This window comes from Cornus florida, unplaced genomic scaffold (assembly GCF_030987335.1).
Source record: "Cornus florida cultivar Cherokee Brave unplaced genomic scaffold, ASM3098733v1 CherokeeBrave_3.0.0_Hap2_Chr02, whole genome shotgun sequence".
Classification (NCBI taxonomy): domain Eukaryota; kingdom Viridiplantae; phylum Streptophyta; class Magnoliopsida; order Cornales; family Cornaceae; genus Cornus; species Cornus florida.
In genome coordinates, this window is record NW_026775572.1 from 47,707,903 (window position 1) to 47,779,991 (window position 72,089).

Genomic DNA, 72,089 nt, shown 5'->3' on the forward strand with positions numbered 1-72,089 from the left:
TTATATATATATATATATATATATAATTGTGTATATATATATATATATATATATATATATATATATATATTATATTGAATTACACCAATTCGTATTTGTGATGTTGAAATTTCGTACCATATTACCTGTATTGTTTACGAATCGAACTTGATGGACATTATTCAATTTTTTGGTTTCTAGGTTTACAAGATGCTCTAATCTGTTGTTTGTTTGTTGATTTGTGCAAGTTACATTATCGGATCGGACTATCGGATCGGACTTCCTATAATCAAACAAATCGGATACGGATTGACTCAATAAAAATCCGTCGGATTATCGAACCAGACCGGATCACTCATTATGCTTATCGGATTCGGATCAGATTGACCCTGATCCGGTCCAAATCCGATCCGTTAACAGGTCTAGTTGTGGACACTTCATCTCTACGATAGACTAGCCATTTTGACTATAATATCATAGTGCAATAATATTTGCACGGAAGCAAATGCATTTTTATTTATTTGAAAATAAATAATTGATTGATGACATGGGTGACATGCTATCACCACGGATAGCAAGCCTTTCTCAATTAGTTTGAAATAGGAGGTTTTGCTCTGGCTTGATGCACCTTGACAAGCTCAATTAGCTTCTCAGTCGGTATAATTACATCCTTCACAGAATCATCTGAGCTGAATCTCTCGGCCCATCCCACCAGACCGGGCGTCTTGGCTTCATCAAGCAGTAGCACGCCGCCCATATTCTCCGCCACCCTCAGCCCCCCCAAGCAGGACCCGAATGCTATATCAAGGTACCCAATGCTATCCCCACCAAAGAAAGCCTTCCCTTTGCTACACTTGACAAATGCTTCCTCCAACAGTGCCAATCCTTCAGCCACTCGCTCCATTGCTGTTGCCTTCGCCTCCTCTTCTCGTGCCATCCAAGCCTCCGTCACTGATGGAGACCACTGCAACCATACGAGAATGTACAAGAAGAGTTCGCTCTTGATATATATACCATTAGAAATTGGTCATGACAAGGGAAATATATACTTAATTCACACACTGATCTTATGTTAAAATTTCATTATATACAGTGGGAAAAGACCTTACTTTCTAATATGGTGAATGAGCATATTTTGTCAGGATAAAAAAGAAAAAAAAGAAAAAAAAAAAAAGCATATTTTGTCAAATCATTAGCTACCTAATACAAGTTATTTTTATAATAAGCATATTCAGGAATCTATTAAAATATTCTTTTGTATAAAATATAAATATGCATAAGATACGCGGTTTTATACAACCCTTTTACATAGTCAAATTAGCATATTTTCTTTTTCATCCCCATTATTTCGGCATGACACTGACTGATTATTGATTATTATTGGAGAGGATATATTTTTACACAAAAAATAATAAATAATTTAAAATTTTTTATAAATCTATTATGACATGTCATATTTTTTAAAACAATAAATATATATATAACGATCAGAGATATCAAATTTGATATATAAATAAACTTCCTTGTTAACCAAATGCATTCATTTTCTTAAAATAAATAACAAAAATACTTATTTATGAGCTAGTCAGGGACACTATGTCATTTCATTTAGTGCCTACTCAATTAAATTCATCACGTGAGGAATATATTAGCCCATCATACGAAATTAAATTAGTCAGACTAGTTCTATTTTAGATCTTCAAACATTATCTTTATAATAATCCTTATAAATCAATTGAATAAAAACCAACGAGACCATAGCAAAGCAAAATCAAATAAAAACCATATATACCTCGTCATCAATAAAGGCTCCCCAAAAGAGGGCAGTGGCAAGATCATAGGGATCAGAAGGAAGAATAGAGGGGCCGGACGAGGTCCATACCTCATGGATGTATTGGACGATGATAAGAGACTCACATATGGGCTTGTTGTCATGGATCAAAACTGGAACCATCTTGTGAACCGGGTTGGATTTGAGGAGAAGCTCACTCTTGGACCCAAATGTCTCCTCAAGGAACTCGTAGTTGATGCACTTGATGTTCAGAGCGATTTGAACCCGGTGCACATATGGACTAGTCCGAGATCCAAGTAGCTTCACATCGCTCATTGCCATTTTCAGCTGTTCTCGAGCTACACAGGCTTATACTATTTCGCTTTTTCAGACAATTAGGTGGATAATAATTTAGGGACATAGTATATAAAGCTAGATTTGACATCCTTTGGTGTGTAATGATGCAAAAAGTGATGTAACAACTCTTGGCATTTGGCTGTGGGTGGGTTTGTGGTGCGCATGGGTGGTGTCAGAGAGGCTATTACCAAGATGTGATCGGTTTTTTTTTTGTTTTTTTTTTTCGGAAGGTAAATTTTGTGATCGGCCGACAGGTGGTTGTAGCTGCTCTATTATGTTTTATTTTGTAGTTTGGCTGTATATGTATGTGCGTGTCTATATATATATATATATATAAAGTTAATTACACTCATACCTCTGAAGTTTGCTCTAGTGACAGTCATATGAGAGTTGATCACTTTTTGGACACTCACACCCCTGAGATTTACATTATTACCCTTTAATAAAATAATAATCCTTGATTAAAAGTATGAGAGTATTTAAATGACTCAAATACCCCTCTTTCCCCTCTTCTTTCACACACTAGTATTTTGCAATTTACAAACACACAAGAATTTAATACACTGGATACAGACACACACATAAATATAATATGCTGGATCCCTACAGCCTTTGTCGGCATTTTCTGGGTTTGGTCCTCTTCGGCTACAGCGTGTTGGCATTCGCACCTCGCCGGCTATCACTTTTCACCTTTTCTGCCACCACATCGCCACCCATTTGAACCCACAACAATCCCAATTAAACCCATGACAATCTCAAATCATAGCCACCACTCTCTCTCTTTAAATTGAAAATCAGAGCAAATCAAAGCTACAAGTATCATTTTGGTCTTGCATATTGTGTTTGTCATCGGAATCTGACCGGCTCGATCGGAATCTGCCGGGAACGTACTGTGGCTGGACTTGTATTTTTTTATTATTTTTTTTATTTTTTTTTTGAACTTTTCTCACCTACAGGTCTCCTAACAACAAATTGAGGCTTGGCACCAAGACCATTCGCTGGAGAACAAGAATTGAAGACGAGGTGACCCTACATGGTTTTGTACCAATTTTGTTTTGGTTTTGACAATAACCCATAGTTTTATCAAATACCCACCTCCAATATAGTTTATTGTATATATTATTATATTTTTAATATAACAAATTTGGATTGGTGTTGTGTGAATCAAAAATCACACAAAAAAAAAAAAAAAAAATTCAAATATCACATTGCAAGTGGTATTGTCCCACTTTCCTCTTTTCATATTACATTTTATTATACTGAATTTAATATTACTAGTACTAACCTCCATCCACATGAACCACCACATCCATACATGTATGTGTGTGTGTAATATATATATATATATATATATATTACAGTTATATATAATTAATTATACTTCGTTTTTTTTGGCATGAAAGGGTAGTTTATTTAAATAAACTGAGTTGTAAAGGTTAAAAAGGTAATTTCATAGTCCAAATAGGTCAACTATCAAGTCAAAGGACAATAACGTCAATTCATCATGTGCAGAAGATCAGAGGGGTGTCTTTGTTAACTTTACGAAACTTGAGGGGTGGTCAATGTTAAAAAATAGGTCAACTTTCATGTGGTTGTCAATAAGGCAAATCTCAGGGGGTGTGAATGTAATTAACCCTATATATAAATAAAGCTTTAGCATAAGCTACTCTTGTACACAATCAATTCTCATCATTTTGGATCTGACGTGTGGGATAATGCCCATTGTAACATTCTTGTAAAGTCGGGTTATCCTGATCCCTATCCTTGCGGCACATCTTGACTGTAGACCTCCAACTCGGGTAGTTGACATGATTCTGAATCAAGAAAGAGTTTGACTTTGTCAATAATGATAACAAATAGGATACTTCCTAGTTCAAACAAAAACTTAAACTATTAAGTGCTGCAAACACTTGACTCATATAAATTTCGATACCAACAAAGACCCATTGTAACACCAAGCATAATGAATATATACAATAAAATTACATATAAACAATTTTATGTTATATGTAGACAAAATCATATATGGAAAATGATAATAGATTATATATATACATATATTTTTATATAATAATAGGATCTCAATTATCAAAAATTCGTCCTAAAACCACCTGCTAGGGCCGCTACAAGGCACATGAAGAAAAAGCTAAGAGAAAATCATACTTCACATATAAAAAATGATAATTAGGGTCAGGGCCGTGAACAGTTCAACACTATGAATAGACTAGCCAATTCAATTTATCTTCGCAAGAAACACGAAGATAAAAAATAAAAAAAAATAAAAATAAAAATAAAAATTAATTAATAATAATAATAATAAAATAAATACCACAGATTTTATTTTTATGAGAAATGAAACCCGAGCCTTGTAGCCAGAAAATATCATTAAGCTACATCCTCTGTTGATTTATGATCTAATTGTTAAGCGACCGGATAATAGGCATTGTTGATCAATTGGGAGCAGGAGCTTTGGCCATGGCTTGACGCGTCTCGAGAATCTCAATAAGCTTCTCAGTCGGTAGAAAAACATTCTTCACAGAATCATCTGACCCGAACCTCTCAGCCCATCCCACCAGACCCGGCGTCTTGGTTTCATCAAGTAGTGCCAAGCCGCCCATTTTCTCTGCAATCCTCAGCCCCCCCAAGAAGGACCCGAATGCTATATCAAGGTACCCAATACTATCCCCACCAAAGAAAGCCTTCCCTTTGCTACACTCGACAAATGCTTCCTCCAACAGTGCCAATCCTTCAGCCACTCGCTCCATTGCCGTTGCCTTCGTCTCCTCTTCTCGTGCCATGATCAGAAGCTCCATCAGTGATGGAAACCACTGCCACCATAGTCCATATCAGAATGTATAAGAAGAGTTCACACTTGTTATATGATCGCTAGAAATACTGTGAGAAAATGATTTTTTTTTTTTTTTTTTTTGTTGTTTTAGTTTAGTGATAGCTGCAAAATCAACTGCCAAAAGGAGTTTTCTATATACAGAGCCCATTAGAAAATATTAATTGTGTTTTTCTAAAAATAATTTTAAAACAATGGATTTTTTTTTTTTTTTTTTCTCTAGTTGGTACTTACACACACGTCTTTATTGAGACTTGAACCCCTGACTCTCATGAGAAGCAAGAGACCGATACCGCTATACCACCAACCGTTAGTAAAAAAAATAATAGACTTGTTTGGTTTAATTTTTTAAAAATATATAGTTCTTAAAAATTCAAAAAACTGTTTTAAAAAAGACAATTCTCTAAAAGCAAAACTTTTTTTTTTTTAATTGAGTTTTTGCACAATTGAAAAAAACAACTTTTAGTACAATTTCATGATTTTTCATTAATTAAAAATAAAAAACTGTTATGAGAAAACTGAACCATATAGGCCTAATGTATTTGTAATGGTAAAGTGTAAAAACTTGACGTACTATAGACATTAATATTGTGTTTGGTATGTAGGAATGAAATGAAATAAAAGTGGAAATGGAATATAATAAAATAGTTGCATATATTATATGATGTAAGAATGAAATGATAATAATAAGCATTATAGTATTTGGTTGGATAAATTTAAAACCTAAAATTGCGGCAGTGCTAGATGGTAGGGACGATGGTGGTGGAAGTGGAGGCGTTAACTGTGTTGGAAGACGGCAACAGTTGTGGTGAAGAAAGCCAGTGGTGATGACGATAGTGGTGGAAGTGGAAAGCGGTAGCTGTGTTGGAAGACGGCAACTTTTGTGGTGAAGAAAGCTGGTGGTGATGACGATGGTGGTAGAAGTGGAAGGCGGTAGCTGTGTTGGAAGACGACAACCGTTGTAGTAAAGAAAGCCGGTGGTGATGGCGATGGGGGTGGTGGTATAGGTGGTGGAAGTCAGTGGGGGTGCCGATGGAGGTGGATGTGACGGAAGACAGTGGAGGTGACGACAACAGCGGTGTAAAGGTGGAGGAAGGCGGTGAAAGTGGCGGCAATGGCAGTGACAGTGATTGGAGGCGACCGGACATGAGGTTTTTTTTGGTAAAATTATAATTATTTTAAATAGAATGGTTACTACATATGTTTATGTTTAGTTGTATAATAAATTTTAGCATAAATTATATTCACACCCCTTAATGTTTCGAACATTTTGGTTATAAATTTCACTGGTTAAGTATTTTACTCACATTCCACCCTCACAACCACCACCATTAACCCATCACCGAAAATAAGATAAAAAAAACACAACCCTCACTTATTCACCATCAGCGTCGCCACACATCATCGGCGACTATGGCTTCATGGATTCTCGCGACGAATCGATTGTGTGATCTTTCGAATCAAACCCAATCTTTAACGTTTCCATAAACGATCAATTCGGTTTGGTTAGACAAATCGTCCTCATCGGCGAATCGATCTACGGCGTCCATAAATCGTGACCACGGATGTAACGGTGTCCACACAGACTGACCGGGCGACGGAGTCAGGGTCGCGAAGGCGGCGGAGGACGCTGGAAAACATTTTGGAGAGATGTGGAGAGAGGCGAACACATTGGCGGCGCATCAGTGATTTCTCAGAGGAGTCAGCGGTGGAGAGGACGGCAGGTTCATGACGACGTGGTTCATGGGCTGGGTTTCAGTTGGGTCTTGCGGCTTTGGGTTTCGTTTTGGGTGGGGGCGGTGGTGATAGAGGTGTTGGGTGGGGGCGGTGCTCATTAGCGCCGGCTGTCGCTTCATCGCTGATCCTCACAGCCGCGTCCACAAAGTCACAAACCGATCGCCCCAATCGTTGGAGGTGGGTTTGATGGGTAGAATCTTTGATTGAATTTTGCTCCAAATCGGCGATTTGTTTGTTTGTTGGCAGTGATCCGAATTGGTTATTAGGTGGTTGAATTGGTTGTGTCGATAGTGGGGTCGTGATGGGTGTGTGGATTTATTTGATTGTTGATTACAAAGTTTTGGGGGTGATATTTTTAGTCTACAGAGAGAAAACGAAGAGGAGAGAGAAAGAAATATCCTGAAAAGTATATATACAGAGGTTTTTTTTTTTTTTTGGGTTAATTACAATGACACACTGAGGTTTGATATATTGTCAGTTATATACAAGTTGAAGTTTTTTTGAACAATGACACCCCTTATCAAAAATTGCATCCAAACAACCCCTAAAAGGTTATGAAAAGTCGAAATTGTCCTTTAACATTTTATTACTATTAATGAGAAAATATCAAAACTCTTTAAAGACCAAATTGCCCTTTGTGTGAGATCAATACCAGCCACCCATTTTTTCTTTCCTCGTCATCTTCTGTCTATCCAAACCCACCGGATCACTTACCATCACAGCCACCACTTGACCACCACCTCTTCACCCACAACCTTTGGATTCAAAATTTTGATGGAAACATTCATAGTTCATGAGATCGCTCGAGATAAGAGAAGATTAGATCATTTGGAACTTCTGCAAGTCTTTATCTTGGGCTCCGGTGATGGTGACGACCAAGGTGACGAGATTGGGTTCCGATGATGGTGACTAGCTAGTAGCGGGATGACACGACGGTGATGCATTTGCGACGTCGACGGCATCTATACAGGGTTATATATATATATATATATATATATATATATATGAAGAGAAGTGGTGGATGTGGTTGTGGGTAGCGGTGGTATGGTAGGTGCTTTTGGGAGGATGGAGAGAACAGAGAGAACTTGGGAAGAAAGGAAAAAAGTATTTGGTCACTTGATACACCTGTGGTATGGGTGAGGGTGGCGCCGCCGAGGCCGATGCACTCGAGGCGACCGCCGGTGTTGCAGGATAAGCGGCTGCGCCAGTGTTGTTGCAAGATGAGCGGTCGCCGGTGTTGTTGCAGCCAGTGCTAGGTCAGCGTCGGGAAGGATCTCGTTCTTCAACTCACCAGATCTCTTAGCGATGACTTTTCGTCTCCGTAACGACCTCGTGATCTGCCGTGGGCAACCACGCCTCAATTTAGGGGTTCACCGCCGCCGCCAACAACTCGACCTTCGCCTAAGCAGACACGAGCGAAGCAACAATTGCCGTTGAAGATGATTCGCGAGACGCCGATGGCGCCAACGACGTCGGGGAACCACCGGACCTACGATGGAATGTGTCGGTGAAGAGGTAGTCGGGGCGGCGACTAAGGAGGAGCTACTTGAGGGGTTCTTGGAGGATGGAGATGATAGAAGGCTGATGCGCGCCGTCGACGATGGGGATGTGAACTGAGATTCTGATGGAGAATTCATGATTGCAGAGCTGATTGAATCAGAGTCTTGAACCCAATGAAAGTGTACAGAGGAAGTTGGGAGGAGAGAGAACATAGATGGCAAAGATGTGTAATGCTGAAGACATATTTTCTTAGATGTGTGGCTAGGATTGTCTGGGACCATAGATTGGTTTGAGGGTTAAATTGGTCAATTGAAATGATTAGGAAGGTTAAAAAGGTAATTTTATAATTTAAATGGGTTAATTCGCAAGTGAAAGGGCATTAAGGTCATTTTAGCTTGTCTGGGGTGTCTTTGTTAACTTTATCAAACTTGTGGGAGTCTTATTGTTCAAAAAGAGATTAACTTGTATATGGCTGTTATTATGACAAACTTCAGGGGGTGTCATTGTAATTAACTCTTCTTTTTTTTTTTTTTTTTTTTTTTTTTTTTTTTTTGTCATTTTAAATTACATATATTTTGTTTTAAAAATTTGAAGGTAAAATAGGCCATTAACATGTGTCATAGGCTAAAAAGGAAATTGAAATTTAAGTAAAAGTTAAAATTAAAATCTTCATATATGTGAAATATGACTTAATTTTAGGGAATGTTAGTGTATTTTATCCTAAATCTTATTTATTGAGAATGTTTATTCTAGGAATGGTCATTTGTACTTTAAATCTCCTATCAAGAAAAGGAGTAGTTGGATTCGACATTCCATTCCATCCATTCTTGTACATCAAAACCAAACGCAGCGTAAGAGTTTAACTCCCTAATATAAAACCAAACGCACCATAACAGTTTAACTCCCTAACATGGTGAATAAAAATATTTTGTAGGATGGATTGTAATTTTTATTTTTATTTTCAAAAAACAACGGTATCTTCAATACTTCGTTTTTCTATTTGTAGTATAAGTTAGAAACACTTGTGTCATTTGAATTTAAGAGTAGAGTGAAATTGATTAGAAGATAAGAGCAAATACTTTTAATTCTGCAATGCGTAAAGTATTATAATCCGACATAACATGGTTCTTAATTAATCAATTAAATAAGAACCAAGACCAAACCCAAAGAAAAAAAACATATAAGAACCGTACCTTCTCATCAATATAGGCTCCCCAAAAGCGGGAAATGGCAAGATCATAGGGATCAGAAGGAAGTATGGAGGGACCGGAGGCCCATACCTCGTCGATGTACTGGACGATGATAAGGGACTCTCACATATGGGTTTGTTGTCATGAATTAAAACTGGAATTTTCTTGTGAACAGGGTTGGATCTCAGGAGGAGCTCACTCTTGGACCCAAATTTCTCCTCAAGGAACTCGTAGTTGACACGCTTGATGTTGAGAGCGATTTGAACCCGGCTCACGAACGGACTAGTCATCGAACCGATTAGCTTTACATCCGTACTGGTCGCCATGATCAACTGTAATTCTGAAGCTGCAGAGGCTGCTTATATTTGCTTAACAAAATTGGGGGGATATGAATTGTGGGGATACAAATAAAGCTAGAATTCTTGGCATGTATTGGTGTGAACTGTGAAATGACGTAAAAGATGATGTAAGAATTCATAGCATGTATTAGTGTGAACTGTGAAATGACGTAAGAGATGATGTAAGAATTCTTGGCATGTATTAGTGTGAAATGATGTAGAAGTCTAGGTGGATGAGGGGCTTTTTATTTTTATTATTAATTTTTTAACAGATTCACTTGACATGTGAAAAATAAGGAAAAAAAACAGGAAAAGAAAAAAACAGGACACTTGACAAGATTCCTAAGGGACCACACCAGAGAGGACAAAGTAGTGGGCCTAATTCACATTGACTTCTTTGAGGGTCGGTCTATTTTTCTAGTTATGCATAATTGATTATCTTAGTAAAAAAGATACAAAGAAGAAAAAGGAAAACACTGCATGTGGTGTGAGTTGAAAGAATTTAGCTAAAAATATATACTATATGTTTATGCTGGGACAGGTTGAGATCCAATGAAAACAAGTGTTCGTTGTTTCATATTAGTTGTTTATTTTTTAAAATTTTCTTGTGAACAGGGTTGGATCTCAGGAGGAGCTCACTCTTGGACCCAAATTTCTCCTCAAGGAACTTGTAGTTGACACGCTTGATGTTGAGAGCGATTCGAACCCGGCTCACGAACGGACTAGTCAGCGAACCGATTAGCTTTACATCGCTCGCTGCCATGATCTACTGTTCTCAAGCTAAAGAGGGTTATATTTGCTTAGCACATGTGAGTGGATATGAATTGAGGGACATAATTTAAGTTAGAATTCTTGGCATGTTTTGGTGTGAAACGATGCAAGAAATGATGTAAGAACTCTTGGCATTTATTGGAGTGAAATGTTTTTGAAGTCTTTTTTAACTCAACAATAACCACTTGACAAGAAGAGCGGACAAGCCGCGGAGATTCCCAAGGGCCGTACGAGAGAGGACATTGACTTACTTGTGATTCCTTCTGGACACTCAACCTTTGATAATTTAACCATAAAGATTGAAAGAAAAAGAAACTACATATGGTGTGAATAAAAATAAGGCTGTAAAAGAACTAAGCTTTCGATAAACAGCTAGACTTGGTTCACTGAGAGCTCGATTTAGTACTTTTGTTCAATGAATGAACCAAAGTCGAACAAAATTTTTGTTCAATGGATGAACCAAAGTCGAACAAAATTTTCAAACTCCATTAATAAACGGGCCAAACTCAAACCACTCAAACAACCCCTGCTTGACTTATTAATTCACAAACGCGTTTGTGAACAACCTTCATAATCTACTCGTTTTGTGTTCGGAGTAATAAATAATAAGTTTAGGCCTAAAATTAATCTAGATAGAGCATAAACAACCCATGCCATTACTCTTAAATTTAAAATAGCGCAAGTCTACTATCCTCTCCCCGGCCCAACTCTCATATAATAATATACAAGTTTATAAGCTACCAAACTCTAATCTTTTCAACCTACCAAACTCTAATCTTTTCAACCTAGGTTCTTTCCACGTTTGCCGTCCCAAATTGAAGTCCCTCCACCTCTCTAGCTACAGTCCTCTCTCTTGTAAATATTATCTTGCCCAAGTGAGAGATGAAAGCATTTTGGTTATAACGATCCCATGGAGATTCAGTGCATCACCGATTGAGGGACGATAAATTACAATAGTGTAATACTCCTGATTTTAAAAGGATAGTCTCGGTATTTTTTAAAAATTATTTTAATTGCATTTAATTATTTAGTTGATTTCGTGGCTAATTGTTTACTTGTTTAATTGATTTAATTATTTGTTAAATGTGTTAATTGATTTAATTGTTTAAATAAAATTGTGTGTGATGATGTGTATTTATTTAGGAATTTAATTATTTTATTTTATTTTTATTTTCATATTTTTAAGGAATTGGATATGGATAGTAGTAATGGACCAACTAATTGGGCTCTATGGACTACTTAGATAAGGGGTTTAATAGGTACGGATAATTACCCATGTATATGTATATTTAATAAATAAATAAATAAATAAATATATATATATATATATATATATATATATATATATATATATATATATATATATATATATAAGGAAAGTCATATATATTTATATATTACATATAAAAAGGATTACACATAGATTATACGTACCATATATTTTAGTTACCTTTTTAGTATTTAGATTTTATTTATTATTAGTTGGGATTGGATAGAGAAAATGATTAGGGTTATTTTAGTTGTCTATAAATATATAACTCTAGGGTTGAAAAAGGGGTTAGAAAATAAATTACGTAATTTATTTTAGAGAGAGAAAGAAGGAAGACGAAGTAAGAGGAAAAGGAAGAAGGAGGTTAGGGTTTTTTTATCAAATCCCTAAAGGTAAGTTTTAATTCTTCTCTCCTCCTTTGATTCATACCCTATACATGCTAGATTAACTCTAAGTTCTTTAAATAAATTAATCGGATTAAATTTCATGACTTAATTTGGAAGTTACAGTTTATGGGTTTTATTAATGAATTTGTGATGAATTTAATATCTTTACCGAACTGGGCATTGTTTGGTGGTATTTGTATTATTAGTTTTTTTTAAACATGAATTTTTGTATGAATCAGTTTATTTCATCTATGGTGAAATCAGATTTTTGATTCTTTCGTAAACTTTACACGCCGAACGAGGAAGGAAACAAAAACAATGGTCTAAAAGAAAGAATCAGATTGTTACAACATTAGAATTCGTTTTCCTTTATAAACCAGGCCCGCCGAACGAGGAGAAAAGAATATAAAGGCAAAGGCTTAAAGCAATGATGCATCTGTTTACTTTCTAATTTAAATTTCATTCTCTTTTAATGATGCATTAGTGCGTTTTCTAATTTAAATTTCTTCCTCTTTTAATGTTGCATCAGTGTGCTTTGTAAATTTAAGTTTCATTTTTTTTTTTTTTATTTAATGCGTCAGTTTGTTGTGTAATTAAAAATTTCGTCCTCTTTCGTTAATGCATTAGTTTGTTAATTTTAATTGAAATTTCATTTGTTGGTTAGGGGATTAGGAATGAGTCTGATATATAAAAATTTAAATAAATTCATTAAGAATTAGGCTGCATGATTTAAATTTACATGCTAAGTATGGAATTTAATTAATTTTAAAACATAAATTAATTAAATATTTTTGGATTAAAATTAATTGTTTATATTTAATTAATTTAATCAGAATATGGAGATGTACAATTTAGTTGAGATGCATGTTAATTTCTTTTGCTGTAAATTAAGTGCATGCTACTTAGAATTGATATTTTTGCTCAAGTAAATGCAAAGGATGTGTATATGATTTATATCATTTTTATTTGAATTATTATATGTAAATATTATTTACATTATCTTTGGATTGGAAACTTTTATTTGGTTATAGTATGGATTAATGCACCATTATGGGATGGGGGCATATTAGGGACGGATTAACTTAAGAGTTAAGTCCTATCTATTTTTAATAAGGGAACGGATTAACCATATTGTTAAGTCCTACTTATTCGTGTCAGGTCAATGGAATAGTTGGATGACATATTATTAAAAGCATATTTGGATATTTTTATTTTAATGGTTGGATAGAACGGATTTTACATATATAATTATACGCCATGATATGAGCTTGAGTCTCAGGATCAGTGGTTAGGGTGCATATATTGTCAGGGATGTGTAGCTAGATATAATGTAGTTGTGTACCCTGGTAGGTCTAGGTACTCATGTCCACTATATGTGCGTTTTGTATGTTGCCTACTATTCAGGTTGAGACAACTCTATAGTCTAGTGAGGTTCCTTTAATGTGTATATATCTATATATGGACTGTTTAGTTATTGTTGGGTTAATTAGGATGTGTACGTGTATCGGGTCTCTGTTTGGGATGTAGTAGATTAGAACTTGTATGTGGGCCTGACCCACCATTATTTTTCAGGTGTTCGTCAGTTCCAGTCTTAGAGATTGTTCGGGCCGGGCAGAGACAGTCATTCACTCTTCCGACTCTACGTAAGACTCTTCCTCATGGTTTAATTATTAGTTTTTCAGTTCAGTTATTTCAGTTAGGTTATTATTAGGGGTCCACAATATGGATTCCCGAGTTGTAATTTTAATTAATTATTGGTACCAGAGGATTGGAGGATTTCATTATAGGATTTTTAGTTATTTTTATTTGAGGATTAATTATTTAGTTTTCTTTTCAGCGTCTTTATTGATTCTTAATTCATCTTGTATTCTAATACTTGTTTAAATATTAATTGTTTGATATCACTTGTATTCTGTGCTCGGTCTTGATCACCCGTGGCTCTAGAATCTAGGGGTATCACAAATAGCCTCGTGATGGAATGACGATCGCCACTGATTGCCTCCTTGTATATATAAATATATGCATACATGTATGAATTATAAATAGATAGTAATATATAAATTTCTTTGCAGATCTGTGAATATACACTGGTATGGAACTCGAGCCGAGCTCGAACACTTCTCACATTTGTCGAGTTGAGCTCAAACATTCCATAGCTCTGCTCGACTCGACTTGATTACCTCCTCAAGTAGAAAGAGTTTAGCTTAAAACAACTACATGCTCATGTTGGGACAGTGGAAGCACTAGAACATTGAGTTCAATGAAAGCAATAAACCTATCGAATCCACTTCGGATATGACTCAGCGGTTTACTTGCTGGATTTTGGAGCTTAGTAAGCCCAAGGTTTAGGGTTTGAGTCCCGCTAGGTGTTCTTTGTGGCTAACCTCCGTTACCCCTGCAGTGACTTACCTGATCCAGGTGGGGAGGTGCCCTTTTGGGTTTTTGGGGATTAGTCGGGTTGTTGAGGAGTCCTAAGGGTTCGTGCCATCCTGAACACCCCGAGTTAATTAAAAATAAAAATAAACCTATCGAACATAAGCACAAGATTTACGTGGCTTGATATAAACCGGTCTATATCAGTTGGAGAAGAGATTCCACTGTATAAATGTAGAGATATTAGAACACTAGAGAACCCAAGGGGTTGGCTCTAGTAGTAAGTCACTCCGGCAGTTGTCTCGTGAACCCCCTTGATGGCAAATAATTCTTTGGTGCCACACTTGCGTGTGAAAACCTGAGCTCTATCTAAACCGTGTGGAGGGGGCACTTTGCACGGTATCCCACAGATAGTTAGCGTAAAGTCCCGGATATCCTGGTTAGCAGGAAAAAGAAATTATAACATAGAGAATAACATGAGAATTCATATTTAATGAATGACTAATAAATAAGATAGTTTACTAAAATCCAAAACAACAGCTGAATTCCATAACTAATAAATTTCATTCTAAAAAATGAGTAAAATAATATAGGAGACATATTCGCTTTTAATTTTAACTCGGTAGGTAAATAATTATTTTATTTTATTTTATTTTTTTATAGTCAAGTATCACATCTACCCTTTCACAAACACTCCAAATAGGCCTTGGAACTCTGTTCTATGTCAGTAAAAAAATCTTTAAACTAAAGAAAACCATGTAGAAAGCTATAAGGGGCAGAACCTTGTGAAACGAAGTATGATAATTGAAGGCAAAAGATATATAATTTCACATTTAAAGAAAACCAAAAAGAACATACGCTTATGCAAGGCAGGCCAGCTTGACACTCCACCACAAGCAGCAAAATTCCATTTCACACAAAAGCAGAAGGAAGTTGTAGGTACTAGAATTCCCTATGAATACACTAGCCGGTTTTTGATAGAACATAACAGACCTATGAATATTGCAGCCCAATTATTAAGTGATTGGAAAATCGACATTGTTGATCAATTGGGAGTAGGACCAACTTTAGCCATGGCTTGACGCATCTTGAAAAACTCAATAAGCTTCTCAGTCTCTAGAATAACACCCTTCACAGCATCATCTGAGCTGAACCTCTCAGCCCATCCCACCAGTCCAGGCGTCTTGGCTTCGTCAAGCAATGCCACGCCGCCTATTTTCTCCGCCACCCTTAGCCCCCCCAAGAAGGACCCGAACGCTATATCAAGGTACCCAATACTATCCCCACCAAAGAAAGCCTTCCCTTTGCTACACTTGACAAATGCTTCCTCCAACAGCGCCAATCCTTCAACAAGTCGCTCCACTGCTGCTGCCTTCGCCTCCTCTCCTTGTGGCGTCCGAAGCTCCCTCAGTGATGGAGACCACTGCAACCATATGAGAATATACAAGAAGAGTTCAGTATTCTTGATACACCACCATAAATCTGTAACTATACAACTATTTGTATAGTTTTCTGTTTTTCAATTATCTAAATAGAGAAATTTATTTTTACTTGAGTGATTGGATTGTTCCAGAGTCCGTATTTGAGTCTTGCACCTTTCCATTCCCTCTAGCAACTACTAACTCCTACTAATATTCTTACCCGGACAAAAAGAAAGAAAGAAAAAAAAAAAAATCAAATAAGTACCATACCTTCTCGTCAATATAGGCTCCCCAAAAGCGGGAAATGGCAAGATCATAGGGATCAGAAGGAAGTATGGAGGGACCGGAGGCCCATACCTCGTCGATGTACTGGACAATGATAAGGGACTCACATATGGGCTTGTTGTCATGGATTAAAACTGGAATTTTCTTGTGAACAGGGTTGGATACCAGGAGGAGCTCACTCTTGGACCCAAATTTCTCCTCAAGGAACTCGTAGTCGACACACTTGATGTTGAGAGCGATTCGAACCCGGTTCACGTATGAACTAGGCCGTGATCCGAGTAGCTTTACATCCGTACTGGTCGCCATGATCGACTGTAATTCTGAAGCTGCAGAGGCTGCTTATATTTGCTTAACACAATTGGGTGGATATGAATTGTGGGATATAAATAAAGCTAGAATTCTTGGCATGTATTGGTGTGAACTGTGGAATGATGTAAGAGATGATGTAAGAACTCTTGGCATGTATTAGTGTGAAATGATGTAGAAGTCTAGGTGGATGAGGGGCTTTTTATTTTTATTATTAATTTTTTAACAGATTCACTTGACATGTGAAAAATAAGGAAAAAAATACAGGCAAAAGGAAAAAAAGGACACTTGACAAGAAGAGCAGACAAGCCGCTGAGATTCCTAAGGACCACACCAGAGAGGACAAAGTAGTGGGCCTAATTCACATTGACTTCTTTGAGGGTCGGTCTATTTTTCTAGTTATTCATAATTGATTATCTTAGTAAAAAAGATACAAAGAAGAAAAAGAAAAACACTGCATGTGGTGTGAGTTGAAAGAATTTAGCTTAAAATATATACTATATGTTTATGCTGGGACAGGTTGAGATCCAATGAAAAAAGTGTTCATGTTTCATATTAGTTGTTCATTTTTTAAAATTTTGATTCATTATTATATTTTTTGTTTTAGTTAATTTGAAATTATTTTAAGTAATATTTTTTAATATACTTATATATTATCTATATTTTATATTAGATGCCTATTTCAATAATTTTGACTTATAAAAATTATAAGTCAAAATTTTTGAAGTAGACAACTAATAAGAAATGGAGATAGTAAAACAATCCGGTACAAATACAAAATTTATGTGGTTAGACATAACTCAGCCCATATGGTCACAAATGAAAATCTAATGAAAACAATAAAACAATCAGATACAAATACAAAATTTACATGGTTTAGCAATTTAGAATTTTTTTAATTAAGCACCATTAAGAAAAAGAAAAAAAAAAAAAGGGGACCGTCCAGGGCTCTGTCTCATAATCTTGTAAAGCGCCCCCATGCGGATTGGGTAGAGCTCAGACCATGTCTGCGTGCTAGATCACTAAAAAATATTTACACCTAAAAAGAATCGATGCTGAGACTAAGTACTTTTGTTAGCACAATTTGGAATTGGCTATTTTCATTACTGCAATGGAGCATGCCGGATGTTCATTGTGTTGCAACTGCTGCATTGGTTCACTGATATCAAGGATGCTTCTAAAATTCATATCAGACTACTCTCCATTACAGTGTAACACCTATGGAGTGAGGAATAGAATAATGCACTCTGATCAAACTAGATCAGTTCTGGAGGTTGCTAGACTTATTTGGTGGGAAATTTGGACCCTAGAGCATCTCCAGTACCCTCTTAAAGGGTCTCTCAAAATCAAAATATGGTAGGTGGATGAAAAATAATGCATTCCAATGTGCTCTCAAAAGGCAATCTCATATTTTGAGATTGCCAAAAGTATTGTCGTTTATAGCAACTCTAAAATATTTTTGAGAGATTTTTTTATTTTATTTTATTTTTATTTTTATTTTTATTTTTCATATGGTGCCGTTTCTCAAAATATAGCAGGTGGATGAAAATAATAGCTCAAATAGGATTTTCGATAAAGTGCATTATTGGAACAGAATTACTAAAGTATAGCATTTTGACACTATATCTTCTCTCAAAATACAACTTTAACATGAAAAAATAACATTTTGCATTGGAGATACTCTTACAAATCTAAAATTGAGTGCTATGTCTTGTTGATGCTCATAATTTGTATTCTACTCTTGCAACCTGCTTCTTTACCGTGTTTCTTAATTCTTCTTATGAGGCATGCTCTATTTTTATTTCTATTGTGCTTCTGGTGAGCTGATATGCAAAGGTATGCCTTTGCTTCATTAGCTGTACTATATTGCTTATATCAATAATCTGTTTTTTCACTACGCCTCAGTGCATTAGTCAAGAAAAAATGGCGGTTATCGAAAAAAAATAATAACAATAAAAAACAAAATAATTTCAGAATCTCACAGCATTGCACGTACACCTAAAGTGTTAAGGCCAGGGATGAAGATTGAAGCAAAAGCATCCATGGTATTCTTAGGGAAGGACACACCAATCTCCAAATCTCCTTGGGAATCCATGCATTCATTAATGGATATTGCCCCTGTAAGATCAATGGAAACGACTTCAATCTTTTGCGGTCTCCCCCACCCAAAATCTGGCTCATAAATGCTAATCTTAGTCGACCCCGCAAGCCCAACCATCTTATCCTGGTCCATTCTTTTATAATCAGAAAGCCAAGACTCCATACCTTTCAACACTCCACCACTACCGTGCAGCCTTTCTCCAACGGCCTTCCCGATCGATTCAGCGGCGATCACAAACCCTTCTTCCCCAATTAGTTGGCTATGCTTTGCCCTCGCGTAACAACCCATTAAGCAATTACCAAAGTATGTTTTGGGAATGGGTGGATCCAAACGTTCTCGACAATCTACAAGAACACTAAAGTACTCATCATCATCATCTTTGTCCACCGCCCTAGTAGTGGCGGTTCCTGTACGTGATTTTACCTTGCAAATCCAAATGTAGGCACATGTCACAGTGAATGCTGAGATGTGAAATGGTGGTGCTAGTGTTGTCGCGGAGTTCAGTCGTCGATGATGGACCAAAACCAATTCCTTGAGTCGTTGGATGTTGGTTTTGGCCATCACAAATGTTGCCCTGAACTTGTTGATGGGAGGGTGGTGTTGATCAGTTGGACACAACTCTTCATGTTTACTATCCTCAACAATTTGGCGCCAAAATATTGTCCCTATCCCATTTGGATCTCTCACCACACTCCTGTCACATAATGATAGGGAACCAATAGTCTCCAACAATTTCGCATCGCTGCCGCCAAATTTAGCAATGGAAGCCCAAGACTTGAAGAAGCTTATAAAGGCCACACCGTCCGCGGTGATATGGTTAAGGGTATAGCCAAAACAAACCCCCGAGTTTGGAAAAAGAGTCACCTGAAGAGCAAACAGTGGGACTAGTAGTGTAGAATGAATGCTTTCGGACACATTGGTACACAACTTATTAGCTGGCATTTGAGGGACTAGAGGATAAAATTGATCAGCATTTTTTTCATGGTTTCCGATGAGAGAGTTGAAATCGTTACTAGACTCGGCGAAGGTGAGTGAAACTGAGTCACCCTCGGTGTAACGAATTTCAGGCTTGCTAGAAATTGATGAGGGAATATTAATAAACATGTTAGAAGCTAGAGGGAAAAAGTGTTTTAGAGCGAGGGAGAGTGAGTGTTTAAGATTAGGAATGACGGTGTCCATGAAATGGGACTTAGGATGGGGGAACTGATAAAAGAAAAGGGTTTGGACGGGAGGCAGTTGCAGCCATGCTAGGTCGAAGAAAGTGATGGGAATAGACTGCTCGGTCACCGTGCCTGGGGGTGGCGAAACTCTGCAATGTTCGATCACCTTCACCATATTAGCCGGAGGAATATTGTGTTGCAAATTACTAGCCAGAAAGAGAAGAGTATATATATATATATATATATATATTTGATGTTTCATTACATCTTATATATCAGCTCTATATATAGAATGATCGACGGTGGTGCCATGTGAATCCCGTTTCAATGCATTAAGGGGCTTGCAGATGCTTCGGGTAATGATTTCAATATTTTTTCTTTTAATATTAAAGCAGCCAACTTGGCAACTACGGACTAATATATATATATACACGTTATATACCTCTAATATTTTACAATTGACTGCAACATATATATATATATATAGATTCGGATCCCCTGCCGGGGGGAGGGGATCTGTGCACCATCCCATGCACGCATAGGCGCCCAAATGGTAAAGATTCCTTCCGCACAAAAGGCATCTCTTTCGTGTGTGTGTGTGTATATATATATATATATATATTCAAATTAAAGTACAAATAACATCTTCTTGTTCATACTCCATAAAAAATAAATTAATTTTAGGAGTTCCTAAGAGGGTGAGTAGTATGGGGTATTTTCTTCCACTTGAAAAGTCATGGTTTAAATGGGAAGAAATTTGCAATACTTTATGCGTTCCGAATGCTTGGAGATATCCTGATCACATCCCTTTTTGCTATCTCACTGACGAGGTAGCATTCTTGAATTTGTTTGCTATGGCCAACCTTAGCTATTTCGAGAAGAAGGATGCCATATCATTGGATCGTGTAAAGGTACTATTTCTTGCTAATGGAGCAGAGATACATCTTGCAGCTTCCATCTTTGGGTTATTAATGGTTACTCATTACAAGAATAACACAAAGAGGAAATCATCTCCATTCCCTATGATTATCATGGGATTGTACAGGAAGTTTGAGGTTATGTTTCCACCCCGAGCTCATCACATTGAGATTATGTCTGAGTTGGATCTTTGGGCTTTGAATAAGTCTAAATCCGCTAGGGCGAATGCAAGGAAAGTCAATAGGGGTTCAGCTGTTACTTCTTCTCAACTTACAGAGGTCTTTTAGATTTTTTTCATTCAAACAGAACTTCATGACAAATGATGCTAATTTGCTATACTTACTGATTCTTCAGAATCAGAAGGTTATGTTTGATTCTATTTCTGATTTATAGGCGAAGGTTAGATTTCTTAGAGAGTAGATGACTGGTAGTACTTCTAAGGATGTTTACAAACTAGCCCCTCCAGAGCCGTCTTTAGATGTTGAGGTTAAGACAGATGATGATGATACTAATGAGGATGATGAGGATGGCAGTGGTAGTGATGATGGTGATGAGGGTATACCGAGTACTACTGTTCCTTTTGAGGAAGATGTTAATACTTGATTTATTATGTTCATATCATATATGCATCATATTTTTGTTCAGTTTTTACTTTGTCATTATTATTTTTGAAAATTATCTTTTGCTTAATGACATATTATAAACTGTTGACTGTTTCTTTTCTAATTTTTTGTTCTACTCTGATCCTTAATAATTGCTTTGTCAATTTGTTCCAAAAATGAGGAGAAAATAATGAAAAATTGAAAAATTTATTCAGGGGGAGTTTTTAACTTGTTTTATTAAACTTTCACTGTTAGTTTTTGCTTGATCCATGTGCAGAAAATCGATCAGGTAAAATTTTGTCTAAGAGAATAAGAGAATAGAGAAGAAAAATTCTGTATTTTCTTTAACAAAATTGTAATTTACTTTTCTATTTGGGTAGATTGCATAATTGTTTTTTGGGTTTTGTCACGAAATTGCCAAAGAGGGAGATTGTGAAATATAAATTTTATAATTAGCAATATTTGATATCAAAACAAGTCCTAGTCGAGTTGTAATTTCAAGTTACTATATCAAGATCGTTATCGACTGTGAAATTGGAAGGTTGTTCGAAGAAGAAATACTGAGATCATCGAAAAAAGAAAAAAACAACACTTTTAGGAAGTCATTTCCCATTTAGGGCACAATACCTATATGATATGATTTCAAAGTTATAAAATCCAAGTCTTGTTACAATTCTATCAAGTAGGAATCGGTTCCACCATTTGGGAACCGGTTCCACAGATTGGCTATTGGTACTTCTACTGTTTCAGATTATGGTAAGTTTGATTCCTGTTCTGATTTCCTTTCTAGTTGGTTTAGAATATTACTAAAAGTCTTATGCATGCATTTTTCTTTATTTTCTGAAGGATTAGGTCTTTGAAAATTCTATATAGACCCTGATACACATCTAAGTTTATTATGACTTTGGCATTACAACTTCATTATTCATAAAACCTTTAGGAAGATTATTTTTGCTGAAAATATATTCAGGTTGATTTCTTTGTCAGTCTTTCTAGAACATACACATAAACACAAGAGTGAGTTTAATGTGTTGTTCAGATCCTGATCGTAATCAAAGTCTTGCATCTACAACGTTAAGAGAAAAGTAGATCTACTTCTACATCGAATTTAGATATTGAAAAACAGAAGTAAAAATGATCACACTTTGAAAGAGTCAAAGTATTCATGGAGTATTGTTTGTTCTACCTGCAACTCTTGTACAGAGATCAAGCATAAGTTTGATGTCAAGTGTTGTTGGACGGGACGTCGCAAAGCCAGAAGATCGTCAACTATTGGTATTTGGTAGAACGATAAGGTGTAAGGTATAGTCAAAGTTCAGTATACTTTGTTTCATACATAGTGAATCGATTTACTTTGGACTGCACAATACACGAGATTTTTCCCACGTAAACAGTTGATCTAATTTCTCAACTGCGGTTTCCTCGCTAAAATCCTGGTGTCATCTCTAACTCTTACCTTCCTTTATTTTGTTGTGTATGTGATTAATTATTTAATTACTAAAATAAATAAAAATTAAAATGACACAATCTGTTTCTAAAAATACAAAAATTTTTAAATTTCCAAATTTTTTGTATTCTTTTTTCACAACCTACTTCTTTACCATGTTTCTGAATTCTTATTTTGAGGCATCTTCAATTTTATTATTTTTTTTATTTTTTTCATTGTGCTTCTGGTAAGCTGTTATGCAAAGGTATGCCTTTGTTCATGAGTTGTGCTATATTGTTTATATCAATAATATTTTTTCCACGTTTTCCAAGGAAAAACAAATTCTGCATTTTCTTAATTTAGTTTCTTTATGCTTTCTTAACTATTTCTCAGCAACTAAACTAATTAAAATTGAATTATCCAATCCATGGGGACGGCTCAGTAGATAAGTCCAGAAAAAGCCCCGAACATCTGTTATATAAAAATATAATAAAAATAATAATTAGTAAAATAATTACAGATTCTCACAGCATTGCACGTACACCTAAAGTGTTAAGGCCAGGGATGAAGATTGAAGCAAAAGCATCCATAGTATTCTTAGGGAAGGACACACCAATCTCCAGATTTCCTTGGGAATCCATGCATTCATTAATGGATATTGCCTCTGCAAGATCAATGGAAACGACTTCAATCTTTTGCGGTCTCCCCCACCCAAAATCTGGTTCATAAATGTCAATCTTAGGCGACCCCGCAAGCCGAACCATCTTGTCCTGGTCCATTCTTTTATAATCATAAAGCCAAGTCTCCATACCTTTCAACACTCCACCACTACCGTGCAGCCTTTCTCCGACAGCCTTCCCGATCGATTCAGCTGCGATCAGAAACCCTTCTTACCCAATTAGTTGGCTGTACTTTGCCCTCGCGTAACAACCCACTAAGCAATTACCAAAGTATGTTTCGGGAATGGGTGGATCCAAACGTTCTCGACAATCTACAAGAACACCAAAGTACTCATCATCGTCATCGTCCCCCGCCCTAGTAGTGGCGGTTTCTGTACGTGATTTTACCTGGCAAATCCAAATGTAGGCACATGCCACAGTGAATTTTGATATGTGAACTGGTGGTACTAGTGTTGTCGCGGAGTTCAGTCGTCGATGATGGACCAAAACCAATTCTTTGAGTCGTTGGATGTTAGTTTTGGCCATGACAAATGTTGCCCGGAACTTGTTGATGGGAGGGTGGTGTAGATCAGTTGGACACAACTCATCATGTTTACTATCCTCAACAATTTGGCGCCAAAATATTGTACCTATCCCATTTGGGTCTCTCACCACACTCCTGTCACATAATGATAGGGAACCAATGGTCTCTAACAATTTTGCATCGCTGCCGCCAAATTTAGCAATGGAAGCCCATGACTTGAAGAAACTTATAAAGGCCAAACCGTCTGCGGTGATATGGTTAAGGGTATAGCCAAAACAAATCCCCGAGTTTGGAAAAAGAGTCACCTGAAGAGCTAAAAGTGGGACTACTAGTGTAGGGTGAATGCCTTCGAACGCATTCGTACACAACTTATTAGCTGGCATTTGAGGGACTAGAGGATAAAATTGATCAGCATTTTTTTTCATGGTTTCCGATGAGATAGATGAATTCGTTACTAGACTCAGCGAAGGTGAGTGAAACTGAGTCACCCTCAGTATAACGAATTTCGGCGTTGCTAGAAATTGACGAGAGAATATTAATAAACATGTTAGCAGCTAGAGGAAAAAAGTGTTTGAGAGTGAGGGAGAGTGTTTAAGATGAGGAATGAGGGTGTCCATGAAATGGGACTTAGGGTGGGGGAACTGATAAAAGAGAAGGGTTTGGATTGGAGGCGTTTGCAGCCATGCTAGGTCGAAGAAAGTGAGGGGAATAGACTGCTCGGTCACGGTGCCTGGGGGTGGCGAAACTCTGCAATGTTCGATCACTTTCACCATATTAGGCGGAGGAATATTAATTGTGTTCCAAATAACTAGCTAAAAAGAGAAGAGTATATATATATATATATATATTTGATGTTTCATTACGTCTTATTTATCAGTTCTATATATAGAATGATCGAGGGTGGTGCCATTTGAATCCCGTTTCGATGCACTAAGGGGCTTGCGGATGCTTCGGGTAATGACTTCAATATTTTTTCTTTTAATATTAAAGCAGCCAACTTGGCATGCAACTACGGAGTAATAGATATATCTCTGCACACGTTATATACCTCTAATATTATTTTACAATTGAATGCAGCATATATATATATATATATAGATTCGGATCCCCTCCCGGGGGGAGGGGGTCTGTGCACCATCCCATGCTCGCAAAGGCGCCCAAATGGTAGAGATTCCTTCCGCACAAAAGGCATCCTCTTTCATCTATATATATATATATATATAAAATATAAATTCAAATTAAAGTCCAAGAGAAATGGCGTCATCTAGCAATCGTCACATTAATCCTGCAATACGTGTTTGTAACTCGCCATTTCTGCCGCACTACTAATGGTACCATTCCCCTCGCCAACAAGATAATAAAATCGATAAAAAATAAAAAATAAATATATAAAGGAATGAACCAAGTTATTATTATTAGAAGTCAAAAAGTATGAGATAAGAACCACTAAATAATAATTTATTGAGTAATGTTAAGAAGAAAGCATGATAAAAACCAAACTTAATCAAATTGATTGCCCAAAAACTGCTGGATGAAGAACACCATAATTATTAACTTTATCTGATACATTTTTTGTATTTACTAAGTACATATATCTCTCCCTTTCAAAGTACAATTAGATTTTTTAAACAATTCAATTTTTTAATAAAATTTGCTAAGCAATTATCAGTTAGACACTATAACCCAAAAGTTATGACACCTCTCACCTAAGATAGCAAAAACCCAATGTGTCATGCCATTGATTCACAGTTCAAATGTTTTAGCTCACAAAGTTTTTCAGGTCACAGTCATATTAACCAGGACGTAAATTAGTACAGTTCATATTAAGCGTATCAAACTGATTCTTTTTGTGCTAACCCTCTTGTCCTATCCGTAACATTAAGCAAAATCTAGTGAGGTTGGCCAAACCATACCTTTGAACCCTCAATAGGCCAGATATTAGTGTAAACTTGAATGTTTTCACTTATATAGTTATGAGATACCTTCGATTTCTTTTTTCAGCTGATTGAATTTCAAACCAATAAGTATCTCAGCTAGCTTAATTTAATCATCTAAAGAATGTTCTTTCTAAGTTTTTATTGCATGAGGGAATTTAAATGCTTTTCCACCCGAAATTATGGTACTGATCAAACATAAGGTCCAAAGTTCGATTTCAATTGGGAGCAAACAATTCCTTATAGAGAGTGTGTGTCAACTATGAAAAAAAAAAATCCATATATATCATAAATTTCCCCTTTAAATTCTTAACTCTGCCAGCAGACTTTAGATTATTTCTAATTATTCATACTAATTTCCTTTCATGGTACTGTAGAGTTATGTATAGTTCTTAATGTTGTTACCTAACTATTTAATTATACCGCATACGAATTATATAGTTCCATGATACTGAGTAACCCAATTAAAGTCCAAGTTATGAGTACTCAAAATTTTCAACCTTATCATATTTACAACTCTAGCCATCTAGAAAATTCACACCAACATTTTTTTTGATAAGTGAAAATTTACACCAATACTATGCTCAAAAAACCACTTTCCCTCGCCAACAAATTTACAATCTAAACAGAAAGTCAATCCAAACTCACCTACCTAAAGGGATTCCTAATATTTCTATTATACAAATATAAACCCCCAAAAAAACTATACTCTACAAATCATACTCAATCCGGTGGTCGAGGAGGTGGATGGAGGACTGAACAAGGAAGATCCCATTTTATGGCAATACGTTTGTTAGCCAATGCGTCAAGAGGTGGGTATGAAAGCAGCTTATTGAAGGAGTCAAGTTCATCTCACAAAGCCTTGAGTTTGGTGAAGTATGCTGTGATGGATGCATATTCTGTGAATTTGTGCAGCAGAATAAGTTCAGGAAAGTTTAAATTTTTAACTAGAAATGATTTAATCACGCGTCTATTTATTCAATTAGCTTTATTTAAATTAGCAAATAATTAAACAATCATATGCAAAATAAAAATAAATAAAGCAAATAAAGTTTGAGATATGACACCAGAATTTTAGTGAGAAAACCTCAATTGGCAGAATAGACCAACGAAAAAACCTCGTAAACTGTACAGTCCAGAGCAAAATGATCCACTATGTTTGAAATAAAGTACAATGGACTTTGACTCAAGCTCACACCCTTTCATTCTATCAAAAACCAATTATTGACAATATTCGGCTTTGCGACGTTCCGTCTAACAGCTCTTAACTCTAAGCTTATTCTTGATCTCTGTAGAAAGATTGCTGGTAGATCAAACAACACTCCTTTTTTGCTTTGATCCTTCCAAAGTGTAATCGTTTCACCCATTTTCTTCAAGATCTGAATTTGATATAGAAGAAATAGATTTGTTTTCTCTGATCGTTGTAGATTCATTATTCATTAGACTTGAACACGATCATCAATTAAACAACACTCTAAAATCACTTTTGTGTTTATGTGTGTGTTCAAAATAAAAACAGAAAAATTAGATTTGATTTTCTGCAAAATATCTTTCAAAGGTTTTTTAAAAAATTAGAAGTTTTAATGCAAAAGCCACACAAACCTAGATGAGAAAATATGTTTATATAGACTTTTAAAAACCCAGTTATGCTTAGAAAAAAAGTTAATTTCGTGCATAGGTCTTTTGGAAAGAAATCTATATCAAATTGGAAGTTTAAACAGAATAGGAAACCAAGTTACAATTCCTACTGAAGACCTTGAATTCATTCAGAGATCTCGGACCGGTTCAAGATGGCCAGTTAAAAATCCGAAGAATCTTTTTGATTCTTAAACCGATTCAGGAAAGTTGAACCAGTTCAAGATGGCCAGTTTTGAATTTTAAAAGCCTAACACTTTGAAATTTTTTGGCAATATGCAATTTTGAGAAATCATGTACTTGTGTATGTAAGTGTCCTAGCATTCTAACTTAACTTCCTATAGTTTTGTTCTTACCTTTCCGTAGGTTTCAAGCTATCGAACTTGAACAACTCTTTAATTCCGTAACCGATCTCGATCTTGAATTTTAAAATTGAAAACACAACTCGATCAGACTTGTTTTAACACCGAAATTACCCAATTCAAAATTATATATCTCACATATTCTTGGAGATGAGTGCATATGGATCATTTGATATGAAACACTCTAGGATTCCGTTGAGAAAAATGACTAAAAAGATCATCCTAAAGTTCTTTAGCTGTATCAACATAAATCACACGGTTAGCACTATCCAAAGATATGTAATTCAATAACTAGGACAAAACCATATCGTTGCATCGCTCCCATTCCGCTATGTTGGATTCAGAATTTGTAGGTTTGGCAATGGTGCCATAAACAAACCCTGTAATGACCCGGTCATTTTCTTTCTTTTCTTTTTTTCGGTAAATTTCTTTTTCCGTCTTTTCCCTACTTCGTCCTTTAGTTGTTTTTCATTTTTCTTTGCATAACCTCACTTTTTGTACTCGGATTTAATTCTGACTTTGCATACATCCATGATATTTAAATTCTATGAGATCTACATTTTCACTTTTGTAGAAAAGCATGTTAAATGTTTACTTTTCTTGTAAAAGGGCATGAAAATATAACTTTTGGTAATTATTTTAAACTTGAGGGGTTTTGTGTAATTAAATAAAGTAATTATTTTTCGTCTAAAGGATCATTTTACAATTTAATTTGGAAGACATTTTCAAAAAGGACATTTTTGCAATTTCTAAAAAATGTGACAAGTGTCACATTCCTAAGGTGCTACTTGTTAATCTTGTGGTGAAACCACTTGGAAGCCTTGTTTGATGACACATGGAGGGTGGAGATTCACCTATTTGTTAGCCTAGGATAGGAGCACTTGTTGGCATGGATGGTTGACAAGTATAGGTTTGATATTTAATCTTGGAAGCTTACTTAGATTCATGACAAGTGAAGGCTTCAAAAGTGGTCTTGCATTAGTGTGTGTGTGTGAGAGGTAGTGCAAGAACACCTAGTGAGTGGAGAATCCCACCATTTTAACTTAGGGTTTTCACTTTTAATTCATTTATCTCTTTCCTCTCAAGAACCCTAACTTAGCTACCATTGGAGCAAAGCTTGACTTAAAGCTTTGACTTCATTTTTGATACCCTTTCACTCATCTTAGACCATTAAGCTTGGAATATAAAAGCCTTGTCTCACTCTCCTCTTCATAACCCTAGAAGGAAAACTTGAAATTCCTCTACTTCCATTGGATTCAAGAGGGACAATTATCTTGTGAGATAGGGGGTGTTATAATTTATTTTTCCAAGTAATTTAATTGATCTTGTAATGATATATAAGTTGTATGCATGTCCTATGTTAATTTAAGAAATAAATGACTAGTGGTAGCTTACATGTAATTCACTTTAGACTTGATATATGGCATTGATAAGCGCCGAATATTGTATATTCAAGCGCCCTAAATTACATTAACAAAGTCCAGTTATTAATTATTTTATGTAGATTAACTCCATTTGCATGTTTTTATGCATTTTCAGGTTGAAGTGCAAAAAGGAAGCAAAAATGAGGCTTTGTGGAATTTTGAACAAAAAGGATGCCATTTCTGAATTTCTGGCAGCAGTGATCCTGACTTTTGTCGCCATTTTCGACCTAGCAAACTCAAGAACTAGACTTCCATCATAACATGAAAGATTTAGATCTCTGAATCAGCTTTCCAAATCTTCAAGTGGTTCATCATTCGGAGTTTGGAGCAGAGAGTTATGATCTTCATAACAGAGGTGCGCAGAACTGCCTGGCAGCACTGATGTACTGCCTTTCTCCCCATTTTCGACCAACCAGACTTGAGAATTGGGTCTTCATCAAAACATGAAGTTTTTAAAGCACTGAATCAGCTCTCCAAATCTTCAAACAGATCATCATTCGGAGTTCGGGGCACAAAGTTATAGCAGTTTTACCAAAATAGGTCAGCGCTGAGTAAGAGGAGCATGTTGCACATTGCACTAAGTTAGAGTGCTCGAGATCACCAAGCGAGTGCTCGAAAATCAGGCAGAGTGCCCTTCGGAAATGGCTCATTTCAGCCCACTTGCACATTGGTTTCCTCAATGCCATCTTCCTTCTTTATGAAGTGGTTGGAGGTGTTCCTTGGAGGAGAGAGGGTGTTGTTGGAGCATAAAAAGCTACCCAAGGGCCACACATTAGGAATCTTTGATCTTTAGCAAGATAGAGGAGAGAGAAGAGAGCAAGAAGAAGAGGGTTCTTGGAGCAAAAGGAAGGGAGCTCGAAAATGGAGGAAAAGGGCAAGCTTCTTCCTTCTCCTAGCTCACTCATGCGTAACTAAACCTCATCTAGGGAGGTGATGAAGCCTCCCCTTTTGTTCATGTTCTAGATTAGGTTCTATTTTGGGGATTATAATGTATAAACTTTGGTCTTTTCATAGTTTAAGAGCTTATTACTTCTTGTAATGAACATTCATGTTTAAATGATTGATGTGAGTTATTTAGCTTGTCTTGATGATTCTTACATTAGTCTTATTGCTTTTATTTTCATAGTGACAAAGAAGATATTAACTATGAATGGTTTTCAAGGCATGTTAATTTTGAAACTTGATATTCCATTGCTTATGTACCTCCTTTGATGGACTATGCTTGATTCTACTTTCATGTGCTTCATCATTTGATTGAATGCTTGATGGTCTTTTGCTTAAGTTAATGTATTTGATACTACACCCTAGTCTAAGTAGTCCAAATGTGTTGTCTTTTGATAGACCATTCTTGTTTTAATCTCACGAGCTTTTTATTGGTTATGAAGCAACTATGTGTTGCTACATAATTCTTGATCATTGCTTATATAGTGTTTATCCCCAATTTAGTCTTGATTTAGCATGTATTTAGGGCGTAGGTGGATTCACTTCTCTAGTTTCCCCTTTTATTATCTCTAACTCTCATTTACTAGCACTACTATTTTATGCATTCTAAGTTCTAAGTTTCAGTGACAAACAACCAAAACCCTCTACAAACCCATTATCATTCTAAGAACAATTCTAGACACCTAGGTTGCCATAGACTAGCACAGTCCCAGTGGTTCGACTTACCCGACCAATAGCCCTATTTTACAATGATTCGTGCTATTGCGAAGGTTGATGTTTAGTTGATCAACCGATCAATTTTTGGCGCCGTTGCCGGGGACTGCAAACGGTTTAGCAACCAAAGTTTTAGGGTTAAACTTAGTGTGATTGTTAATATTGTTTTGTGTATATTTCTCGTGTGGTTTAACTATTTTTATGTTGTAAGATTCTAGGGACTTGACTCTCGCCGTGGGAACGCTAGCAAAGTGTAAGTCTAGAGGACCCTAGGTAAGCTTCTTGACCTTTTAGTTTCGCATTGTTATATTTTGTGCATGTGTTAAGCTTAGAAGTAGTTAATTTATTTGCAAGCCCTTGTTGAGGCTATATTATTGTTTTAATTTTGTGTTCAACCATCGGTCCTTGTCGTGGCCATTTATTTTTTGTCTTGATAATTGAGGAGAAAGGGAACATCGTATGTGGAGTTGATGATAAAGATTTGTTGTGATGCTGTTGTTGTGAATTGTTGATGTTTGGCCGTAGGTCACTCTCTCTTCCCACACTTGACTCGCCTATTGATATAAATTCACTTGAAAGAACTCTTAGACGGAACCTTAGGGAACCCACTCTTACAAGGGACCTTGAAACTGAATTCAATATAATGGGGGATAACGTAGGAAATCCGGGGAATGAACGGGCTGAAATTCCTAATGTAGAACCAATGACTCTTAGAGATCATTTCATTCCTACCACCTATGCTTCTCCTTCTTGTATAGTGATGCCAAACATCGATGCAGCTCAATATGAGATCAAGTCTAGTACCATTCAAATGCTTCCATCATTTCATGGCTTTGATAGTGAAGATCCATATAAGCATCTTGATGAGTTCCTTGAAATCTGTTCGACCATCCGGTTGAGAGGTTTTCCGGACAATGCACTTCATCTCCATCTTTTCCCATTCTCCCTAAAGGATAGGGCAAAATATTAGTTGAACTCCCTTGCTCCCAATTCCATTACTTCTTGGGCTCAATTGCAACAAGAATTCCTTAAGAAGTATTATCCGGTGAGTAAAACCAACCAAATGAGGCGTTCCATTCTAAGCTTTTCTCAAATTGATGGAGAACAACTCCATGAGACTTGGGAAAGGCTACAAGATCTTCTTCGGAAATGTCCTCATCATTTGATCCCAAAATGGCAATTAGTGCAAGCTTTCTATGCTGGCTTGACCGAAACCCATAGATTCATGGTTGATTCTTCTTGTGGTGGGATGTTCATGTCCAAGAATGCGGATGAGGCTTGGACCTTACTTGAGAATTTGAGTGAAAATTCACTTCAACACAATTCTCGTAGGCCTCCGACCGCAACCACTCCAAACAACACAAACCCTTGTCAACCAAAGTCAATACGGGAGGAATCATCTCAAGTGGATGCCATCGCTCATAAATTCTACCAATTGATGGCACCACATCTTCCTCCTTCATCGTCTCAAAATTCGGCAAGTTCAGTTTGTGCTTCCTGTACTAGTCCATTCCATCTCTCGGAAGATTGCCCCACACCGGAGCAATTTCCTAGTCCCAACCAAGAGCAAGCTAATGCCATGTTCTTGCGGCCCGGGAAAAATCCATATTCCAACACCTACAATCCGGGTTGGCGAGATCATCCGAATTTCTCGTGGCGGCAACAAGCCCCACAGAATTCCCAATTCCAAAACTAAGGGCGGCAAAATCAGCCCTCTTCTCAATATCAAGGTAGACCTTTCCAAGCCTCTTCAAGCTACCGTCCTCCTTACAATCCAAATGTCTCCAATCAACCTCTTGTGTGTCCAACTGACGAGATAGTAGCTGCAAACAAGCAAATGATGGAATCATTAAATAAGCAAATAATGGATGCCAACAAGCAACTCTTGACATCCTTGCAGCCTACTCTCCAAATGGTTCACTCTCATACTCAATCCATAGCTAATCTCGAAAATCAAGTGGGCCAAATAGCTAACTCGGTGAATCAATTGCTTCAAAAGGACAAGGGCAAGCTTCCCTCTCAACCTTTTGAAAATCCTAGAGGAATGCATGTGATTGACGAAACCCCTCCTCCGAGTGGGCCGACTCATGAACAAGTTCAAGCTATCACCACCCTTCGGAGTGGTAGAGTGGTTGACAACAAGGTCGATGGAGACAAAAGTGAGGAAGTTTTTCCGTTGAAAAATCCAAATTCAAGCTCTTCTAATCTAAATTCTTGTCCCAATACCATTCACGGAAATCCCACACATGTCTCCCCAAATGTGGAAACTACTTATGAGCCAAAAGCTCCGTTTCCTCAACGTCTTCAAGAGTCGACACATTTTGGGAACAAGAATTGTAAAATTCAAGACATGTGGGAAGTTTTCAAGCAAGTGAAGATTAACTTGCCCCTGTTGGATGCTATCAAGCAAATCCCTCCCTATGCAAAATTTCTCAAAGATTTGTGCACTCAAAAGCGCACTTCTAAAAATCATTTGCCAAAAAAAGTGAGGTTGACTGAAAATGTTAGTGCTATCATTCAGCACAGCACTCTCCCAAAGTATAAGGATCCGGGTGCCCCCACAATCTCGTGCGTCATTGGTGACAGCAAAATCGAGAGGACCCTCCTTGACTTAGGAGCTAGTGTGAATTTAATTCCATACTCGGTCTACCTACAACTTGGTTTGGGAGATCTTAAGCCGACTTCCGTGGTTTTGCAACTTGCCGATAGATCGGTCAAGCATCCATGAGGTATCCTTGAGGACGTTATCATCAAAGTGGACAAATTCTACTTCCCGGTAGATTTTGTGGTTCTTGATACGGAACCAGTCCATGACCCAAAAAAGCACATTCCCGTGATCCTTGGTAGGCCATTTTTAGCCACGGCTAATGCATCAATTAATTGCTGAACCGGGGTGATGGACATTGCTTTTGGAAACATGCAAGTCAAACTCCACATCTTTCATGCAACTCAACATCCCTCCAATGAGGATGATTGTTTTCTTGTGGATGTCATTGATGAAGTGGTCGAAGAATCTCTCCCCTTCATCCTAAGCAAAGATCCCCTTGAAACTTGCATGTCCCATTTTGACTTCTCAAACTTTGATGTTGATCAAGCCATTCAAGAAGTCAATTCCTTGCTTGATATTAATGCTATCATGAATGTACCTCCTTGGAAAATTCCAAAAGAACCACTTCCCCAACTTTCCACCACTCCTCCGGTCCCATCATTGTTATCTCCGCCACAACTTGAGCTTAAGCCGCTCCCGGCCCATCTCAAGTATGTGTTCCTTGGTCCAAAGCAAACCCTTCCGGTCATTATTGCCTCGGACCTTCAAAAAGACCAAGAGACCAACCTTTTAGCGGTGCTCCAAGAGCATAAAGAAGCTATTGGTTGGACAGTGGCGGATTTGAAAGGAATTGACCCCTCCATTTGTATGCACCGCATTCATATGGAGGATGACGCAAAGCCTACTAGAGAGGTCCAGCGCCGGTTAAATCCAAACATGAAGGAAGTGGTCATGAAAGAGGTGATCAAATTGCTAGATGCGGGAATCATCTATCCTATCTCTGATAGCAAGTGGGTGAGCCCCACACAAGTTGTCCCCAAGAAATCCGGGCTCACCGTTGTTGAAAATTCAGCGGGCGAGCTCGTGCCACAACGAACCACCACCGGGTGGCGTGTGTGCATTGACTATCGTAAACTCAACTCATCAACTAGGAAGGATCATTTCCCACTCCCATTTATTGATCAAATCCTAGAAAGGTTAGCCGGCCAAAGCTTCTATTGTTTTCTTGATGGTTATTCCTGCTATAACCAAGTGGCCATCGCCCCCCAAGATCAAGAGAAAACAACATTCACATGTCCCTTTGGTACTTTTGCCTATCGACGCATGCCTTTTGGTTTATGCAATGCACCGGCAACGTTCCAAAGGTGCATGATGTCCATATTCTCCGATATGGTTGAAAGGTTCTTGGAAGTTTTCATGGATGATTTTTCCGTATTTGGCTCCTCCTTTGACTCGTGTCTCCAAAATTTATCTCTTGTGCTCCAAAGATGCAAAGAGACGAATCTCATTCTAAGTTGGGAGAAAAGCCACTTTATGGTCCAAGAAGGCATTGTTTTAGGACATGTCATTTCTAAGCGGGGAATCGAGGTAGACAAGGCCAAAGTTGAGTTAATCTCTAATCTTCCTCCTCCGAATTCCGTCCGTCAAATCCGTTCTTTTCTTGGCCATGCCGGATTCTATCGTCGCTTCATCAAAGATTTTAGCAAAATCTCACGGCCCTTGTGTAATCTCTTAGCCAAGGATGTTCCGTTCAATTTTGATGACGCTTGCATGGAAGCTTTCATCAAACTTCGCATTCTCCTCTCCTCTGCCCCGATCATGAAACCCCCTAATTGGTCTCTTCCCTTTGAGATCATGTGTGATGCATCCGACTATGCATTAGGGGCGGTTTTGGGCCAACGTGTGGATAAACTTCCGCATGTCATTTATTATGCTAGCAAAACTCTCTGCGATGCCCAATTGAACTACACCACCACTGAAAAAGAATTGCTAGCTGTGGTGTATGCCTTGGGATAAATTTCGCTCCTATCTTTTTGGCTCCAAGGTCATCGTCTTTTCAGATCATGCCGCTCTTAGGCATTTGTTAGCGAAAAAAGAGACAAAACCCCGCTTAATTCGATGGATCCTCTTACTTCAAGAGTTTGACATTGACATCCGGGACAAAAAAGGGACCGACAATGTTGTCGCCGATCATCTCTCTCGCTTACTTATTGAGAAATCTTCAGAATTTGCAGCCATCCGTGATTCCTTTCCGGATGAGCAACTTCTTCAAGTTTCACAATCTACTCTTCCATGGTTTGCGGATATTGTCAATTATCTTGCGGTTGGCAAGATTCCAGCTCATTGGTCCAAACAAGAGAGGGACCGGTTTTTCTCCCAAGTCAAGCATTTCTTTTGGGAAGATCCGGAACTATTCAAGTATTGCCCGGACCAAATCATCCGGCGATGTATTCCTGAAACCGAGGCCACAAGCATTTTAAATTTTTGCCATACTCTTGCTTGTGGAGGCCATTTCAGTGCCAAAAAGACCGCTAACAAAATCCTTCAAAGCGGATTCTTTTGGCCTACCTTGTTCCGGGATGCATACAATTTTTGCAAATCGTGTGAACGATGTCAAAAACTTGGATCCATGTCCCGAAGAGACATGATGCCCCTCACCAACATTTTAATTGTTGAAATTTTTGATGTGTGGGGGATTGACTTCATGGGACCATTTCCATCTTCTTATGGCTATGAGTACATCCTTGTAGCGGTGGATTATGTGTCTAAATGGGTTGAAGCCGCGGCTACCAAAACCGATGATCATAAAGTCGTGATCCATTTCATTCAATCTCACATCTTTAGTCGTTTTGGTACGCCCCGAGCAATCATTAGTGATGGCGGATCTCATTTCCGAAATCGTTATCTCAAATCCGTCCTTGCTAAGTATTCAGTCATTCATAAGGTTGCTACACCTTACCACCCTCAAACGAGTAGTCAAGTAGAGATTTCTAACCGGGAGATTAAGCACATTTTAGAAAAAACGGTTAGACCGGACCGCAAAGATTGGTCATTAAGGCTAAACGATGCACTTTGGGCTTACCGGACAGCTTATAAGACACCCATTGGCATGTCACCATATCGACTTGTCTTTGGCAAAGCATGTCATCTCCCGGTAGAATTAGAGCACCGTGCTTATTGGGCCATAAAAAGGTTCATTTTGATTTCAAACAAGCCGGCTCTAATCGTGCGTTGCAATTAAATGAACTTGAGGAATTGCGTAATGACGCGTATGAAAACGCAAAAATTTACAAGGCAAAGACTAAAGCTTTTCATGACAAACACATCGTCAAAAAGTCTTTTGCCCCGGGACAAAAGGTCTGGCTTTTCAATTCCCGCTTGAAACTCTTTCCCGGTAAACTCCGGTCAAGATGGGATGGTCCATACATTGTCACTACCGTCTTTCCTCATGGAGCAATCGAACTTCATGATCCTGCAAGTGGATCACTCTTCAAGGTAAATGGCCAAAGGCTTAAGCCTTGCATTGACGGCACAATTCTAACCCGAAAAGTTGAGGAAGTCCTCTTGACGGATCCAATTTATGAGGATTAGTGCCTGCTCTAGCTTGGTCTAGCTATCGACATTAAATTTAGCAAAGCAAGGGAATAAATTCTTTCGATGTTCCAAGCTTCATTCTCTTTGAAATTGCTCGTGCCGTAAAAATATTTTTTCTGGGAAACGGTTTAGAAAAGCCAAAAATTTGATTTTTGTTAGACCTTCTCAACTCTAATTTTCATTCCCGGATGTCTCCATTGCTTTCTAGCAATTTCATTTGATTTTTCAAATGCGACTCATGTGCATATTTTCTCATTTTTACTAAAAAGTTTGAAAATTTTCTCAAAATTCTTCATGCATTTGAGATGTTTAAAAAGTTGAAAAATTGCAAGGTTTCAAAACAAAACTTTCACAATTTCCCATGCATTGGAATGGAATGAATTTGCAAGTTTAAAAATTTTCTCCAGAAATTTCATTCATGCATTGTGTGATGTTGCAAAGGTTTGAAAATTTTCTTACATCCACCCATGCTTTGTGTGATGTTCTGAAAGTTGGCATTTTTTTTCCATGCATTAGATATTGCAAAGTTTTTTTTTTTTTTAAAAAAAAAAAAAAAAAAATTCAATAATTTCCATGCATTTAAGATGATATGCAATTTCAATTTTTCCCTCCTTGCATTAGAATGGATTGGAGTTCAAAAGTTTGAGAATTTCCCATGCATTGGAAAGAAGTTGAAAAGTTTTCAAAATTTTTCTAAAAATCCATCCATGCATTGGATTGGAATAATGTGCAAAGTTTCAAATTTTCCATGCATGGCTTGAATTTAGGACTGACATACAAATTTTCAAAAATTCTCTATGCATGAAAATTTCATTTTTGCAAATTCAATCCAGTTTGCATAAGGTTGCAATGTTTTGAAGCTTGAAAATTTCATTTTTGAGATTTCCATCCAATTTGAATAATGTTGCTATGTTGCATAATGTTCCTCACTTTACAACTTCCATCTCAATGTTGCAAAAGTCCATTTCAATGCGTCAATAGCCTGCTCACTGCCTCCAGTTTGAGAGCTCTAGCACCCATTTAGAGTGCTCGACAGTTCTAGCACCCATTCCGAGTGCTCAACATTTCATCCCACAATCCTCCTCATTTCCCCGAGCTTACTGATCCAATTTCGAGCACTCGAATTGGCATTTCGAGTGCTCGACATTCCTACCACATCTTGGCCAATCTCACTGCCCAGAGCTCGAGCACTCCAGCTCCTATTTAGAGTGCTCGAGCCTAACCAACATCTCACCAAACCAACCCTCACCTTCTCTCTCTCGCAACTTCACTCTCACCACCTAACTTTCTTCCTCTCTCTCTCTTCACCCAAGCAACCACAATGCATGAATCACCATGCATCCAACCGAGTCACAAACCAACTTCCCTCTCCACCATGCAATCCTTTTGCAACCCAAGCAACCTAACCACACACCATGCATGCATGCAACCATGCAGGTGCCACCACAAACCACTCTCGGCTACCACAAACATCACCCTCTCGGCATCTTGCCTGAACCATCCAAACCCAACCATCCCTCACTCCCTCACCTCAACCAACCTGCTGCAACACCCCAAGCAACCCCTCTCAGCATCTCTCTTCCTCATCCACTCTTTAACTCTCGGCTACCACCAAACCCAATCTCCCTTCTATCTCTTCAAACCATGCACCCCATTCCCAGCTCCGGCCAACTTCCCTTCATCAACCAACCAACACCATTCCCTCCACCTCATGCATGCCCAAAACCATCTCTCTCTCTCGGCACTTTCATGCAACTTGCATGCACCTCGAAAAACAACTCCAACCACCATGCAACCCAACCTCCATCAACCATGTTCCCACGTCCTCCATGCATAACCATGCACCAACCAACCTCACAACCCACCCTCTCGGCATCTCCATCCACAAACCCAACTCTCTAACAACCCACTCCATGCCAACCCCAAGCCACCCCACAACCTACAATTTCATGCACAAAGCTCCCCTCACCTCTCTGCCATATTTTCGAGCACTCGAACCCAAGCTTCGAGTGCTCGCAATTGCTTGAGTTCTCACACAACAAACACCCGAGCCCACTGCCCCATTTTAGAGCACTCGAAGACACACTTCGAGTGCTCGAACCAAGCCACTTCTCTTTTAAAAAAACCACCCCAGCCACCCCAGGCCACCCTCATCTCTCACTCTTGGCTCCAACTCCCCACCCACCCTTACCACCACCCCATTCGACCACCAACACCCACCACCTCAAACCACACCACCCACCACCTTACCAAGCCCAACTCTCAAACCCAAGCACCATCACCCACCTCCTACCCATCACCACCACTTATCCCACGCACAAAGGGCCTTTGGTTCTCCATTTTTTGGTAAGTTTCTTCTTTATCATTCTCTTTCACATTTTTGGTATAAATGGAGGATGTGCTTGCATGTAATGGAGATTTGTGATTGTTTGGGAGTAGCTAGAGCTTGTTTTCTTGCCAAAATTTTTGGGTTTGCTCCTTCATCCCACTCACTTTCACCTTCTCCTTTTTGTGGTGCACGCCAGGTGTTCGCTGAAATTCCTGAACCAAGTCCACCTCTCTAAATGTCTCGTGCCGGTCCTTCTCGCCCTCCTAGACCCTCTGCGGGTGCCCGTACTGTCAATCATGAGCGACCACGTGATCCTTGGGTTGGCAAACAACTCAACTACGAGCTTTCTTTTCCGCTCACGGATGCCTTTGACATTCTACCCACTACTTCGTGGGCTGTAGCCGAATTGACTAACCGGCGTCTGCAGCACATTTGTGCGCCCCTTGCCAGGGTTGCATACCCCCGTGTAGTGCGCCTCTTCTACCAGAATCTCCAATGCCCTGAAGAGCCACCCATTTCTCTCACTACATCCATTGATGGCACCGCCTATGCTTTCACTATGACCGACATCATTCAGGTTTCTGGTTGCCCCATTGAGTACCCCGATGACATTGTCAATCGTGAGAATCTCCCTTTATATGAGGAGCCGGATACATTAACTGTGGCGCAGATTGCCGCTGCCATTTGCACTATTGACGATCCTACTCGGCCCCGGTCTTTTATCCGCAAAACCAATCTTCCGGAACGCCTATGGTTCATTGACACTGCCTTCAAGCACAATGTCTGCCCTTTGGTGCATAGCACCGAGCGTCGGGGCCTCCTTCTGCAAGCCTTATATGCCATGGACCAAGGCCAATGGTTCTCCATTCCAGAGCTCATTTGGACCACATTTATGAAGTTTTGGAATGATGCTCATAATACACGGGCTCCGCGAGTTGAAAATCGGAAATTGCCTTTGCCGTTTTTCATCACTTGGCTCCTTCAGCACAAGGGTTTCGTTGTTCCTCCCTATGAACCAAAAGGCGACAAAATTAAAATTTTTACCCAGCGCCGGTGGATCAATGTTCTGAGCCATTCTAGTACCCCTCCGCCTCCTGCCCCCCTGTTCATCCACGCTCCACCTTCTCCTCCTTCTGAGGCGGTTTCCACCGCCGCAGCCGCTGCAAGGGTAGAGCCTCCGGTCGACTCTCACCAGGACCAGGCTTTCATCCGGGCTTCCATTGCCGGTATTCATGAGCGACTAGATCGTTTTGAGAATTCTTTGTCCGCGTGCACTCAGACTCTGTGTGAGACTTCTTCACGTGCTGAAGAAGATCGTCGTCTTGCTGCTGAAGACCGCCGTGTCGCTGCTGAGGACCGTCGTTTGGCTTCCACTGAACGGCGTAAGACTCAATCTCTCCTCCATTCCATCCTCGCCCGTTTACCTTCTGGACAGTAGCTTGTTGCGAGTGTGGACTTTCTCTTTTTGTTTCATCTGTAACTATTTCTCTTGTATCTTTTGTTTTCCTTTTAAACTGTCAGAATTTGCTATGTATAGGTTGCTCTGGTCGACATGATCCCTGTACAGCTCTTTTTGTCATCATGTAAACTCTTTTTGCAATGCAAATTCTTTATGTTCTGTTAACTTTCGCTACATTCTTTTTCTGTATTTATGCTTGTGCTATTAATGCTGTTTGTGGTTGTTTCTTTTTGTTCTTCATGTTGCTCTCCAGGTTGCGCAGTCGAATTCAAGTTTGGGGGTTTTTGTCTCAAAATGCCGTTCCCTCCCCCTTGGTATTGTTGTTCCTTTTATACTCTTTGTCCTTTTTGTCTCTAACTTGCATCCATGTCCCACATTGAGGACACTGTGTAGTTTAAGTTTGGGGGTGCATCAAAGCATTCTTGGCATATTTTTGGTTCCATAATTTTTGCTAAGCAATGATAGTATAACTTGACACTTGTCGGAGATGAAACATATGTTTAATACCTTGTGTATAGAAGCAATTGAAATTTTTGAAAATAGAGAAAAATTTGAGTTGAAATGATCATGTAGATTCAAACTAGTCTGTATAAATGTTTCAATTAGATTCTTGCTGGATTTACACTCTTATAAGCTTCACAATGCACAGATGCACATTGGAAACTTAACTGTGAGGCATGCAGCTGATTAACCTTGACCTTGGCCTAGTTAATCTGATTTGATGGACCTGATAGATGAATATCTTTGGCATGATTTAAGTAGTTAAAAAAAAAAAAAAAAAAAAATGAATGAAAAATGACCAGTTGACGTTCGTAGCCTTTCCAACTCGAGCTATTAAGCCCTTTGGAGTGTCTCTACACTTAACACCCTAAAGCCGTCTGGTTTGGGAGTTGATGGCCTAACGCTTGCTACAAGGGTTGGTTAGAAAGCTTAAAGGACTTAAACATTGCACGGTCATTCAAAAAAAATTGTAATAAACATGGTTAGCTGAAGTTCGTAACCTTTCCAACTTGAGCTATTAAGTCCTTTGGAGTGTCTCTACACTTAACACCCTAAAGCCGTCTGGTTTGGGAGTTGTTGGCCTAACGCTTGCTACATAGGTTGGTTAGAAAGCTTAAGGGACTTTAGCATTGCACAACCATTCTATGTTTCGCTTATGTGTTGAAATAAATTGTTAACAAGCAACAAAAGTTGTCTTGAAAATAAAATCATGCCTTAGGGACTTCATGTAAAAGGGAATTCATTGATTTGAAAACTTGTGCCTTGGAATTGGACAAGAAAGTAAAAGCCGCATGTTGAGAATCCAATTCACTTTCACTGGAGTTTGAGTTATTTCCATTTAAGAGATGACAATTGAATTATTTATATGGACTATGATGTTGATGCATGCATGTTGAAATGGTTTTTCCCATTTTTTGTATCAATGCTTCATATATGCAAGGTAGTTTTCCCAATGACCCCATCTCCAGTTTTTGTCTGTTTCAAGTTGTATTTGAGCTATGTATCTATCTCATTTTACCATGGATGATATTTTTGTAGTAGCATGCCCATGGTTGTCTTTTCAGTATGTTTTTCATTGTAATTTTGCTAAGGGACTAGCAAAATATAAGTTTGGGAGTGTGATAAGCGCCGAATATTGTATATTCAAGCGCCCTAAATTACATTAACAAAGTCTAGTTATTAATTATTTTATGTAGATTAACTCCATTTGCATGTTTTTATGCATTTTCAGGTTGAAGTGCAAAAAGGAAGCAAAAATGAGGCTTTGTGGAATTTTGAACAAAAAGGATGCCATTTCTGAATTTCTGGCAGCAGTGATCTTGACTTTTGTCGCCATTTTCGACCTAGGAAACTCAAGAACTAGACTTCCATCATAACATGAAAGATTTAGATCTCTGAATCAGCTTTCCAAATCTTCAAGTGGTTCATCATTCGGAGTTCGGAGCAGAGAGTTATGATCTTCATAACAGAGGTGCGCAGAACTGCCTGGCAGCACTGATGTACTGCCTTTCTCCCCATTTTCGACCAACCAGACTTGAGAATTGGGTCTTCATCAAAACATGAAGTTTTTAAAGCACTGAATCAGCTCAACAAATCTTCAAACAGATCATCATTCGGAGTTTGGGGCACAAAGTTATAGCAGTTTTACCAAAATAGGTCAGCGCTGAGCAAGAGGAGCATGTTGCACATTGCACTAAGTTAGAGTGCTCGAGATCACCAAGCGAGTGCTCGAAAATCAGGCAGAATGCCCTTCGGAAATGGCTCATTTCAGCCCACTTGCACATTGGTTTCCTCAATGCCATCTTCCTTCTTTATGAAGTGGTTGGAGGTGTTTCTTGGAGGAGAGAGGGTGTTGTTGGAGCATAAAAAGCTACCCAAGGGCCACACATTAGGAATCTTTGATCTTTAGCAAGATAGAGGAGAGAGAAGAGAGCAAGAAGAAGAGGGTTCTTGGAGCAAAAGGAAGGGAGCTCGAAAATGGAGGAAAAGGGCAAGCTTCTTCCTTCTCCTAGCTCACTCATGGGTAACTAAACCTCATCTAGGGAGGTGATGAAGCCTCCCCTTTTGTTCATGTTCTAGATTAGGTTCTATTTTGGGGATTATAATGTATAAACTTTGGTCTTTTCATAGTTCAAGAGCTTATTACTTCTTGTAATGAACATTCATGTTTAAATGATTGATGTGAGTTATTTAGCTTGTCTTGATGATTCTTACATTAGTCTTATTGCTTTTATTTTCATAGTGACAATGAAGATATTAACTATGAATGGTTTTCAAGGCATGTTAATTTTGAAACTTGATATTCCATTGCTTAGGTACCTCCTTTGATGGACTATGCTTGATTCTACTTTCATGTGCTTCATCATTTGATTGAATGCTTGATGGTCTTTTGCTTAAGTTAATGTATTTGATACTACATCCTAGTCTAGGTATTTCAAATGTGTTGTCTTTTGATAGACCTTTCTTGTTTTAATCTCACGAGCTTTTTATTGGTTATGAAACAACTATGTGTTGCTACATAATTCTTGATCATTGCTTATATAGTGTTTATCCCCAATTTAGTCTTGATTTAGCATGTATTTAGGGCGTAGGTGGATTCACTTCTCTAGTTTCCCCTTTTATTATCTCTAACTCTCATTTACTAGCACTACTATTTTATGCATTCTAAGTTCTAAGTTTAAGTGACAAACAACCAAAACCCTCTACAAACCCATTATCATTCTAAGAACAATTCTAGACACCTAGGTTGCCATAGACTAGCGCAGTCCCAGTGGTTCGACTTACCCGACCAATAGCCCTATTTTACAATGATTCGTGCTATTGCGAAGGTTGATGTTTAGTTGATCAACCGATCAGGCATGACCATGACTTGATCTTTGTTGTGTATTAATTTGGCATGATTTAAATGAGCTTTTAAATCTAAAGAATTAATTAATTTAAATTGATTTAAATTCTACTTAATTGTACCATGCTTAAATTCCATTTTTAACTTGATATATGGCATGTCTATGAGTTACTCTTTGTCATATATTTAATTGGAATCATTTGGACAACTCTTGAAATCTAGAGGAATTACTTAGTTAGTCTACTTGATTTCTATCTCAATGTTCTAATGATTTAGTCATTTAATTTGTGGAGCTTTTGTGTTTGTAACATATATCATGACTTGTTGCTCAACTTGTTGATTTTATATTGCAAAAAAAAACTTGTTGATTTTGGAAACTTGGGATATTATCAAGAACTTGACTTGGCTAGGACTTGGTTCTAGTACGGGAGATAGAGAGCTCCCTACATTATAGTGCGCACTAAGGGAAGGTACCCATGGGTTAATAGCCCTAAAGTGATCCCAAGATTACGGTTTTAATCCGAGCAATATCTAAGTATCCACTTTGGTTTGATTTCGCATTTAAATTCCAAGTTGTTAACTTTGTGAATTTGTATCTCATTGTGCTATGTTGAAAGTTTCAATGTCACTTTAATAGCATGGATTGAATTATATAAATAATTGCAAATCTTGTAATAAGTTAAGCTTATACATGCTCATTCCCTACGAGTAAACTTGTTTACTCACCCCGAAGTTACTGGGTATTTTTCAGGAAAAGAAACAATATTATGGGATGCTCAACAATCTTAGACTTGCTAGACTACTTGGAGTATTTTTGCTATGTTAGAATATACGCTTGTTAGCATATCACACTTCATTTTGCTTATTATGACAAAATATATATTCGTTGTTCAAACCATGTAATGTGCACTTAAGTGCACCTTTTGATACTCTACGGATATGTCTGTAATGAGGCCAAGGGCCAAACATGTTTTGTATTCATTTGGTGCAATAGTTTGGCTTAAAAGCATATTTTAACCAACCTTGGAGGTTTAGCATATGAGATTCTTGTAATTGACATGTATGAGGCCATGAGCTAATGTTTTGCATTCAATTATTCATATTAAGGTTGTTGGTATGTTCACATACTTAAATCTCCTTAAAAATCAGTTTTAAACTCTTATTTTTGAACCAAATTATCATAGGATTCAAGGCATGGGTTGAACCTTAACACCTTGGGCACATAACAGTCATTTTAGCAGCTTTTCGAGGTGTTTCGGTTGACCGAAATACCGATGGCTTTTGGGAATTCCTTTGCACAGTAAATCACCCATTCCAGTAGCCTTTTTCACTGTTCAGAGTCATTTCGGTCAACCGAAACTCTATTTCGGTTTACCAAAACAACCAACCCTCAATAAACATGTTTTTAGGAAAATTTTGTCCAGTTCGGTTGACTGAAACTCTATTTTGGTCTACCGAAATAGCATTTATGCACCTACCTTGTAGGTTATGTTTTAACATTAAAGTTCCAACTTCAAACAATCATAACTCCTTCATTTCTAACCTAAATAGGGTGATTCTTGAGCCTAAACTCAAGGATTTTGAGTCATATTTCCAATGGTACCAATGCCATTCTCAGATTCCAATCATAGTGGGAGATATTCATGTTTTAGTAAGGTAGGGTCAGTTTTTACTTAAACCAAGAAAGGGCGTTCTTTGGGATTCTTGGCCAATGTTCTTGGAACCTCTTGGAATGTTATGAAATGATAAGATTAGGTTGTAATCACCTTGTTTGACTTGTTTAGATTCAATTTTCTCCTTTTATTTGCGACTTGACCATTTTGCCCCTAATTGACGGATTTAGCTCGTTTTGACTCTCGTTTGTTCATTCGCTTTTCCTTGAGTTCCGTGACTTCATGGAAGGTCACATTAGTGCCTTAGGGATGACTTCTATCTCTAGAGACTTTAGTTTATCATTCGTTTCCACATTTAGGATCCGCTACTGGGTCAACTTTCGGGTCATCACTGACTTACCTTGTTGAATAAAACTCAGCTCACGACAAACCCTAGCTTATTTTTTGCTGGATAAAGCCATTCTCATGGCACGGTGCCAAGTTAAGTAATTATCACCATTGAGATGTTGAGATACCAACACGATGCCCGGACTATCAGACGGATGGAGATAAAAGGGTGAATTGGGATTAGTTCCAGTCAAACTATTAGCAACAACAATGGTTGATGAAGAGGTATTGGATGCATGTAGTTTCCATTGTGATATGAGGATGGAAATACGTTTTTCGATGATAGGACAAAACATAATTTTTCACACACGAAAGAAGAAGGCGACCACAATAAAAATGTATCAGATACTCTGATTCCGTGTAAAATAATGCAAAAAACACGAAAAAGAACACAAGATATTATGTACTTCGGCAGAGTGCCTACGTGCACAGGAGGAAGAGCACTAAAGGCTCATTTCAACATTGTCATTGATACGTTTTTTCTCTGATTTTCAAACATCATACAATGGTGGAGAATTCTTTATATAAGAGAAGAAAACAATGAGAATGGAGAGAGATAGAAAAGGCGCGAAAACAAAGAGAATAAGAAATAATATTAATTACTCCGATATGAGGGGGTGTCATTGTAATTTACCCTAGAATCAAGATATGAATCTTAGAGAGAAAGAAAGAGAGAGGGAGGGTTTTACCTAAATAGAGGGACGATCTTGATCCAAGACATAAGAAGAGCCGTAGATTGATACCTTTTGTGACTAGAGAAGAGAGTTTTTGAGAGAGGAATGGATATTGTGCAGGTGAGCAGATCGATAAAGTAAACATTATAAATGAGACAGGGGCTCCATCTTTTTTTATAAAGTAAGGGTTCTTTGTGTTTTCAATATTGGTTCTTTGTGTTCTTAGAAATTGCCAAAACATATAACGTTTTGTTGTTCTCCAAAAACTATAACTATGGTAATTCAATTCTTCAAAAAGAGTTTCTGAAAACAAATCCAAGCACAACCAAAATTTTATGTTTTTTTAGCTTTTTGGAACTCCTAAAGCTTGCAAACCAAGTAAGACCATAGTTTTTGTATAGTTTTCTGATTTTTGGTTTTTTGAAAACATAAAATTATCTTCTGAGTGATAAATCAAATTTTTCTAAAAATCAAATGTGAAATAATATATATTATTTTGTTTTTCCTTTATGTTTACTTTCATTTCCCTTGGCCAGAAGAATAAAATATATTTAACAATTTTTTTTTACCAATATAAATTCAACAAAATAATGAAAATTAATTTATAAGCGGTTGTTTCACATGCTAATTTGTATTGTATCAAAGGTTCCTTATTGTTAGTTTGTTGGAGAAGGGGGCGTGAACAATCTCATGAGGGATAAGAATCCAGAGTGGAAGCTAGGTGCCAAGGGATGATTTTGACGTTGCTCATTGACTAGAAGAAGATGATGTTAATGAAGAAGAAGAAAGAAGATGATTTGGTTAATGATCTTCAGTCGAGGTGACGCAATGGAGGTTCGATTGATTGAGGACGATAATGGATATGATAAAATTTGAGGCAAAGTGGAGATTGTTAGGATTTGTGTTTCAAATGCTCTTGAGTTTGTGGAATTCTAAGAAGTCCGATCGATTGCACTTTTACGGACCAGTCACACTTATCTCATTGTAGACCAATTTCATTTGCCTAATACGTGCGGGATTTGTTTCCTTAAGATGTTCTTTCCAAAAGGCTCTATGATAAATGTTGAATATTGTTGCACATTCGAGCCTTTAAAATTGAATATCATAGTTCTTTAATAATGATTATGTAGTAGTATTTATATCATTTACTTGGTTTCAATTAATTTTAGGTATTCATCGTCAAATCTGGTCAATTCTACCTAATTCAGGCCTTTAACGCTGTTTCCAAGGATCAGGAAGAGCAATGACATATTCAGGGATGATTCCACGCTTAAAATAAAGAAAAAGTGAAATTGATGAAGTTAGGATTGATCCTAAACACTCCAGCGTAATTAATAGCCTTGCCAAATTAAAGAATTCCTCTAACAAGGTTATGATCAATCGTGATAACACTTAGGATCCATTGTAGCTCATCTAAGATCGATCCTAGGTACATCAGACTCAAATCCGAATAGTTATGGGATTTACATGTTTTACTCTCTTATTACCATATACAAGCTGGACTTCATCAAAAGATTATGGTTCACATTCATGGCCAGTTCTGGAGCTTATTTAGGGTATGATTACCACAGTTGGTGGAAGAGGGGAAGGAGGGAGAATACTAGATAAGTTCTAGAGAAAGAGATTGGCGGCTAAGGGCTTCTCTCTATTGTTTATGGTTGAAGAAGGTGGTTCCGATCAGAAATAACAGTTCATGGAGATGGCGTTTAACAAATCATTGAAGATTTCTTCCTTCTTTATGAGTAGCTAAATTTTTTCTTAGGGCATTGATGTAGCCTTAGTCAAGTAACATGTGTTAATTGTTCTTATTTTTGGAGATCATTTATGGATTTATGTATATTGATTACATGGTTAAGAGCAATTGACTTTGTAGTATTAAGCAATTGGGATTTAATGATTGTAATCGATCTTAATGAAATCTCTGTCATGCCTTAGAATTGATTTTACTTTAATCGAATTCAAACTTCTCTTATTTTATATGATTATAGGAGTAATAATCATGCAATGCTGTTTATTGAATATATGAATGAGTAATTTGATAATTCATGCCTAGGAAAGACGGGTTGCACTGCACCATATATTATATTAGTTAGGTAGACAATCTGTGCCAACCAAAGATGAGTTATGCTTAGTATTTGCTCATATATATCTTTCTAATTGAATTAGAAGTGAGTGTGATGCCACTCGATTCCCGAATATACATAAATATGAATTTTCCCAGAAATTACAATAATTGACCATGTTATGAGGCTAGTGGTAAAGTCAATTCCTAAGTTCCCCTTCTCTTGATACCTACTCTCCCATAACTTAGTTTAATTTAAGTTTTTACATTCATTGCAAAGTAAAAATATAAATCAAACCAAATTCTTCTCTTGAATCGAGTTTTGAAGTAATTTTACACTTAAAAATTCCAACACGCGCTGTCCTTAAGGTTCGACGCCCTCCATATAGTCCTATCCTATAAAGATTCATTTTATTGCGAGTGGTTTATTATTGATAGAAATATCACACATAACTCTACACTTGTCGGGTAAGTTGTTTTTCTTGTAAGGTAAGTCATGGCCTCCAATGAATGTGTTAAAAAGTCTGTAAATAGAAAAGAAGTTGGTTGGAGTAGGTAGAGAATAAAATGTTGGAACCGGGTCAGATAAATGACAATATATACAATGTTAAGAAGAGATAATCACATATATATAAATATGTGATAAATAATAATATTTCGAAAACATAATTAAATAAATTAAATATAATTTCAAATCAAAATTTAGAGGCTCGTAATTGCTTTTTGAAGATAGTTGAAGCATCTCCTAGGTGTAATCAGGAATATCAAATGGCAGCACTATCTACGGGATTCAATTAAGGCAGATTCAACAATTAGTATGTTCATAAAGTAGCACCTTCTATGAACCTATATACCCATCTCCATTCAATCATTCATCCAAAATAAATTATAATTTAAGAAATTATATTTAAACACATATCAATATATATAAATATTGAATGTGCCCACGTGGAATGCTTAAAATTCCATAATTTGTTACCCAAAAGTTGATTAAAATTTCAATTATGATCGCTCGATCAATGGAGTCTTTCACCGGTACCTCACCGGAACCTGGGTTCGTCCCTAAAACTTCATTGGAATCCAGGCCGATACCTCACCGGAATCTGGGTTCGTCCCTGAAACTTCATCGGGATCCGGGCTTATCGCCGAAAACCTCATCAATGTTTCACCGGATTTCTCATCCTCTCACCAAATTCTTTCTCACTTTCTTAGACTTAAGCCTTGGTCAAGTCTGGTACATCTAATATGGGCTCACCTTAAGAGTGCTTTAATTTATGACTAGTTTAAATGCGGGTTATTAATCCAGAATCCCAAAGTAATTCTAGCATTCTTGCATATAACTCGAACCTAAGACCTCTTGTGCAAAATGAAAACTTTTATTCTCCATTCAAGGTAACTTGTTGGTTGTGTTATAAAGTAGGAAATAAATATATTTAAAGAATACTTTGAAAATCTTTCTAAAAATTAATAATTATATATTTTAAAACACTTCCAATAGAAAAGATAATGGAAGAGTGAGTGAATGAGGAGAGGAGGGAATGAATGAAAGAGTAGAGATCGTGATGTAACCTCATAGAAATTGGTGTGTGTGGGTAGAGATGATAAGTATTAGGTAGAACACCGACGAGTAAGGATCTCATACTGGTAAGGATGTCGAAGATCATGAAGGCTTGGGTATCCAACACCATATTTGAGTAGCCGAGAGTGTGAATAAACGATCCTGTATTCATGGTCTCTTTGCTAGTGTAATTTCTTATGCGGGAGTGAGTCGATTGGCATTTTCTACGATTGCATATGATCTATTATTTATTTATTATGCTAAAAGTTCTTAGCTCTGTGGAAGTAACCTGGTCTTGGGTGATTCGTGTTGTCTATTGTATAATGATTGTTTGTTGAATGATTAGATCTCCATGTATGTTTGTTTTTTTTTTTTTGGGTGGTTAATGGTAAGCCTGTATATAAGAAAGGAGAATGCACATGGGGCCCAAAAGAGAGAGAACAACAAATAGACTGTACTTAAAGGTAGCCCAGAAACAAAACAACTAAAGAAAATCCAAAAATAAACAACTGCAGCACTGATGCATCAATGCTAACCCAATAAGGAACTGAAACCATTTAAAACCTACAAGACTAACCAAGAATCTATACATGAAATGGAATAGGCCTGCATAAACATTGCAAGTAGATCACTCTCGGTTGTGATAAGCTTCAAATCAGCATTCCTTTTAAGTTTGATTGTTGCAAGTCTTGATTTGAAACATTTCTGAAGGCTTTACCATTTCTCTCTATCCAAATGAAATAGATGGCTGCTGACAGTAAAAGCTTATGTGTTAAGCTTTCTGGTGCAATCTAATGAATTGAACACCACTGGATCAAGTCATTCCAACCATAAGATAGTATCTAGAAACCTGCAATCTCTTGTATGAAACTCTATATCTGTGAGCTATAACTACATTTGAAGAACAAGTGATCCATAGACTCACTCTCGGCATGACATAGGTAACACCTATTTACATAGTGCTTATGAAGCATTGGTTTGGAGTCTAATGTAAAAAGCCTACCTCTGACTACAAGCCAAGTAATACAGCTGTGTTTTGGAATGTGATGCTTAAACCAAAGTAGCTTGTTCTAGTTGAAGATTGGAGAAGGAGGTGAAAAGTATATTGTGGTGTGAGAAAATGAGAATAAACCTGAAGGACTAAGCATCTACACAGTACTGTCTAGCTGATCTGAGGGAGAAGGAAGAGAGTATGACTGGGATATGAAGTATAATGATTGAAAATAATGTGAGTAGGCTGATGAGATAGGAACCACCCAACGATTATTGGAAATTAGGCTATCGACTGTGTCCCTAGTGTCTAGTTGAAGAATTTCCAATTCATTGAGTCCCAATTGTTTATCAATGGGGCCATTTGGGAGCCAGTAATCAAGCCAAAGTCTTGTATCCTTCCCACACCCCACTCTGAACCTTATTAATGTGATTTTCTTTATTTTTGCCGAAGGAAGGAGATATAATTCCCAACAAGGCCGAACCACGTTAAATATTGTATTTTTTTTTGAATTTTTTTTGAATTTTTATGTTTGGGTCTTCATTATAGTTTGTGATTTACTTCCATTGTGCCGAAAAGTTGTATAATTTCCAACAGGACCTCAATTTTCCTCCTAACGTTTAAGGAAATAATACTATTTGGGTCTTATAGAATTAAAATTCTACAATATCAGAATTTAGTTTCTTTATGCTTTCTTAAATGTTTATCTGCAACTATGTTGGCTGTAGTTTCAACTAACTAAATAATTTCTAAGTGAAGAGAGGAGAGAAACAAATATTGTATTGTATTGAATTATTTGCTGTGTTGATATGCCTTAACAACAAATCCCTTACACTATATATACTATTCTCCCATAGACCTTTAAACTTTTCAAGACAATTCTCAACCACTCACATGATACATGCACTCACATGATACATGCACTCCCTTGATACATGTACACACTTGATACATGTACCTTCTTGATACATGTACAATAACAATACATAAATAAACCTAAAATGCATAATGAACATGGCATTAATTTATTTTTAACACACCTCCCTTAATGCCATGTTGTGACACCCAACAATTCTCTAAAGTATTCAAACTTATTTTTTGAAAGTGCTTTGGTAAAAATGTCCGCAACTTGATCTTCAGTCTTACAATACTTGAGTTGAATCTCTTCATTCTCCACGGCTTCTCTAATGAAGTGATGCTTGATTGCAATGTGTCTTGTGCGACTATAGAAAATATGATTCTTTGTCATAGCAATTGCGGATTTATTGTCACATAAAATTGGAGTAGCTTCTCTTTGCTTCTCACCAACATCTTCAAAAATTATCCTTAGCCATATTGCTTGTGACGCTGCCAATGATGCTGAAATATACTCAGCCTCGGCAGAAGATTGCGCCAAAATACACCCGAACCAAGAGAGAATGCATAACCGGAAGTACTTCTCATATCATCAACACATCCGACCCAATCACTATCACAAAAACCAAACAACTTTGCATCAACATTTTTCTCATACAAGATACCAAAATCAAGTGTACCTTGTATATATCTCAACACCATCTTTGCAGCCCCAACATGAATTTAACTTGGATTGTGTATAAACCGAGATAATAAGCTTGTAGCATACATGATGTCGGGTCTTGAAGATGTCAAATATAATAGACTTCCAACCAAGCTTCTATAGAAAGATGCATCCGCTTCTTTACTTCTATCTTCTTTCATCAATTTTTCATTCACAACCAAGGGAGTGCAAACGGATTTGCAATTCAACATTTTGAATTTTTCAAGAAGAGTTTTTGCATACTTCTTTTGACAAATAAAAACTCCTCCTTCTTTTTGATAAATTTCAATGCCCAAGAAATAATGCAACAAACACAAATCACTTATTTCATATTTTTTCATCATCTCTCTTTTAAAATCATTAATCATTTTTCCATCACTACCGGTAAATACCAAATCATCAACATAAAGAGAAATAATAAGAATCTCAATTTTACCTTGTGTCTTGTAGTACAAGGTTGGCTCACTTTTGCTCTTTTGAAATCATTTTTTGATGAAGTAAGAATCAATCTCACTATATCATGCCCGGGGTGCTTGTTTTAGGCCATACAAAGCCTTCTTTAATTTGTAAACTTTCTCTTCTTCTCCTTTTGCAACAAAGCCTTGAGGTTGTTCTACATAAACATCCTCTTTCAAAACACCATTCAAGAAGGCTGATTTTACATCAAGTTGATACAAGGACCAACCATTTTGAGCTGCCAAGGCAATTAGTGCTCTAATTGTGTCAAGACGAGCCACGGGTGAAAAAGTTTCTTGAAAATCAATTCCGGGCTATTGTGAATACCCTTTTGCTACAAGTCTTGCTTTGTTATTTTGAATGGAGCCATCCGGATTAAATTTTGTTTTAAAAATCCATTTCACACCAATCACATCTTTGTCTTCCGGCTTCTCTACTAACTCCCAAGTCTTGTTCTTCTCAATCACATAAATTTCATCTTCCATAGCTTTCTTCTACGCCTCTTGTTTAATTTCTTCTTCAAAGTTCTTCGGTTCAATAACACAAAAATTGCAACTTGCATACACATCACTAAGACTTTTCATTCTTCTTGGAGTTGAACTTGGAGATGAGGAATTTGAGTTTGATAGAGAAGTTGGGATTGATTGTAAGCTAGATACGAGAGACATTTCTTATGGAACTTCGAGAAAATCTTCATTTTCACTTTCTTGATTTCCTAATTCTTCATTGAAAATGGGAATTTGATCTTGAACTTTCTTTTCTTTCCAATCCCAAGCAGCCTTTTCATTAAAGAGAACATCTCTACAAATAATCAATTTATTCTTCTTCAAATTAAAGAGTCTATAGCCCTTTGATTTTGGGCTATAACCCACAAAGATGCATTTTTCACTAGCTTCATCAAGTTTGTGTCTCACTTCTCTTGCAACATAAGCAAAACAAATACACCAAAAAACTTTCAAGTGGTTCAATGATGGCTTCCTTCCATGCTTCAAATGGATTTTTATTCTCCACCGCTTTTGTTGGACTCCTATTCATCAAGTAAACCTCTGTATACACGGCTTCACCCCAACATGATTTAGGTAGCCCCTTCTCAAAAAGTGAGAGGAAAGCTTTTATTTTTGCCCATCTTGATTTTTGCCACAATATGATTTTGTCCTCCCTTATCATAAATTTTGCAAGAGTCCTCATCAAAATAAATGGAGTACCCATGCTCTATAAGCTGTCCAACACTTAACAAATTTTGCTCCAAATCCGGAACAAGTAACACATCCCGAATATGCTTTCTTCCTTTTTTTGTCTCTATGGCAATAGTACCTTTTCCCTTTGCTTGGACCAAGGCACCGTTTCCCATCCTCACTTGAGAATTAGATGAAGAATCAATCTCCAAGAATATGTTTTTACCTCCGGTCATGGAGTTACTACACCCACTATCAAGAAACCACACATCATCCTTTTGTTCCGATGTCGAGTGACAAGCATAAAACATGCTCGATTCACCTTCTTACTCTTCGGAAAAATTAGCTTGCTAATTTGTTTTCAACCGGCAATCTTTTTGAACATGTCCAAATTTCTTGCAATTGAAATATTGAGGTTTTCTACGAAACTAACAATATTTGTCAACATGGATACTTCTCTTGCAAATTCCACAATTTTGTTTAGTGGACTCTATATTTCCACTTCTCTCAAAATTATTTCTTCCTCTTCCTCTTCCTCTTGAATTTCTTCCTCTTCCTCTTGAATTTTCGTGTCTTCCACCTCTAGAAGATTCACTTTTGGATCGATCAAAACTTGATGGGTATTTTTCTTGATTTTTGGAACTAACATTGAGCTTAGATTGAAAAGCACTCTCAATTGTCTTTTCGGAGCGCCTACTTAACCTTTGCTCAAATGCTTTTATGGAACCCATCAATTCTTCAACACTCAAGTTTTCAAGCTCTTTAGTTTCTTCAATAACAACAACAATAGAGTTATATTTTTCCGGCAAACTAATTAGAATTTTTTCAACAATTCTTTGATTAGAAATATCTTCCCTATATGTCTTCATTTGATTTACCACCTCCATAAGTTTAGAAAAATAATCTCTCAACAACTTCATTTCTTTCATCTTCATATTTTTAAAATTTCTTCTCAAAGATTGGAGTTTTACAGTTCTTACCTTCGTGCTGCCTCTATACTCCTTCTCGAGGATATCCCATGCCTCCTTTACTTTAGAAGCATTGATAATTCTGGGAAAGATTGTATCAGCAACTCCTTGTTGAATCAAGCCTAAAGCTTTTGCATCTTTCTTCTTATGATCTTTTAATTGTTGTCTTTGGGCATTCGTCTAGTTGTTGTATCCTCTGGCTCATCATACTCATCTTCAACATAATCCCATAAATCATATGAGAGAAAAATGGTCTTCATCTTCACATACCAAAAATCATAATTTTTCCCATAAAAAATGGGAAGTGCTGATTGATGGGCACCTTGGTTTTGATTGTCTGTAGTCACCATCACGATCGATCTTCTTCGGGGTTTGTTTTCCCGTCAATAAGTTTCACGCCCAGTTTGCTCTTGATTGAAATCAGGCTCTGATACCACTTATGTTGGCTGTAGTTTCAACTAACTAAATAATTTCTAAGTGAAGAGAGGAGAGAAACAAATATTGTATTGTATTGAATTCTTTGTTGTGTTGATATGCCTTAACAACAAATCCCTTACACTATATATACTATTCTCCCATAGACCTTTGAACTTTTCACGACAATTCTCAACCACTCACATGATACATGCACTCCCTTGATACATGTACAATAACAATACATGAATAAACCCAAAATGCATAATGAACATGGCATTAATTTATTTTTAACAACTACTAAACTAATAATAATTGCATGTATTGTTTTTCTTAGGACGTACGAATGAAATAAGTCTTCTGTTTCGTTGGTATGAACATTTTGTTGGAATAGTAAATAATGAATAAATAATTACAGAATCTCACAGCTTTGCACGTAAACCTAAAGTGTTTTGGCCTGGGATGAACATTGAAGCAAAAGCATCCATAGTATTCTTAGGGAAAGACACACCAATCTCCAGATCTCCTTGGGAATCCATGCATTCATAAATGGATATTGCTTCCGTAAGATCAATCGAAACAATTTCACTCTTTTGGGGTCTCCCCCACCCAAAATCTGGCTCATAAATGCCAATCTTAGGAGACCCTGCAAGCCGAACCATCTTGTCCTTGTTCATTCTTTTATAATCAGAAAGCCAAGTCTCCATACCTTTCAACACTTCACCACTACCGTACAACCTTTCTCGAATGGCCCTCCCGATCGATTTAGCTGTGATCACAAACCCTTCTTCCCCAATTTGTTGGCAGTGCTTTGCCCTCGCGTAGCAACCCACTAAGCAATTACCAAAGTAAGTTTCGGGAATGGGTGGATCCAAACGTTCTCGACAATCTACAAGGACACTAAAGTACTCATCATCATCATCTTCATCTTGGTCCACTGCCTCAGTAGTGTCGGCTCGTGATTTTACCTTGCAAATCCAAATGTAGGCACATGTCATGATAAAAATTGATGATGCAAATCCATCTATGATGTAGTTAATTCACCCACGTTTTTAGTGTCCTAGTTTAGTGGGTTTAGTGTTTGGTTGTTAACTGCAGATTAGGAAGTGGAGATAGTTGTTCCTATTTTTATGTTTCTCTTTCAGCATGTTCTAAGAAAGTGGGGATGACCACTACATGTGTTTTATCTATAAATTAACATATGCCGATGCAATGTAATTGTGTGGGTTTTTAGAATCTCTGTTTTTCCAGAAATAATATATCAGTTTCAGTCCTTTTTTGGCTTCCAAAACAGAGCAAGTTGGTTCTCCTCTTTCAATTTCCAACATTTTTGGTATCAGAGCACCGAGTTCTTTCGTGTTGGGCGTGTTGATGTTTTTGAAGAATTGTTGCAGCAGCAAAATTCAAGGAGAGGTATTTTCTTCAGCAAATTCAAGGAGAGGTATTTTCTTGTATTGAGTAATTCATCATGTCAACTGGTATAAATACTCTTAATCTCTCGCAATCTTTAATCCCTATTTTTACCGGAGAAAATTATGAATTTTGGAGCATTAAGATGAGGACCTTTTTTATTTCACAAGATCTTTGGGATCTAGTTGAATCTGGCTATGCAGATATTGAGATCTCTAAGGCTGCTGAGAAGGCAACCGATTTGAAGTCGACTGAGTTGAAAGAGCTTCGTAAAAAGGATGTGAAAGCTTTACTTGTTTTGCAGCAGGCTGTGAAAGATACAATCTTTCCTCGCATCTCAAATGCCACAAAATCAAAGGAAGCTTGGACTATTTTGAAGGATGAATTTCATGGAGACAACAAGATAACAATTGTGAAACTCCAGACCTTCCGTAGAGAGTTTGAGACTCTTCTCATGAAAGGTAGTGAATCTGTGCAAGATTTCTTTTCTAGAGTTTCTGTTATTGTAAATCAAATGAAAGCATTTGGTGAGGAAATTTTTGATCAGAAAATTGTAGAAAAGGTTTTAAGAAGTCTCCCTTCAAAATTTAATCATGTAGTCACTGCTATTGAGGAGTCTAAAGATTTAACAGTTTACTCTCTTAGTGAACTAATGGGTTCTCTTTTAGCTCATGAAGAAAGAATTAATAGATCATCACAGAAAAATATTGAGCAGTCATTTCAGGCCAAGGTGGAGATTTCTAACAGAGAGAAAAGTGTTGAAGACACTTCTATGGATCAGAAAAATGCATGACGAGGCCGAGGAAGAGGAGGTTATCATGGTCATGGAAGAGGACGTGGCAGATTTAGTATGGGTCGTCAAAATGGTGAGAGAGACAACCATCACAGTGATAAAGGGAATTACAGACAGAATTACAAGGGAAAGCAGTGCTATTACTGTAAGAAATTTGGCCATACTGAAGCTTATTGTTGGGAAAAGGAAAAATAACAAGCTAATTTTACTGAATCGAAGGAAGAAGTAAGTAATTTGTTTCTTACTTGTTTAAATTCCAATGAAAGCAAAGATGATATATGGTTGTTAGATAGTGGTTGTAGTAACCATATGACAGGAGAAAGAAGTCTTTTCCATACTCTTGATGAATTAGTAAAGTTGCAAGTTCGGCTTGGTGATGATAAATAAGTTCAAATTGAAGGCAAGGGAACCATTGTGGTTAAGAGCAAGACAGGTATTGAAAGATCAATTAATGATGTTTTCTATATTCCTGGTTTAGCTTATAATCTGTTGAGTGTTGGACAATTGGCTCAAAAGGGATATACTGTCTTATTTCATGATGATATATGTGAAATTAAAAAGGGGAAATCTGATTTGCCTCTTATTAAAGTTTACATGACTAAGAATAAGATGTTTCCTCTGGATCTTTCATGTTTTGATGATTGTGCACTGGTTGCCAATGTTAATGATGGGTCGAGGCTTTAGCATTTGCGTTATAGACATTTGCATTTTAATGGGCTGAAATTGTTGAGTCAGAAAAAGATGGTGTCTGGTCTGCCTTCTATTATTTGTATTGATGATATTTACGAAAGTTGTATTTATGGGAAGCAGCATCGCTTACCATTTCTAGTTGGAAAAGCTTTAAGAGCAAAGATGCCTCTAAAACTTGTTCATGCAGATATTTGTGGCCCGACGAATACTCTATCCTTAAACAATAGTAGATATTTCTTGTTGTTTACTGATGATTATACTCGCATGAGTTGGGTTTACTTTCTTACTTACAAATCAGAAGCTGTTGAGAAATTTCAGGAATTTAAAGCTTTTGCAGAAAAAGAAAGTGGGCATGTTTTAAAAACTCTTCGAACTGATAGAGGGGGAGAATTCCTATCAAATCAGTTTGAGTCTTTTTGCAAGCTAAATGGCATCCGAAGGCAATTGACGGTAAGAAAAACTCCTGAACAGAATGGGGTCGCCGAAAGAAAGAATAGGACAGTTATGGAAATGGTTAGAAGTATGTTGAGTGAAAAGCAGCTTCCAAATGATTTTTGGGCAGAAGCAGTGGCAACTTCAGTCTTCCTCCTTAATATATCTCCAACAAAGGTGGTGCGTAATATAACTCCATATGAAGCTTGGTGGAAACGAAAGCCAGATGTAAGTCGTTTAAAAGTTTTTGGTAGTATTGCTTATTCTTTGATCGACTCAAATGACCGTACTAAGCTTGAAAGGAAAAGTAAGAAATGTATCTTTGTTGGGTATAGTGATGAAACCAAGGGCTATCGGTTGTATAATCCAGAAACTAAGAAACTAATTATTCACAGAGATGTTGTTTTTGATGAAAATAGTTTCTGGAATTGGGAGAGTGAAAAAAATCAGATTGTGCCATTTGTTGAAGATGAAGCTAAACTGACACAGAGTATGGAGAAAGTAACGACTCCAAAATCCTTTCCGTCATCAAGTTCTTCGGGGAGCACTCCTTCAAGGGATCTAAGTAGTGAAGATAGTAGTCACATGGATCCTACTCTTGATACTGATACACCTCCACGTAAGTTTCGGTCTTTGAAAGAAATTTATGAGTCATGCACTTTTGCTCTTATGATTTCAGAACCTGTGAGTTATGAGGAGGCACAAGGAATACAAGAGTGGGAAAATTCTATGCAAGAAGAAATGGCAGCAATTGAAAAAAATAAAACATGGGAGCTAGTTGACTTGCCACCTGAGAATGATGCAATTGGTATGAAATGGGTCTACAAAGTGAAGTACAATTCAGATGGTACTGTGCAAAAATTCAAGGCAAGGCTCGTTGCGAAAGGGTATGTGCAACAGTATGGTATAAACTTCTTTGACACTTTTTCCCTAGTTGCTAGATTTGAAACTATCAGAATGATTTTAAATTTAGCAGCTCAAATGAAATGGCAAGTATTTCAATTTGATGTTAAATCTGCTTTTTTAAATGGGTATTTGGAAGAAGATGTGTATGTTGAACAACCACAGGGATTTGTCATCAAAGGAAAGGGGGAGAAAGTCTACAAATTAAAAAAGGCTTTATATGGATTAAAGCAAGCTCCACAAGTGTGGTACAACAGACTTGATTCATATCTTCGTCAAAACGGGTTTCATCGAAGTGATAGTGCGCCTACTTTGTATGTGAAGGCAAAAGGTAATGATATTCTCATTGCATGTGTATATGTGGATGCTATTATATACACTGGATCTTCTAACTTCTTCATCAAAGAATTTAGGGAGAATATGATGCAAGAGTTTGAAATGTCTGATTTGGGATTATTGCATTTTTTTCTTGGTCTTCAAGTTCAGCAAACTAATGATGATATTTTTATCTCTCAAGAAAAATATGCATTAGATTTGCTCAAGAAATTTAATATGTCAAATTGCAAGATTTTTTCTACTCCCATGAATACAAGTGAGAAGTTATCAATGAATGATGGGACTTCAAAGGCTGATCAAAAGGTTTTTAGAAGCATGGTTGGAGGATTGTTGTATTTGACTCATTCTAGACCGGATATTATGTTTCCAGTGAGTTTAATCTCAAGGTTTATGCATAATCCTTCTGCACATCATCTTGGAGCAGCAAAACGGATTCTTCGCTATGTTTGGGCAATAAGTAATTTTGGGATTTGGTAAAAACCAGTTCCTAATTTTAAATTGCTTGGTTTTACTGACAGTGATTGGGCTAGTTTTACAGATGATAGGAAAAGCACAAGCGGTTTTATCTTCAATCTTGGTTCGGGAGCTGTGTCTTGGGTTTCAAAGAAACAAGCAACAGTTGCATTATCATCTTCAGAAGCAGAGTATTATGCAGCTTCATTAGCTGCTTGTCAAGCTATTTGGATACGAAGAATTTTGGAAGACTTATATCAATGTCAGAGAGAGGAGACAAAGATCTATTGTGATAACCAGGCTACAATTGCAATGACAAAGAATCCAGTTTTTCATGGAAGAACAAAGCACATTGAAATTCGTCACCATTTCATTCGGGATGTTGTTGCGAAAGGAATAATTATGATGAAGTATTGTTCAACCAATGATCAAGTTGCAGATGGGTTCACCAAAGCACTCTCTTATCTGAAATTTGTTAAATTCAGATTTTCTCTCGGTGTTTCCAGTTTTGCATCAAGGGGGAGTGATGAAAATTGATGATGCAAATCCATCCATGATGTAGTTAATTCACCCACGTTTTTAGTGTCCTAGTTTAGTGGGTTTAGTGTTTGGTTGTTAACTGCAGATTAGGAAGTGGAGATAGTTGTTCCTATTTTTATGTTTTTCTTTCAGCATGTTCTAAGAAAGTGGGGATGACCACTACATGTGTTTTATCTATAAATTAACATATGCCGATGCAATGTAATTGTGTGGGTTTTTAGAATCTCTGTTTTTCCATAAATAATATATCAGTTTCAGTCCTTTTTTGGCTTCCAAAACAGAGCAATTTGGTTCTCCTCTTTCAATTTCCAACATGTCACAGTGAATGTTGATATAATGGCGGTACTAGTGTTAGTTGTCGTTGATGGGCCAAAACCAATTCCTTGAGTCGTTGGATGTTGGTTTTGGCCATGACAAACGTTGCCCGCAACTTGTTGATGGGAGGGTGGTGTTGATATGCTGGACACAGCTCTTCATGTTTACTATCCTCAACAATTTGGGGCCAAATTGTTGTCCCTATCCCATTTGGGTCTCTCACCACAGTCCTGTCACATAAGGGAATGGAACCAGTAGTCTCTGACAATGTGGCGTGGCTGCCAAATTTAGCAGTGGAAGCCCATGACTTGATGAAACAGTTGAAGGCCAAATTGTCTGCAGCAATATGGTTAAAGGTAAACCCAAAACAAACCCCCGAGTTTGGAAAGAGTCACCTGAAGAGCTAGAAGTGGGACTACTAGTGTAGAGTGAGTGCCTTGGGACATATTCGTACACACCTTATTATTAGCTGGCATTTGAGGGACTAGAGGACAAAATTGATCAGCATTCTTTTCATGGTTTCCGATGAGATAATTGAAATGTTACTAGACTCAGCGAAGGTGAGTGAAACTGAGTCACCCTCGGTGTAACGAATTTCGGGCTTGCTAGAAATTGATGTGGGAATGATAAACATGTTAGCAGCTAGAGGGAAGAAATGTTTGAGAGTGAGAGAGAGTGAATGTTTAAGATAAGGAATGAAGGTGTCCATGAAATTTTGGGACTTAGGGTGGGGGAACTTATAAAAGAGAAGGATTTGGACTGGAGGCAGTTGCAGCCATGCTAGGTCGAAGAAAGTGAGGGGGAGAGACTGTTCGGTCACGATGCCTGGTGGTGGCGAAACTCGGCAATGTTCGATCACTTCCACCATTTTAGCCGGGGAAATAATGAGTTGCATATTGGTAGCTATAAAGAGAAGAGTGTATCCTTATATATTTGATGTTTCATTACATTTTACATATCAGCTCAATATATAGAATCAGGGCGGTGCCATTTGAATCCCATTTTGAAGCATTTAGGGGTTTGCGGATGCTTCCAGTAATGGTTTCAATATTTTTTTCTTTTAACAATGCAGCCAACTTGGCAACTACTGTGTGTGTGTGTATATATATATATATAAAGTAATTTTCATTGTCCTTCCTCTGGAATGGATTGCTCTATAGATCCGAATTCCCTCCGGTGTTGAGGGATCTGTGCACCATCCCAAAGGCACCCAAATGGCACAGATTCACTCCGCACAAGCGGGATAAATATTTGAAGATTTTTGTTACTAAAATCGATTACAATAAAAACCAATGACATTAGTATAGATGGTATGACTTGTGCAATGGTATGAATTTTTTTTTTAAAAAAAACAAATGTAAAATAATATATATATATTCCTTTATATTTACTTCCAAATTTTCAATTCCCTTGGCCTATATAATAAAATATATTTCACAATTTTATTTGACCAGTATGAATTCAACCCAACAATGACAATTAATTTACAAGTGGTTGTTTCTATTGGGAAACGTGTAAGGATTAAAAACTTTTTGAGGAATTTTCATACATAGATATTGATTTATCATATAAAAATAAATTTTATACAAAAATAAAATATGATGTATCATTCAATTAATAGATTGAATACTTACATCAAATGTTTGAGAAAACCTTTAAATCTTTCCCCTAAAGTGATTGTTCTCACTTATTGTAGATCATTTAGTAAGATCATTTCTCCTTCTTCTTGATAGCAATTTTCCCTTTAGGAATCACCAATATACCTCAATGAATGATCTTGGAGGCAAGACTTGTGGTAGCTTCATTTAGAAGAGAAAACAAACCCTAAAAATAGAGAGAGAAAATATATTTCTTTTTTCTTTCAAAAGTCTCCTCTAAAATATGCATGGATCCATATATATATATAGGCAAAATAAAGATAAGAAAAAGAAACAATAAATCCTTCTCAATCTTTAATTCACATATCTCAATTCTAGTAGGACTCCAATATCAACTTGGGTTATGGGTGAGAATCCTTTGGGCTTACTATTTTCTTGGCTATTATAAATTAATAATTGGTCTGATCCATTAAACTATGGACCCAATTCAATTAATTCATAAATTAATTTCTACTCTACTTAAAGAAATTAATTGCACTCCAATTAAATAGTAAATAACATCTAAGTCAATGTTGCACTTTGACCCCTCTATGCATAATTATTTATCGGATTATAAAGCCATCAATCTGACAACATAATTAATATAATTATTTTGTTGTCTTTGATTATTTCTGACTTGATCACAATAAAATATTTGTTTGACAAAAATAATAATTTACTAAATAAATATATAGAAATCATTTTGTCTAAAACATATGAAGGCATTCGAATTTAATTTATGATCAATCATAATCAATACAAAATGAATACAAGTAATACTGATGCAAATATTGAGAATATAACCCTCTAACTATTAATTATATAACTACCCAAAGTGTCGATCTATGGATCCCGAAGTATCTGCCGAACAAATTAAAGTAATTATTAATTTATAAAAGAGTCTATACTTCTGTCATGCTTAAGAGTCAAATGCCATGACAGTGATAGGGATCAATTACATACGACGGCTCTCGCAATATATCTCAACCTAACGCGGATCTAATTCAAGTCTTAATTAGTAATGAGTCTATGCATAATTACCGACTATGAACAATTTATGATTATTATTTATATTCATGTATTGATCGCCATCACACACACACACACACACACACACACATATAAATATCTCTTGTAATCAAGTGGCCACACTATCAATTCCATAATGAATCCAAACATAAAACATTAAATTTACTAATTATATAAATCGTAAATATTTCAGATATGTCAGGAACATACGTTTCTTAAATCCAAATAGGAATTCGCTATGTCAGGGCATATAAATCCTAACAGTTTCACATGCTGATTCATATTGTGTTAAAAAGAATAATGCTAGTTTGAATTGAATGATTTGGAGGGATTTAGAAAACAAAAGAAAATAAAGGATGGCCTGAAGCGTGTTTGAGTTGTCTTAAATGAAGAGAAAAAGAAGAATTGATAAAGATTTGGAAAGAGAGTTATCTCTCCAAATCCCTCATATGTTATTCTCCAAGAAATGAAAATATTCCGAGAGAAAGAATTGTGGTTAAGTAGTGCTTTCATAATTTCAAAACTACCATCAATAATTAAAATAAGAAATGTTAAAAATGCTTGAATCCCATCTTATAACTAAGTAATTAAGGAATATATATGATAATAATTTGGTTGTTATTCTTTCTTTCTTGTCTTTCATCTACATTTTTCAAATAAGATTATTATCATTTCCTTTATTTTCATTTATAATTTATCAAAATATGAATAGAGATTATTACTATTCTTCCTTTTCTTTTCTCTCATAATTTATCCAAAGGTATCCCTAATCTTCATAATTTATTAATAATATCCCTAATCTTCATTGGCTTACCGATCTTAACTCATTATCTTATTGTCTTTAGATTTCCAACCTTATATGTGTGTGTGTATATATATAATTATGAGTAATACTCATAAGAGAGCTCTCTCTTGAGAAGAGTTATGAATTATTTATATTTAACTACTAAATTGAGGCAATTTTTTTATATCTATAAAAAGTTAAATGAGTTATTTAATAAATCTTTCAATTTATTAGTTAAATGTGGAGATGTCATAGTTCTTGTTGTTGGGAAACGTGTTAGTTTTAAAAACTTTTCAAGGGATTTTCATTCATAGATATTGATTCATCACATAGAGACAAGTTTTATGCAAAAATAAAATATGATGTATCATTCAATTAATAGATTGAATACTTACATCAAGATTTGAGTAAACCTTAGATCTATCCTTTAAAGTGAATGTTCTCACTTATTGTAGATCCCTTTGCTAGATGCATTCTCCTTAGATCTCCATTTTCTTGGTAATTGTTTTGCCTTTAGGAATCATTCATAAGCCTCCATGAATGACCTTGTAAAACTAGGCTTGTGGGAGCCTCCATTAGATGAGAACATTAACCCTAATTTTCTAGAAAGAGAAAATATATTCTTTTTTCCTTTTTCTTTCTTCCAAAAAAATCACACCTAAAATATACATAGACCATCTATTTATATAGACAACATAAAGATAAGGAAAAGAAAACAATAAATCCTTCTCAATATCTAATTCACATGTCTCAAATCTAATAGGATTCCAATATCAAGTTGGGTTATGATTAAGAATCCTTTGGGCTTATTATTTTATTGGCTACAATGAATTAATAATTGGCCCGGTCCATGGACCCAATTAAATTAATTCATAAATTAGTTTCTATTTCAGTAAAAGAAATTAATTGAACTACAATTAAATAATAAATAACCTCTAAGTCAATGTTGCACTTTGATCCCTCTATGCATAATTAGTTGTTGGATAAATAAATCCATCAATCCAACTACTTAATTACTATATTTATTTTGGTACTATTGATTATTTCTGACTCGATCACAATAAAACATTTGTTTGACAAAAATAATAATTTAAATAAATAAATATATAATAAATCATTTTGTCTAAAAACACATGAAGGCCTTCGAATTTACTTTGTGATCAACTATAATCAATACAAAATAAATACAAGTAGCAATGATGCAAATATTGAAAATATAACCCTCTAACTATTAATTGCATAATTACCCAAAGTGCCGGTCTAAGGATTCTGAAGATTTCGCCGAACAAATTAAAGTAATTACTAATTAATAAAAGAGTCTATACTTCTCTCATGCTTAAGATTCAAATGCCATGACGGTGATAGGGAGCAATTGCATATAACGGCTCTCGCAATATATCTCAACCTAACGCGGATCCAGTTTAAATCTTAATTAATTATGAGTCCATCCATAATTACCGACTATGAACCATTTATGATTACTATTTATACATCATGCATTGATTGCCATCACATACATATATATAAATGTCTCTTGTAATTAAATGGACACTATCAATTCCATAATGAATCGAAACATAATACATTGAATTCACCAATTGTATAAAGCATAAATATTTCAGATACGTTAGGAACATATGTCACTTTAATCCAAACAGGAATTTGCTATGCCAGGGCATTTAAATCCCTACAGCTCCCAGTTGCCCTCATAGCCAATTCGAATTGCATCTAACTCCACTGTCATCCAGGTGACGATCAAAACTATTGATCATAACACCTTTGTTAATGGATCAACAAAGTTGTATTCCAACGCAATGTTATAACCACGAGTACATTTTCTTGCCGGATAATATCATATAGAACATGATACTTTCCTCTCAGTGTACCTTGTTCCTCTATGGAACCTTGGGTAATTGGTTTGGACTACTTCTGCACTATTGCCGCAATATAGCTTGATAGGCAGACTAGTATGCTCCACAACCTCTAAATCAGTGAGACCAAACAAAAAGGCTTCATTTATCGCCTTTAAGGCTGCAATGGACTCTACCTGCAGGTTTAAGTCAGCAGTTAAAATCTGTTTCATAGTCTACTAACTGATTTCCTTCCATTGAGTGAACATACATTAAGTCATGAACCTTATATAATTGATTTGAAATCAGAACTATCATGCCTGACTGGAACCACATCATCACATCCATAAATGAGTATGAGATCATTGGTTCTCCTAAGGTACTTTATGATATTTTTCACAGCAGACCAGTTATCAAGCCCGGGATTGGATTGATATGTACTGACAATCCCTACAATGTAGCGGATGTCCTATTTGGTATAGACCATAGCATATATGAGACTCCCATATGTCAAAGCATATAGTTCCAGTCTCATTTGCTCAATCTCCTCTGCTAGTCTTGGAAAACTACTTACTAGAGAGAGCAATCCATAATAAAGCAAGAACTCATTCTTTGAGTTTTGCATACCAAACCTGGTCAAAACTTTATCAATGTAGGATTATTAAGATAAGCCTATTTTCCTTTTAACCTGATCTTGCAAAAGCTTGATCCTAGGAATATAGTTTACATCTTGAAGATCCTTCATTTCAAAATAATTGAACAACTACCTCTTTAATGATGACAAAGCTTCTATGACATTCTAAATGAGTAGGATGTCATCAATTTATATAGAATTAGAAAAAATAATGACATTCCCTTATATACTCATGATTTAATCACTAAGAAATCTTTTGGTATCCTTTTGTAGATTAACTTGCCTTTTATAGGTATCACCCTACTAGAAAGTTCTACAAGATCCCAGATTTTATTATAATACATAGATTCCAACTCTGATTTCATAGCAACTTGCCAAAACGATCTGTATCCATATCGGTTCACGCTTCCGTGTAGCTTACTGGGTCCAACTCATGTTTAACAGGGATGTCTGTAAAGGTTTCACCTAAAAACATGATTCTGTCAGATTGGATGATAATCCTCCCACTACAATAATGTACTGATGCATGAATCTGTGTACTAGATGATACTGACGCATCAATAGGGGATTCATATATTATTTTCAATCTTTATAATAAGTGTGTTCACATGTGGTACATCTGGTACTCATATCACATTCTCTAACATTATGCTACTAGGTATGTGATTTATAATATGATCCTCCTATAGATAAATAGTAAGTGTAAACAATCAACTTTTATCATTGAGATCATAAAATAATCCATCCTAGTGCCTTTAGAGTAGTCATCAAATCAAGCATGCCTATGATCTGCTTCCAACTTACTTGTCTATATCAAGCGTACATGTGCAAGACTACCCCATATGTGCATGTGATTCAAACTAAGATTTAGTTAAAAACATAGCTCAAACGGTATTCTTGAGACAGACTAAGATGGAATGCAGTTCATAATGCGCATCGATATCATTAACGCTAAACTCTTTAATGAAAGAGATAATGTAGCATAACTGATCATAGATTTTACCATGTTATGCGGAATTCTGTTATTCCTATTTGACACCTCAATTCATTGAGCGTCAATTGCGGAAAAACTGGTATACCACACCCTCATTGACCATATGGTCTTTGCACTATCCCAAGAAATATTCATATCCACGATCAGATCGAATTGTTTTGATAAGTTTACCTGATCTGTGCTCCACATCAATCTTGACACTTTCAGAATATACCAAAAGTTTAAGACTCATGTCGCATCAGATAAATTTATCCAAAACGTGAGTAATCTTGCTTGGATGTTGATAAGACCACATGTGTCTGTGTGTACCGACTCCAATTGTTCTTTATGTGTATTTCATTTGGCTGATTAAGCCCTTAGGGTTATCTATCCTTCAAATTAGGATTCATAAGTTTGGTTTAGGCTCCCCTGCATACGACGGCTCTCACAATATATCTCAACCTAACGCGGATCTAGTTTAAGTTTTAATTAATTATGAGTTCATCCATAATTACCGACTATGAACCATTTATGATTACTATTTATATATCATGCATTGATTGCCATCACATACATATATATAAATGTCTTTTGTAATCAAATGGACACTATCAATTCCATAATGAATCGAAACATAATATATTGAATTCACTAATTGTATAAAGCATAAATATTTCAGATACGTCAAGAACATATGTCACTTTAATCCAAACAGGAATTTGCTATATCAAGGCATATAAATCCCAACATTTGTTACATGAGAGTTGTCTTAAAGAACATTATGAAGATCCGGTTCTAACTTACATTCATTTGAAATCTCAACTCATTATACTAAAGGTTGGGCTTCTTTCACATAAATTTGTGAGATGTGTAATTTTATAATTGGCAAATTTTGTATTCAAAATATATTCGATTGAATAGTAATTTTTAATTTATTCTTTAGTCACGATGATGGAATAAAATCAAGGAATGCATTGAATGTGCAAACATACTCCCGTTTGAAGAGAACATTTACACAAGACATGTTTTTAGGGACACTTTGCACATGTGTAGGAAAAATTTGCAATTGAATTTTAATGTTTCTACTTGAAGTTCAACCGGTTGCACTTCAAGTATGAAACCGATTAAACTTATCCGATACTGAAAAAGAAATTTCTATTTTGAGAAGATTCAACTTCCTTTTTGGTCAAATTTTAGTCGGTTTTGCAATGTTTTACACTTATTTTTTAAACCGTAAAAGGACTCTCTAACATATATAAAAACTCTCTTTCTCTAATAACTTATTACAACTTTAGATATTACAACTTTGCAACTTGAGAGAGCTTTTTGAGAGTATTTTGTTAGAAAGTTACTATGATAATTCTGAATATTTTTTAAAGCACATTCTATGCATATGAGTGATTTTAAATGGTGTTCTTCATTTAATCGAAATTAAAGCTTATTGAAGATCCAATTGATTCCGTTCAAAAGCATGTTTTTCTTCATTGATCTACAAATCAGTGAAAGGAGGATTTGATCGTGTTACGAAGGGGATAGAGTGTGCATTCACGAAATGTTTGTATTTTACTAGCTATTTATATACAAAGATTGAGGAATAAGCTTGAAGTCGAAAGCATTTGGACTAGGAGTCACAAAGTGAAAGGCGTGGTTCTTGGTAGAGTGGAGATGGTGTGAGTTTGAGTTTGAGTATGTTGTATTTTGTTTCGAGATAGTGGATCATTTTGCTTGAGACTTCGGAAGTCTTTGTAGTTTTCTCCCTATTTGGATTTTCACACTAAAACCCAGGTGTCATCTAAAACTTTATTTTACTATAATCATATTTTATTTATTGCTTTATTCATTGGTTTTAGTTTAAATTCGGTAAAATTAAAATAATTAAAAATCGGACAAAAACATGAATTGAACTTATTCACCTAATTTAGGTATTTTTCAAAATTTAATTCTGCAACCATTCTACATAGCACAACTCACTAAATTGTATGAGATAGTAAGGATTGTCATGTGTAGATAAATTATTGAACCTTGTGAGTAGTGGATAGAAACCCCGACCAATAGTGAGTTATTATTTCTTATCATAGAAAATGGGAAAATGCTAAACTTCACATATAAAATTTGTGATATAGTATCTTGAATTAGGTGGTCACTTATTTGGTAGCTTTGATGGTCACTTATTTAATAGCCATGTAATTTAAAGGACATTTCTTCAGAGAATATAGGATAGGAAGGAAAAAATAGCAAACTCCTTATAAAATTCGAATCCCATATGACTCAATAATGTGAAAGAAGGTTCTGCTAGTATACATCTTTGTTTCAGAACCCTTTCCATCAAATCTTCAAATAATTCATAGTAGAAGTTGTGAGATATATTTTGTAATTGGCTAATTTCGATGTCAAAACAAGTCCGATCGAGTTGTAATTTTTCAGTATGAAATTTCAAAGATTAAAGATCGGATGCGGATTTGAAAAAGGTGAAGTGTTCATGGTATACTACAATCTGAGATGATGAGAACAACGCTATAAGAAGTTTTGAGAGGTAGTGAGAACATTTAGGAAGGGTTTTGAAAGGTTCGGAACAAGGTTTTACATTCTGTCCATCTTGAACTGGTTCAAGATCTATCGAACAGGTTCAACTATATCAGAATGCTAAAATTTCAAGACTGACCATCTTGACCCGGTTCAAGAGGGCTGAACCGGTTCAAGAATCTGTGGGATTCCTTACTGTCCATCTTGAACCGGTTCAAGATGGCTGAACCGGTTCAAGAAGTCCTAGATGCATCAGGTTTCCAGTTTCCTTCTTCTGATGTTTCCTTTTTTATCCCAGCTTCCTTCTAAGTCCTATGCACGAAATTTATCATATTTTTTGAAGGATTGGGACTTTCAAAACTCTATATAAACCTTGTCATATACATTGGTTGATGATGGCTTGAGGGAAAATCAATTCTATATTTTGAGAAAGCCTTCTAGAGAGAGAAAATTCAGAAAATCAAATCTGATTATTCTGAATTTATTTATGAGAGCATACACATATATTCATGAGTGATTTAGTGGTGTTGTTCTCTATCTCATCGGAATCGGAGCTATACTGAAGATTCAGATATTCCAGATGAGAAGCAGGATTTAATTCTTCTACAATCGAGTTCAGATCTTGAAGAACAGAAGTAAGCGCCATCACACTTGAAAGGGTTGGAGCATTCGTGGAGTGCTATCTAATCTACCTGCTACTCTTCT

The 72,089-nt window shown here is 36.6% G+C and overlaps 3 protein-coding genes and 3 pseudogenes across 4 annotated transcripts; all 6 read right to left on the reverse strand.

Annotated features, from left to right (window-relative positions):
- Window positions 1-443: 443 nt before the first annotated feature.
- On the reverse strand, window positions 444-2,412 carry LOC132294911 (glutathione S-transferase U17-like). Its single transcript, XM_059792930.1, has 2 exons — window positions 1,772-2,412; window positions 444-943 (listed from the first exon to the last, which is right to left on the reverse strand). Exons 1-2 carry the CDS (start codon window positions 2,090-2,092, stop codon window positions 569-571), a joined length of 696 nt encoding a protein of 231 aa, XP_059648913.1. The 5' UTR covers window positions 2,093-2,412; the 3' UTR covers window positions 444-568.
- A 1,894-nt stretch (window positions 2,413-4,306) lies between these two features.
- On the reverse strand, window positions 4,307-9,775 carry LOC132294910 (glutathione S-transferase U17-like; annotated as a pseudogene).
- A 4,466-nt stretch (window positions 9,776-14,241) lies between these two features.
- Window positions 14,242-16,658, reverse strand: LOC132294912 (glutathione S-transferase U17-like). 2 transcript variants are annotated; one of them, XR_009478236.1, is made up of 3 exons: window positions 16,209-16,658; window positions 15,376-15,940; window positions 14,242-14,953 (listed from the first exon to the last, which is right to left on the reverse strand). XR_009478236.1 is itself a non-coding variant. In XM_059792931.1 (2 exons), the coding sequence occupies exons 1-2, from the start codon at window positions 16,527-16,529 to the stop codon at window positions 15,563-15,565; spliced, it is 699 nt and encodes a 232-aa protein (XP_059648914.1). In that variant the 5' UTR covers window positions 16,530-16,658; the 3' UTR covers window positions 15,301-15,562. The 2 variants fall into 2 exon arrangements, 1 of the variants encoding a protein (XP_059648914.1); XM_059792931.1 differs by lacking the exon at window positions 14,242-14,953 and having other exon boundaries at window positions 15,301-15,940.
- A 1,849-nt stretch (window positions 16,659-18,507) lies between these two features.
- Window positions 18,508-19,965, reverse strand: LOC132296196 (phenolic glucoside malonyltransferase 1-like). The gene has a single exon (XM_059794414.1). The coding sequence runs from the start codon at window positions 19,963-19,965 to the stop codon at window positions 18,508-18,510; it is 1,458 nt and encodes a 485-aa protein (XP_059650397.1).
- A 3,295-nt stretch (window positions 19,966-23,260) lies between these two features.
- On the reverse strand, window positions 23,261-24,712 carry LOC132296197 (phenolic glucoside malonyltransferase 1-like; annotated as a pseudogene).
- Window positions 24,713-56,504: 31,792 nt separating this feature from the next.
- LOC132296198 (phenolic glucoside malonyltransferase 1-like) lies at window positions 56,505-62,822 on the reverse strand (annotated as a pseudogene).
- Window positions 62,823-72,089: the final 9,267 nt, after the last annotated feature.

Coding starts and splice junctions, on each gene's coding strand:
- LOC132296196 (XM_059794414.1), bottom strand. CDS start 19,965: ATGGTGAAGGTGATCGAACATTGCAGAGTTTCGCCACCCCCAGGCACG.
- LOC132294912 (XM_059792931.1), bottom strand. CDS start 16,529: ATGGCGACCAGTACGGATGTAAAGCTACTCGGATCACGGCCTAGTTCA. Junction 15,941..16,208: donor GAGCCTATATTGACGAGAAG/GTATGGTACTTA, acceptor ATATGGTTGCAG/TGGTCTCCATCACTGAGGGA.
- LOC132294911 (XM_059792930.1), bottom strand. CDS start 2,092: ATGGCAATGAGCGATGTGAAGCTACTTGGATCTCGGACTAGTCCATAT. Junction 944..1,771: donor GAGCCTTTATTGATGACGAG/GTATATATGGTT, acceptor GTATGGTTGCAG/TGGTCTCCATCAGTGACGGA.